The 57,562-nt window shown below is 36.0% G+C and overlaps 1 protein-coding gene across 1 annotated transcript; it reads left to right on the top strand.

Moving 5' to 3' along the window:
* Positions 1–50,302: 50,302 nt before the first annotated feature.
* npffr1l2 (neuropeptide FF receptor 1 like 2) lies at positions 50,303–54,500 on the top strand (the record flags this gene model as incomplete). Its single annotated transcript, XM_083902392.1, has 3 exons — positions 50,303–50,645; positions 52,439–52,538; positions 53,495–54,500. 3 exons carry the CDS (start codon positions 50,303–50,305, stop codon positions 54,498–54,500), a joined length of 1,449 nt encoding a protein of 482 aa, XP_083758518.1.
* Between the last annotated feature and the right edge of the window lie 3,062 nt (positions 54,501–57,562).

The raw sequence follows: 57,562 nt of genomic DNA, 5'->3' as shown, positions 1-57,562 counted from the left end.
TTGTCAAGTTTTGGACCAAAAAAACGTTTTTCAAAAAAATTGTCAGAATCAAAAACGACATACTATAGTATGTCGTTTTTGTCCAATTTTGGACCAAATTATTTTTTCTCCAAAAATGGTCACATTTTGGAGACATAGTATAGTATAACGTACTACATAGTATAGTATGACGTTATTGTCAAGTTTTGGACCAAAAAAACGCTTTTCAAAAAAATTGTCAGATTTTGGACGACATAGTATAGTATGTCGTTTTGTCCAATTTTGGACCAAATTGTTTTTCTCAAAAAATTTCAGATTTTGGACGACATAGTATAGTATGTCTTTTTTCTCCAATTTTGGACCAAATTATTTTTTCTCCAAAAATGGTCACATTTTGGAGACATAGTATAGTATAACGTACTACATAGTATAGTATGACGTTATTGTCAAGTTTTGGACCAAAAAAACGTTTTTCAAAAAAATTGTCAGATTTTGGACGACATAGTATAGTATGTCGTTTTGTCCAATTTTGGACCAAACTGTTTTTCTCCAAAAATTTCAGATTTTGGACGACATAGTATAGTATGTCGTTTTTGTCCAATTTTGGACCAAATTATTTTTTCTACAAAAATGGTCACATTTTGGAGACATAGTATAGTATAACGTACTACATAGTATAGTATGACGTTATTGTCAAGTTTTGGACCAAAAAAACGTTTTTCAAAAAAATTGTCAGAATCAAAAACGACATAGTATAGTATGTCGTTTTTGTCCAATTTTGGACCAAATTTTTTTTCTCCAAAAATGGTCACATTTTGGAGACATAGTAAAGTATAACGTACGACATAGTATAGTATGACGTTATTGTCAAGTTTTGGACCAAAACAACGTTTTTCAAAAAAAAAATCAGATTTTGGACGACATAGTATAGTATGACGTTATTGTCAAGTTTTGGACCAAAAAAACGTTTTTCAAAAAAAATTTCAGATTTTGGACGACATAGTATAGTATGTGGTTTTTGTCAAATTTTGGACCAAATATTTTTTTCTCCAAAAATGGTCACATTTTGGAGACATAGTATAGTATAACGTACTACATAGTATAGTATGACGTTATTGTCAAGTTTTGGACCAAAACAACGTTTTTCAAAAAAATTGTCAGATTTTGGACGACATAGTATAGTATGTCGTTTTTGTCCAATTTTGGACCAAATCTTTTTTTCACCAAAAATGGTCAAATTTTGGAGACATAGTATAGTATGACGTACTACATAGTATAGTGTTACGTTTTCATCAAGTTTTGGACCAGATTCTGGGGGCAGCGGTGGCTCACTTGGTAGAGCATCTACCCCATATGCTGAAGCTGTAGTCCTCGCTGCAGGTGATCCTGGTTCGAATCCTGCACCAAGCGGTCTATCTGTGTGTCATCCACTGTTTCCTGTCTCTCTCCACTATCATTAAAGGCAAAAAGGCACAAACAAATACATATATATAAAAAAAGATCACTTTTTGGACGACATAGTCGTCATAGTATGTCGTTTTTGTCCAATTTTGGACCAAATTTTTTCTCTCCAAAAATGGTTACATTTTGGAGACATAGTATAGTATGACGTATTGCATAGTATAGTGTGACGTTTTTGTCAAGTTTTGGACCAAAAAAACTTTTTCAAAAAAATTGTCAGAATCAAAAACGACATAGTATAGTATGTCGTTTTTGTCCAATTTTGGACCAAATTTTTTCTCTCCAAAAATTGTCACATTTTGGAGACATAGTATAGTATGACGTACTGCATAGTATAGTGTGACGTTTTTGTCAAGTTTTGGACCAAAAAACGTTTTTCAAAAAAATTGTCAGAATCAAAAACGACATAGTATAGTATGTCGTTTTTGTCCAATTTTGGACCAAATTTTCTTTCTCCAAAAATGGTCACATTTTAGAGACATAGTATAGTATGACATACTGCATAGTATAGTGTGACGTTTTTGTCAAGTTTTGGACCAAAAAAACGTTTTTCAAAAAAAAATTCAGATTTTGGACGACATAGTATAGTATGTCGTTTTTGTCCAATTTTGGACCAAATTTTTTTTCTCCAAAAATGGTCACATTTTGGAGACATAGTATAGTATGACGTACTGCATAGTATAGTGTGACGTTTTTGTCATGTTTTGGACCAAAAAAAGTTTTTCAAAAAAATTGTCAGAATCAAAAACGACATAGTATAGTATGTCGTTTTTGTCCAATTTTGGACCAAATTTTTTTTCTCCAAAAATGGTCACATTTTAGAGACATAGTATAGTATGACGTACTGCATAGTATAGTGTGACGTTTTTGTCAAGTTTTGGACCAAAAAAACTTTTTCAAAAAAATTGTCAGAATCAAAAACGACATAGTATAGTATGTCGTTTTTGTCCAATTTTGGACCAAATTTTTTTTCTCCAAAAATGGTCACATTTTAGAGACATAGTATAGTATGACGTGCTGCATAGTATAGTGTGACGTTTTTGTCAAGTTTTGGACCAAAAAAACGTTTTTCAAAAAAATTGTCAGAATCAAAAACGACATAGTATAGTATGTCGTTTTTGTCCAATTTTGGACCAAATTTTTTCTCTCCAAAAATGGTCACATTTTGGAGACATAGTATAGTATGACGTACTGCATAGTATAGTGTGACGTTTTTGTCAAGTTTTGGACCAAAAAAACGTTTTTCAAAAAAATTGTCAGAATCAAAAACGACATAGTATAGTATGTCGTTTTTGTCCAATTTTGGACCACATTTTTTTTCTCCAAAAATGGTCACATTTTAGAGACATAGTATAGTATCAGGTACTGCATAGTATAGTGTGACGTTTTTGTCAAGTTTTGGACCAAAAAAACGTTTTTCAAAAAAATTGTCAGAATCAAAAACGACATAGTATAGTATGTCGTTTTTGTCCAATTTTGGACCAAATTTTTTTTCTCCAAAAATGGTCACATTTTGGAGACATAGTATAGTATGACGTACTGCATAGTATAGTGTGACGTTTTTGTCAAGTTTTGGACCAAAAAAACGTTTTTCAAAAAAATTGTCAGAATCAAAAACGACATAGTATAGTATGTCGTTTTTGTCCAATTTTGGACCAAATTTTTTTTCTCCAAAAATGGTCACATTTTAGAGACATAGTATAGTATGACGTACTGCATAGTATAGTGTGACGTTTTTGTCAAGTTTTGGACCAAAAAAACGTTTTTCAAAAAAATTGTCAGAATCAAAAACGACATAGTATAGTATGTCGTTTTTGTCCAATTTTGGACCAAATTTTTTTTCTCCAAAAATGGTCACATTTTAGAGACATAGTATAGTATGACGTACTGCATAGTATAGTGTGACGTTTTTGTCAAGTATTGGACCAAAAAAACGTTTTTCAAAAAAATTGTCAGAATCAAAAACGACATAGTATAGTATGTCGTTTTTGTCCAATTTTGGACCAAATTTTTTTTCTCCAAAAATGGTCACATTTTAGAGACATAGTATAGTATGACGTACTGCATAGTATAGTGTGACGTTTTTGTCAAGTTTTGGACCAAAAAAACGTTTTTCAAAAAAATTGTCAGAATCAAAAACGACATAGTATAGTATGTCGTTTTTGTCCAATTTTGGACCAAATTTTTTTTCTCCAAAAATGGTCACATTTTAGAGACATAGTATAGTATGACGTACTGCATAGTATAGTGTGACGTTTTTGTCAAGTTTTGGACCAAAAAAACGTTTTTCAAAAAAATTGTCAGAATCAAAAACGACATAGTATAGTATGTCGTTTTTGTCCAATTTTGGACCACATTTTTTTTCTCCAAAAATGGTCACATTTTAGAGACATAGTATAGTATGACGTACTGCATAGTATAGTGTGACGTTTTTGTCAAGTTTTGGACCAAAAAAACGTTTTTCAAAAAAATTGTCAGAATCAAAAACGACATAGTATAGTATGTCGTTTTTGTCCAATTTTGGACCAAATTTTTTTTCTCCAAAAATGGTCACATTTTGGAGACATAGTATAGTATGACGTACTGCATAGTATAGTGTGACGTTTTTGTCAAGTTTTGGACCAAAAAAACGTTTTTCAAAAAAATTGTCAGAATCAAAAACGACATAGTATAGTATGTCGTTTTTGTCCAATTTTGGACCAAATTTTTTTTCTCCAAAAATGGTCACATTTTAGAGACATAGTATAGTATGACGTACTGCATAGTATAGTGTGACGTTTTTGTCAAGTTTTGGACCGAAAAAACGTTTTTCAAAAAAATTGTCAGAATCAAAAACGACATAGTATAGTATGTCGTTTTTGTCCAATTTTGGACCAAATTTTTTTTCTCCAAAAATGGTCACATTTTAGAGACATAGTATAGTATGACGTACTGCATAGTATAGTGTGACGTTTTTGTCAAGTTTTGGACCAAAAAAACGTTTTTCAAAAAAATTGTCAGAATCAAAAACGACATAGTATAGTATGTCGTTTTTGTCCAATTTTGGACCAAATTTTTTCTCTCCAAAAATGGTCACATTTTGGAGACATAGTATAGTATGACGTACTGCATAGTATAGTGTGACGTTTTTGTCAAGTTTTGGACCAAAAAAACGTTTTTCAAAAAAATTGTCAGAATCAAAAACGACATAGTATAGTATGTCGTTTTTGTCCAATTTTGGACCAAATTTTTTTTCTCCAAAAATGGTCACATTTTGGAGACATAGTATAGTATGACGTACTGCATAGTATAGTGTGACGTTTTTGTCAAGTTTTGGACCAAAAAAACGTTTTTCAAAAAAATTGTCAGAATCAAAAACGACATAGTATAGTATGTCGTTTTTGTCCAATTTTGGACCAAATTTTTTTTCTCCAAAAATGGTCACATTTTAGAGACATAGTATAGTATGACGTACTGCATAGTATAGTGTGACGTTTTTGTCAAGTTTTGGACCAAAAAAACGTTTTTCAAAAAAATTGTCAGAATCAAAAACGACATAGTATAGTATGTCGTTTTTGTCCAATTTTGGACCAAATTTTTTTTCTCCAAAAATGGTCACATTTTAGAGACATAGTATAGTATGACGTACTGCATAGTATAGTGTGACGTTTTTGTCAAGTTTTGGACCAAAAAAACGTTTTTCAAAAAAATTGTCAGAATCAAAAACGACATAGTATAGTATGTCGTTTTTGTCCAATTTTGGACCAAATTTTTTTTCTCCAAAAATGGTCACATTTTGGAGACATAGTATAGTATGACGTACTGCATAGTATAGTGTGACGTTTTTGTCAAGTTTAAGACCAAAAAAACGTTTTTCAAAAAAATTGTCAGAATCAAAAACGACATAGTATAGTATGTCGTTTTTGTCCAATTTTGGACCAAATTTTTTTTCTCCAAAAATGGTCACATTTTGGAGACATAGTATAGTATGACGTACTGCATAGTATAGTGTGACGTTTTTGTCAAGTTTTGGACCAAAAAAACGTTTTTCAAAAAAATTGTCAGAATCAAAAACGACATAGTATAGTATGTCGTTTTTGTCCAATTTTGGACCAAATTTTTTTTCTCCAAAAATGGTCACATTTTGGAGACATAGTATAGTATGACGTACTGCATAGTATAGTGTGACGTTTTTGTCAAGTTTTGGACCAAAAAAACGTTTTTCAAAAAAATTGTCAGAATCAAAAACGACATAGTATAGTATGTCGTTTTTGTCCAATTTTGGACCAAATTTTTTTTCTCCAAAAATGGTCACATTTTAGAGACATAGTATAGTATGACGTACTGCATAGTATAGTGTGACGTTTTTGTCAAGTTTTGGACCAAAAAAACGTTTTTCAAAAAAATTGTCAGAATCAAAAACGACATAGTATAGTATGTTGTTTTTGTCCAATTTTGGACCAAATTTTCTTTTTCCAAAAATGGTCACATTTTAGAGACATAGTATAGTATGACATACTGCATAGTATAGTGTGACGTTTTTGTCAAGTTTTGGACCAAAAAAACGTTTTTCAAAAAAAAATTCAGATTTTGGACGACATAGTATAGTATGTCGTTTTTGTCCAATTTTGGACCAAATTTTTTTTCTCCAAAAATGGTCACATTTTGGAGACATAGTATAGTATGACGTACTGCATAGTATAGTGTGACGTTTTTGTCATGTTTTGGACCAAAAAAAGTTTTTCAAAAAAATTGTCAGAATCAAAAACGACATAGTATAGTATGTCGTTTTTGTCCAATTTTGGACCAAATTTTTTTTCTCCAAAAATGGTCACATTTTAGAGACATAGTATAGTATGACGTACTGCATAGTATAGTGTGACGTTTTTGTCAAGTTTTGGACCAAAAAAACGTTTTTCAAAAAAATTGTCAGAATCAAAAACGACATAGTATAGTATGTCGTTTTTATCCAATTTTGGACCAAATTTTTTCTCTCCAAAAATGGTTACATTTTAGAGACATAGTATAGTATGACGTATTGCATAGTATAGTGTGACGTTTTTGTCAAGTTTTGGACCAAAAAAACTTTTTCAAAAAAATTGTCAGAATCAAAAACGACATAGTATAGTATGTCGTTTTTGTCCAATTTTGGACCAAATTTTTTTTCTCCAAAAATGGTCACATTTTAGAGACATAGTATAGTATGACGTGCTGCATAGTATAGTGTGACGTTTTTGTCAAGTTTTGGACCAAAAAAACGTTTTTCAAAAAAATTGTCAGAATCAAAAACGACATAGTATAGTATGTCGTTTTTGTCCAATTTTGGACCAAATTTTTTCTCTCCAAAAATGGTCACATTTTGGAGACATAGTATAGTATGACGTACTGCATAGTATAGTGTGACGTTTTTGTCAAGTTTTGGACCAAAAAAACGTTTTTCAAAAAAATTGTCAGAATCAAAAACGACATAGTATAGTATGTCGTTTTTGTCCAATTTTGGACCAAATTTTCTTTCTCCAAAAATGGTCACATTTTAGAGACATAGTATAGTATGACATACTGCATAGTATAGTGTGACGTTTTTGTCAAGTTTTGGACCAAAAAAACGTTTTTCAAAAAAAAATTCAGATTTTGGACGACATAGTATAGTATGTCGTTTTTGTCCAATTTTGGACCAAATTTTTTTTCTCCAAAAATGGTCACATTTTGGAGACATAGTATAGTATGACGTACTGCATAGTATAGTGTGACGTTTTTGTCATGTTTTGGACCAAAAAAACTTTTTCAAAAAAATTGTCAGAATCAAAAACGACATAGTATAGTATGTCGTTTTTGTCCAATTTTGGACCAAATTTTTTTTCTCCAAAAATGGTCACATTTTAGAGACATAGTATAGTATGACGTGCTGCATAGTATAGTGTGACGTTTTTGTCAAGTTTTGGACCAAAAAAACGTTTTTCAAAAAAATTGTCAGAATCAAAAACGACATAGTATAGTATGTCGTTTTTGTCCAATTTTGGACCAAATTTTTTCTCTCCAAAAATGGTCACATTTTGGAGACATAGTATAGTATGACGTACTGCATAGTATAGTGTGACGTTTTTGTCAAGTTTTGGACCAAAAAAACGTTTTTCAAAAAAATTGTCAGAATCAAAAACGACATAGTATAGTATGTCGTTTTTGTCCAATTTTGGACCACATTTTTTTTCTCCAAAAATGGTCACATTTTAGAGACATAGTATAGTATGACGTACTGCATAGTATAGTGTGACGTTTTTGTCAAGTTTTGGACCAAAAAAACGTTTTTCAAAAAAATTGTCAGAATCAAAAACGACATAGTATAGTATGTCGTTTTTGTCCAATTTTGGACCAAATTTTTTTTCTCCAAAAATGGTCACATTTTAGAGACATAGTATAGTATCAGGTACTGCATAGTATAGTGTGACGTTTTTGTCAAGTTTTGGACCAAAAAAACGTTTTTCAAAAAAATTGTCAGAATCAAAAACGACATAGTATAGTATGTCGTTTTTGTCCAATTTTGGACCAAATTTTTTTTCTCCAAAAATGGTCACATTTTGGAGACATAGTATAGTATGACGTACTGCATAGTATAGTGTGACGTTTTTGTCAAGTTTTGGACCAAAAAAACGTTTTTCAAAAAAATTGTCAGAATCAAAAACGACATAGTATAGTATGTCGTTTTTGTCCAATTTTGGACCAAATTTTTTTTCTCCAAAAATGGTCACATTTTAGAGACATAGTATAGTATGACGTACTGCATAGTATAGTGTGACGTTTTTGTCAAGTTTTGGACCAAAAAAACGTTTTTCAAAAAAATTGTCAGAATCAAAAACGACATAGTATAGTATGTCGTTTTTGTCCAATTTTGGACCAAATTTTTTTTCTCCAAAAATGGTCACATTTTAGAGACATAGTATAGTATGACGTACTGCATAGTATAGTGTGACGTTTTTGTCAAGTTTTGGACCAAAAAAACGTTTTTCAAAAAAATTGTCAGAATCAAAAACGACATAGTATAGTATGTCGTTTTTGTCCAATTTTGGACCAAATTTTTTTTCTCCAAAAATGGTCACATTTTAGAGACATAGTATAGTATGACGTACTGCATAGTATAGTGTGACGTTTTTGTCAAGTTTTGGACCAAAAAAACGTTTTTCAAAAAAATTGTCAGAATCAAAAACGACATAGTATAGTATGTCGTTTTTGTCCAATTTTGGACCAAATTTTTTTTCTCCAAAAATGGTCACATTTTAGAGACATAGTATAGTATGACGTACTGCATAGTATAGTGTGACGTTTTTGTCAAGTTTTGGACCAAAAAAACGTTTTTCAAAAAAATTGTCAGAATCAAAAACGACATAGTATAGTATGTCGTTTTTGTCCAATTTTGGACCAAATCTTTTTTCTCCAAAAATGGTCACATTTTGGAGACATAGTATAGTATGACGTACTGCATAGTATAGTGTGACGTTTTTGTCAAGTTTTGGACCAAAAAAACGTTTTTCAAAAAAATTGTCAGAATCAAAAACGACATAGTATAGTATGTCGTTTTTGTCCAATTTTGGACCAAATTTTTTCTCTCCAAAAATGGTCACATTTTGGAGACATAGTATAGTATGACGTACTACATAGTATAGTGTTACGTTTTCCTCAAGTTTTGGACCATATTCTGGTAGCAGCGGTGGCTCACTTGGTAGAGCATCTACCCCATATGCTGAAGCTGTAGTCCCCGCTGCAGGTGATCCTGGTTCGAATCCTGCATCAAGCGGTCTTTCCTGTGTCTCATCCACCATCTCTCTCTCTCTGTCTCCTGTTTCCTGTCTCTCTCCACTATACTATCATTAAAGGCAAAAAGGCACAAACAAATACATATATATAAAAAAAGATCACTTTTTGGACGACATAGTATAGTATGTCGTTTTTGTCCAATTTTGGACCAAATCTTTTTTTCTCCAAAAATGGTCAAATTTTGGAGACATAGTATAGTATGACGTACTACATAGTATAGTGTTACGTTTTCATCAAGTTTTGGACCAGATTCTGTGGGCAGCGGTGGCTCACTTGGTAGAGCATCTACCCCATATGCTGAAGCTGTAGTCCTCGCTGCAGGTGATCCTGGTTCGAATCCTGCACCAAGCGGTCTATCTGTGTGTCATCCACTGTTTCCTGTCTCTCTCCACTATACTATCATTAAAGGCAAAAAGGCACAAACAAATACATATATATAAAAAAAGATCACTTTTTGGACGACATAGTCGTCATAGTATGTCGTTTTTGTCCAATTTTGGACCAAATTTTTTCTCTCCAAAAATGGTTACATTTTGGAGACATAGTATAGTATGACGTATTGCATAGTATAGTGTGACGTTTTTGTCAAGTTTTGGACCAAAAAAACGTTTTTCAAAAAAATTGTCAGAATCAAAAACGACATAGTATAGTATGTCGTTTTTGTCCAATTTTGGACCAAATTTTTTTTCTCCAAAAATGGTCACATTTTAGAGACATAGTATAGTATGACGTACTGCATAGTATAGTGTGACGTTTTTGTCAAGTTTTGGACCAAAAAAACGTTTTTCAAAAAAATTGTCAGAATCAAAAACGACATAGTATAGTATGTCGTTTTTGTCCAATTTTGGACCAAATTTTTTTTCTCCAAAAATGGTCACATTTTAGAGACATAGTATAGTATGACGTACTGCATAGTATAGTGTGACGTTTTTGTCAAGTTTTGGACCGAAAAAACGTTTTTCAAAAAAATTGTCAGAATCAAAAACGACATAGTATAGTATGTCGTTTTTGTCCAATTTTGGACCAAATTTTTTTTCTCCAAAAATGGTCACATTTTAGAGACATAGTATAGTATGACGTACTGCATAGTATAGTGTGACGTTTTTGTCAAGTTTTGGACCAAAAAAACGTTTTTCAAAAAAATTGTCAGAATCAAAAACGACATAGTATAGTATGTCGTTTTTGTCCAATTTTGGACCAAATTTTTTCTCTCCAAAAATGGTCACATTTTGGAGACATAGTATAGTATGACGTACTGCATAGTATAGTGTGACGTTTTTGTCAAGTTTTGGACCAAAAAAACGTTTTTCAAAAAAATTGTCAGAATCAAAAACGACATAGTATAGTATGTCGTTTTTGTCCAATTTTGGACCAAATTTTTTTTCTCCAAAAATGGTCACATTTTGGAGACATAGTATAGTATGACGTACTGCATAGTATAGTGTGACGTTTTTGTCAAGTTTTGGACCAAAAAAACGTTTTTCAAAAAAATTGTCAGAATCAAAAACGACATAGTATAGTATGTCGTTTTTGTCCAATTTTGGACCAAATTTTTTTTCTCCAAAAATGGTCACATTTTAGAGACATAGTATAGTATGACGTACTGCATAGTATAGTGTGACGTTTTTGTCAAGTTTTGGACCAAAAAAACGTTTTTCAAAAAAATTGTCAGAATCAAAAACGACATAGTATAGTATGTCGTTTTTGTCCAATTTTGGACCAAATTTTTTTTCTCCAAAAATGGTCACATTTTAGAGACATAGTATAGTATGACGTACTGCATAGTATAGTGTGACGTTTTTGTCAAGTTTTGGACCAAAAAAACGTTTTTCAAAAAAATTGTCAGAATCAAAAACGACATAGTATAGTATGTCGTTTTTGTCCAATTTTGGACCAAATCTTTTTTCTCCAAAAATGGTCACATTTTGGAGACATAGTATAGTATGACGTACTGCATAGTATAGTGTGACGTTTTTGTCAAGTTTTGGACCAAAAAAACGTTTTTCAAAAAAATTGTCAGAATCAAAAACGACATAGTATAGTATGTCGTTTTTGTCCAATTTTGGACCAAATTTTTTCTCTCCAAAAATGGTCACATTTTGGAGACATAGTATAGTATGACGTACTACATAGTATAGTGTTACGTTTTCCTCAAGTTTTGGACCATATTCTGGTAGCAGCGGTGGCTCACTTGGTAGAGCATCTACCCCATATGCTGAAGCTGTAGTCCCCGCTGCAGGTGATCCTGGTTCGAATCCTGCATCAAGCGGTCTTTCCTGTGTCTCATCCACCATCTCTCTCTCTCTGTCTCCTGTTTCCTGTCTCTCTCCACTATACTATCATTAAAGGCAAAAAGGCACAAACAAATACATATATATAAAAAAAGATCACTTTTTGGACGACATAGTATAGTATGTCGTTTTTGTCCAATTTTGGACCAAATCTTTTTTTCTCCAAAAATGGTCAAATTTTGGAGACATAGTATAGTATGACGTACTACATAGTATAGTGTTACGTTTTCATCAAGTTTTGGACCAGATTCTGTGGGCAGCGGTGGCTCACTTGGTAGAGCATCTACCCCATATGCTGAAGCTGTAGTCCTCGCTGCAGGTGATCCTGGTTCGAATCCTGCACCAAGCGGTCTATCTGTGTGTCATCCACTGTTTCCTGTCTCTCTCCACTATACTATCATTAAAGGCAAAAAGGCACAAACAAATACATATATATAAAAAAAGATCACTTTTTGGACGACATAGTCGTCATAGTATGTCGTTTTTGTCCAATTTTGGACCAAATTTTTTCTCTCCAAAAATGGTTACATTTTGGAGACATAGTATAGTATGACGTATTGCATAGTATAGTGTGACGTTTTTGTCAAGTTTTGGACCAAAAAAACGTTTTTCAAAAAAATTGTCAGAATCAAAAACGACATAGTATAGTATGTCGTTTTTGTCCAATTTTGGACCAAATTTTTTTTCTCCAAAAATGGTCACATTTTAGAGACATAGTATAGTATGACGTACTGCATAGTATAGTGTGACGTTTTTGTCAAGTTTTGGACCAAAAAAACGTTTTTCAAAAAAATTGTCAGAATCAAAAACGACATAGTATAGTATGTCGTTTTTGTCCAATTTTGGACCAAATTTTTTTTCTCCAAAAATGGTCACATTTTAGAGACATAGTATAGTATGACGTACTGCATAGTATAGTGTGACGTTTTTGTCAAGTTTTGGACCAAAAAAACGTTTTTCAAAAAAATTGTCAGAATCAAAAACGACATAGTATAGTATGTCGTTTTTGTCCAATTTTGGACCAAATTTTTTTTCTCCAAAAATGGTCACATTTTGGAGACATAGTATAGTATGACGTACTGCATAGTATAGTGTGACGTTTTTGTCAAGTTTTGGACCAAAAAAACGTTTTTCAAAAAAATTGTCAGAATCAAAAACGACATAGTATAGTATGTCGTTTTTGTCCAATTTTGGACCAAATTTTTTTTCTCCAAAAATGGTCACATTTTAGAGACATAGTATAGTATGACGTACTGCATAGTATAGTGTGACGTTTTTGTCAAGTTTTGGACCGAAAAAACGTTTTTCAAAAAAATTGTCAGAATCAAAAACGACATAGTATAGTATGTCGTTTTTGTCCAATTTTGGACCAAATTTTTTTTCTCCAAAAATGGTCACATTTTAGAGACATAGTATAGTATGACGTACTGCATAGTATAGTGTGACGTTTTTGTCAAGTTTTGGACCAAAAAAACGTTTTTCAAAAAAATTGTCAGAATCAAAAACGACATAGTATAGTATGTCGTTTTTGTCCAATTTTGGACCAAATTTTTTCTCTCCAAAAATGGTCACATTTTGGAGACATAGTATAGTATGACGTACTGCATAGTATAGTGTGACGTTTTTGTCAAGTTTTGGACCAAAAAAACGTTTTTCAAAAAAATTGTCAGAATCAAAAACGACATAGTATAGTATGTCGTTTTTGTCCAATTTTGGACCAAATTTTTTTTCTCCAAAAATTGTCACATTTTGGAGACATAGTATAGTATGACGTACTGCATAGTATAGTGTGACGTTTTTGTCAAATTTTGGACCAAAAAAACGTTTTTCAAAAAAATTGTCAGAATCAAAAACGACATAGTATAGTATGTCGTTTTTGTCCAATTTTGGACCAAATTTTTTTTCTCCAAAAATGGTCACATTTTAGAGACATAGTATAGTATGACGTACTGCATAGTATAGTGTGACGTTTTTGTCAAGTTTTGGACCAAAAAAACGTTTTTCAAAAAAATTGTCAGAATCAAAAACGACATAGTATAGTATGTCGTTTTTGTCCAATTTTGGACCAAATTTTTTTTCTCCAAAAATGGTCACATTTTAGAGACATAGTATAGTATGACGTACTGCATAGTATAGTGTGACGTTTTTGTCAAGTTTTGGACCAAAAAAACGTTTTTCAAAAAAATTGTCAGAATCAAAAACGACATAGTATAGTATGTCGTTTTTGTCCAATTTTGGACCAAATTTTTTTTCTCCAAAAATGGTCACATTTTGGAGACATAGTATAGTATGACGTACTGCATAGTATAGTGTGACGTTTTTGTCAAGTTTTGGACCAAAAAAACGTTTTTCAAAAAAATTGTCAGAATCAAAAACGACATAGTATAGTATGTCGTTTTTGTCCAATGTTGGACCAAATTTTTTTTCTCCAAAAATGGTCACATTTTGGAGACATAGTATAGTATGACGTACTGCATAGTATAGTGTGACGTTTTTGTCAAGTTTTGGACCAAAAAAACGTTTTTCAAAAAAATTGTCAGAATCAAAAACGACATAGTATAGTATGTCGTTTTTGTCCAATTTTGGACCAAATTTTTTTTCTCCAAAAATGGTCACATTTTAGAGACATAGTATAGTATGACGTACTGCATAGTATAGTGTGACGTTTTTGTCAAGTTTTGGACCAAAAAAACGTTTTTCAAAAAAATTGTCAGAATCAAAAACGACATAGTATAGTATGTCGTTTTTGTCCAATTTTGGACCAAATTTTTTTTCTCCAAAAATGGTCACATTTTAGAGACATAGTATAGTATGACGTACTGCATAGTATAGTGTGACGTTTTTGTCAAGTTTTGGACCAAAAAAACGTTTTTCAAAAAAATTGTCAGAATCAAAAACGACATAGTATAGTATGTCGTTTTTGTCCAATTTTGGACCAAATTTTTTTTCTCCAAAAATGGTCACATTTTAGAGACATAGTATAGTATGACGTACTGCATAGTATAGTGTGACGTTTTTGTCAAGTTTTGGACCAAAAAAACGTTTTTCAAAAAAATTGTCAGAATCAAAAACGACATAGTATAGTATGTCGTTTTTGTCCAATTTTGGACCAAATTTTTTTTCTCCAAAAATGGTCACATTTTAGAGACATAGTATAGTATGACGTACTGCATAGTATAAGTGTGACGTTTTTGTCAAGTTTTGGACCAAAAAAACGTTTTTCAAAAAAATTGTCAGAATCAAAAACGACATAGTATAGTATGTCGTTTTTGTCCAATTTTGGACCAAATTTTTTTTCTCCAAAAATGGTCACATTTTGGAGACATAGTATAGTATGACGTACTGCATAGTATAGTGTGACGTTTTTGTCAAGTTTTGGACCAAAAAAACGTTTTTCAAAAAAATTGTCAGAATCAAAAACGACATAGTATAGTATGTCGTTTTTGTCCAATTTTGGACCAAATTTTTTTTCTCCAAAAATGGTCACATTTTAGAGACATAGTATAGTATGACGTACTGCATAGTATAGTGTGACGTTTTTGTCAAGTTTTGGACCAAAAAAAGTTTTTCAAAAAAATTGTCAGAATCAAAAACGACATAGTATAGTATGTCGTTTTTGTCCAATTTTGGACCAAATTTTTTTTCTCCAAAAATGGTCACATTTTAGAGACATAGTAAAGTATGACGTACTGCATAGTATAGTGTGACGTTTTTGTCATGTTTTGGACCAAAAAAACGTTTTTCAAAAAAATTGTCAGAATCAAAAACGACATAGTATAGTATGTCGTTTTTGTACAATTTTGGACCAAATTTTTTTTCTCCAAAAATGGTCACATTTTAGAGACATAGTATAGTATGACGTACTGCATAGTATAGTGTGACGTTTTTGTCAAGTTTTGGACCAAAAAAACTTTTTCAAAAAAATTGTCAGAATCAAAAACGACAAAGTATAGTATGTCGTTTTTGTCCAATTTTGGACCAAATTTTTTTTCTCCAAAAATGGTCACATTTTAGAGACATAGTATAGTATGACGTACTGCATAGTATAGTGTGACGTTTTTGTCAAGTTTTGGACCAAAAAAACGTTTTTCAAAAAAATTGTCAGAATCAAAAACGACATAGTATAGTATGTCGTTTTTGTCCAATTTTGGACCAAATTTTTTTTCTCCAAAAATGGTCACATTTTGGAGACATAGTATAGTATGACGTACTGCATAGTATAGTGTGACGTTTTTGTCAAGTTTTGGACCAAAAAAACGTTTTTCAAAAAAATTGTCAGAATCAAAAACGACATAGTATAGTATGTCGTTTTTGTCCAATTTTGGACCAAATTTTTTTTCTCCAAAAATGGTCACATTTTAGAGACATAGTATAGTATGACGTACTGCATAGTATAAGTGTGACGTTTTTGTCAAGTTTTGGACCAAAAAAACGTTTTTCAAAAAAATTGTCAGAATCAAAAACGACATAGTATAGTATGTCGTTTTTGTCCAATTTTGGACCAAATTTTTTCTCTCCAAAAATGGTCACATTTTGGAGACATAGTATAGTATGACGTACTGCATAGTATAGTGTGACGTTTTTGTCAAGTTTTGGACCAAAAAAACGTTTTTCAAAAAAATTGTCAGAATCAAAAACGACATAGTATAGTATGTCGTTTTTGTCCAATTTTGGACCAAATTTTTTTTCTCCAAAAATGGTCACATTTTTGAGACATAGTATAGTATGACGTACTGCATAGTATAGTGTGACGTTTTTGTCAAGTTTTGGACCAAAAAAACGTTTTTCAAAAAAATTGTCAGAATCAAAAACGACATAGTATAGTATGTCGTTTTTGTCCAATTTTGGACCAAATTTTTTTTCTCCAAAAATGGTCACATTTTAGAGACATAGTATAGTATGACGTACTGCATAGTATAGTGTGACGTTTTTGTCAAGTTTTGGACCAAAAAAAGTTTTTCAAAAAAATTGTCAGAATCAAAAACGACATAGTATAGTATGTCGTTTTTGTCCAATTTTGGACCAAATTTTTTTTCTCCAAAAATGGTCACATTTTAGAGACATAGTAAAGTATGACGTACTGCATAGTATAGTGTGACGTTTTTGTCATGTTTTGGACCAAAAAAACGTTTTTCAAAAAAATTGTCAGAATCAAAAACGACATAGTATAGTATGTCGTTTTTGTACAATTTTGGACCAAATTTTTTTTCTCCAAAAATGGTCACATTTTAGAGACATAGTATAGTATGACGTACTGCATAGTATAGTGTGACGTTTTTGTCAAGTTTTGGACCAAAAAAACGTTTTTCAAAAAAATTGTCAGAATCAAAAACGACATAGTATAGTATGTCGTTTTTGTCCAATTTTGGACCAAATTTTTTTTCTCCAAAAATGGTCACATTTTAGAGACATAGTATAGTATGACGTACTGCATAGTATAGTGTGACGTTTTTGTCAAGTTTTGGACCAAAAAAACGTTTTTCAAAAAAATTGTCAGAATCAAAAACGACATAGTATAGTATGTCGTTTTTGTCCAATTTTGGACCAAATTTTTTTTCTCCAAAAATGGTCACATTTTAGAGACATAGTATAGTATGACGTACTGCATAGTATAAGTGTGACGTTTTTGTCAAGTTTTGGACCAAAAAAACGTTTTTCAAAAAAATTGTCAGAATCAAAAACGACATAGTATAGTATGTCGTTTTTGTCCAATTTTGGACCAAATTTTTTCTCTCCAAAAATGGTCACATTTTGGAGACATAGTATAGTATGACGTACTGCATAGTATAGTGTGACGTTTTTGTCAAGTTTTGGACCAAAAAAACGTTTTTCAAAAAAATTGTCAGAATCAAAAACGACATAGAATAGTATGTCGTTTTTGTCCAATTTTGGACCAAATTTTTTTTCTCCAAAAACGGTCACATTTTGGAGACATAGTATAGTATGACGTACTGCATAGTATAGTGTGACGTTTTTGTCAAGTTTTGGACCAAAAAAACGTTTTTCAAAAAAATTGTCCGAATCAAAAACGACATAGTATAGTATGTCGTTTTTGTCCAATTTTGGACCAAATTTTTTTTCTCCAAAAATGGTCACATTTTGGAGACATAGTATAGTATGACGTACTGCATAGTATAGTGTGACGTTTTTGTCAAGTTTTGGACCAAAAAAACGTTTTTCAAAAAAATTGTCAGAATCAAAAACGACATAGTATAGTATGTCGTTTTTGTCCAATTTTGGACCAAATTTTTTTTCTCCAAAAATGGTCACATTTTGGAGACATAGTATAGTATGACATACTGCATAGTATAGTGTGACGTTTTTGTCAAGTTTTGGACCAAAAAAACGTTTTTCAAAAAAAAGATTCAGATTTTGGACGACATAGTATAGTATGTCATTTTTGTCCAATTTTGGACCAAATTTTTTTTCTCCAAAAATGGTCACATTTTAGAGACATAGTATAGTATGACGTACTGCATAGTAAAGTGTGACGTTTTTGTCAAGTTTTGGACCAAAAAAACGTTTTTCAAAAAAATTGTCAGAATCAAAAACGACATAGTATAGTATGTCGTTTTTGTCCAATTTTGGACCAAATTTTTTTTCTCCAAAAATGGTCACATTTTGGAGACATAGTATAGTATGACGTACTGCATAGTATAGTGTGACGTTTTTGTCAAGTTTTGGACCAAAAAAACGTTTTTCAAAAAAATTGTCAGAATCAAAAACGACATAGTATAGTATGTCGTTTTTGTCCAATTTTGGACCAAGTTTTTTCTCTCCAAAAATGGTCACATTTTGGAGACATAGTATAGTATGACGTACTACATAGTATAGTGTTACGTTTTCATCAAGTTTTGGACCAAGAAAACGTTTTAAAAAAAAAAAATCAGATTTTGGACGACATAGTATAGTATGTTGTTTTTGTCCAATTTTGGACCAAATTTTTTTTCTCCAAAAATGGTCACATTTTGGAGACATAGTATAGTATAACGTACTACATAGTATAGTTTGACGTTATTGTCAAGTTTTGGACCAAAACAACGTTTTTCAAAAAAATTGTCAGATTTTGGACGACATAGTATAGTATGTCGTTTTTGTCCAATTTTCGACCAAATCTTTTTTTGGACGTTTTTGACCAATTTTGACCATTTTTATACGAAATACTATACTATGACGTTTTTGGCCATTTTTGGACTACGTACTATAGCATCAAGTTTTTGGCCATTTTTGGACGACGGACTATACTTTGACATTTTTGGCAATTATTGGACCACATACTATACTTTTGGGTTTTTGGCCATTTTTGGACCACATACTATACTATTAGGTTTTTGGCAATTTTTGGAAGACATACTATACTATGACCTTTTTGACCAATTTTATAGTAATAGTATGTCGTCTATAAATGGTCAATATTGGTCAAAAACGTCATAGTATAGTATGACGTCCGAAAATGGCCAAAAACGTCATAGTATAGTATGTAGTCCAAAATTGGTCAAAAAGTCATAGTATAGTATGTCGTCCATAAATGGTCAATATTGGTCAAAAACATCATAGTATAGTATGTTGTCTATAAATGGTCAATATTGGTCAAAAACATCATAGTATAGTATGTCGTCCAAAAATGGCCAAAAACGTCATAGTATAGTATGTCATCCGAAATGGCCAAAATTGGTCAAAAACGTCATAGTATAGAATGTCATCCGAAAATGGCCAAAATTGGTCAAAAACGTCACAGTATAGTATGTCGTCGATAATTGGTCAATATTGGCCAAAAACGTCATAGTATAGTATGTCGTCCAAAAATGGCCAAAAACGTCATAGTATAGTATGTCGTCCAAAAATGGCCAAAAAAGTCATAGTATAGTATGTCATCCGAAATGGCCAAAATAGGTCAAAAACGTCATAGTATAGTATGTCATCTGAAAATGGCCAAAAATGGCCAAAAACTTCATGCTATAGTATGTTGTCCAAAAATGGCCAAAACGTCATAGTAAAGTATGTCGTCCAAACATGGCCAAAAACGACCATATGACCATTTTTGGAGAAAAAAAATTTGGTCCAAAATTTGACAAAAACGACATACTATACTATGTCGTCCAAAATCTGACAATTTTTTTGAAAAACGTTTTTTTGGTCCAAAACTTGACAAAAACGTCATACTATACTATGTCGTACGTTATACTATACTATGTCAACAAAATGTGACCATTTTTGGAGAAAAAAAATTTGGTCCAAAATTTGACAAAAAAACGACATACTATACTATGTCGTCCAAAATCTGAATTTTTTGAGAAAAACAATTTGGTCCAAAATTGGACAAAACGATATACTATACTATGTCGTCCAAAATCTGACAATTTTTTTGAAAAGCGTTTTTTTGGTCCAAAACTTGACAATAACGTCATACTATACTATGTAGTACGTTATACTATACTATGTCTCCAAAATGTGACCATTTAGGGAGAAAAAATAATTTGGTCCAAAATTGGAGAAAAAAGACATACTATACTATGTCGTCCAAAATCTGATTTATTTATTTTTAAACGTTTTTATGGTCCAAAACTTGACAAAAACGTCATACTATACTATGTAGTACATTATACTATACTATGTCTCCAAAATGTGACCATTTTTGGAGAAAAAATAATTTGGTCCAAAATTGGACAAAAACGACATACTATACTATGTCGTCCAAAATCTGACATTTTTTGAGAAAAACAATTTGGTCCAAAATTGGACAAAACGACATACTATACTATGTCGTCCAAAATCTGACAATTTTTTTGAAAAGCGTTTTTTTGGTCCAAAACTTGACAATAACGTCATACTATACTATGTAGTACGTTATACTATACTATGTCTCCAAAATGTGACCATTTTTGGAGAAAAAAAATTTGGTCCAAAATTGGACAAAAACGACATACTATACTATGTCGTCCAAAATCTGCCAATTTTTTTGAAAAAAGTTTTTTTGGTCCAAAACTTGACAATAACGTCATACTATACTATGTCGTACGTTATACTATACTATGTCTCCAAGATGTGACCATTTTTGGAGAAAAAAAATTTGGTCCAAAATTGGACAAAAAAGACATACTATACTATGTCGTCCAAAATCTGATTATTTTTTTTTTAAACGTTTTTTTTGGTCCAAAACTTGACAAAAACGTCATACTATATACTATGTAGTACGTTATACTATACTAAATCTCCAAAATGTGACCATTTTTGGAGAAAAAAAATTTGGTCCAAAATTGGACAAAAACGACATACTATACTATGTCGTCCAAAATCTGCCAATTTTTTTGAAAAACTTTTTTGGTCCAAAACTTGACAATAACGTCATACTATACTATGTCGTACGTTATACTATACTATGTCTCCAAAATGTGACAATTTTTGGAGAAAAAAAATTTGGTCCAAAATTGGATAAAAACGACATACTATACTATGTCGTCCAAAATCTAATTTCTTTTTTTTTTAAACGTTTTTTTTGGTCCAAAACTTGACAAAAACGTCATACTATACTATGTAGTACGTTAAACTATACTATGTCTCCAAAATGTGACCATTTTTGGAGAAAAAAAATTTGGTCCAAAATTGGACAAAAAAGACATACTATACTATGTCGTCCAAAATCTGACAATTTTTTTGAAAAACGTTTATGTGGTCCAAAACTTGACAATAACGTCATACTATACTATGTAGTACGTTATACTATACTATGTCTCCAAAATGTGACCATTTTTGGAGAAAAAAAATTCGGTCCAAAATTGGACAAAAACAACATACTATATACTATGTCGTCCAAAATCTGACAATTTTTTTGAAAAAACGTTTATTTGGTCCAAGACTTGACAATAACGTCATACTATACTATGTCGTACGTTATACTATACTATGTCTCCAAAATGTGACCATTTTTGGAGAAAAAAAATTTGGTCCAAAATTGGACAAAAACGACATACTATACTATGTCGTCCATAAATGGTCAATATTGGTCAAAAACGTCATAGTATAGTATGTCCTCCAAAAATGGCCAAAAACGTCATAGTATAGTATGTCGTCTATAAATGGTCAATATTGGTCAAAAACATCATATTATAGTATGTCGTCCAAAAATGGTCAAAAACGTCATAGTATAGTATGTCGTCCAAAATTGGTCAAAAATGTCATATATAGTATCTCGTCCATAAATGGTCAATATTGGTCAAAAACATCATAGTATAGTATGTCGTCCAAAAATGGCCAAAAACGTCATAGTATAGTATGTCGTCCAAAATTGGTAAAAAACGTCATAGTATAGTATGTCGTCCATAAATGGTCAATATTGGTCAAAAACATCATAGTATAGTATGTCGTCCAAAAATGGCCAAAAACGTCGTAGTATAGTATGTCAACCAAAAATGGCCAAAAACGTCATAGTATAGTATGTCGTGGAAAATTGGTCAAAAACGTCATAGTATAGTATGTCGTCTTTAAATGGTCAATATTGGTCAAAAACGTCATTGTATAGCATGTCGTCCAAAAATGGCAAAAAACGTCATAGTATAGTATGTTGTCCAAAAATGGTCAAAAACGTCATAGTAGAGTAAGTCGTCCAAAAATGGCCAAAATTTGTCAAAAACGTCATAGTATAGTATGTCGTCTATAAATGGTCAATATTGGTCAAAAAGATCATAGTGTAGTATGTCGTCTATAAATGGTCAATATTGGTCAAAAACGTCATAGTATAGTATGTCGTCCAAAAATGGCCAAAAACATCATAGTATAGTATGTCGTCCAAAATTGGTCAAAAAGTCATAGTATAGTATGTCGTCCATAAATGGTCAATATTGGTCAAAAACATTATAGTATAGTATGTCGTCCATAAATGGTCAATATTGGTCAAAAACGTCATAGTATAGTATGTCGTTCAAAATTGGTCAAAAACTTCATAGTATAGTATGTCGTCCATAAATGGTCAATATTGGTCAAAAACATCATAGTATAGTATGTCGTCTATAAATGGTCAATATTGGCCAAAAAGTCATAGTATAGTATGTCGTCCATAAATTGTCAATATTGGTCAAAAACATTATAGTATAGTATGTCGTCTATAAATGGTCAATATTGGTCAAAAAGGTCATAGTGTAGTATGTCGTCCAAAAATGGCCAAAAACGTCATAGTATAGTATGTCGTCCAAAATTGGTAAAAAACGTCATAGTATAGTATGTCGTCCATAAATGGTCAATATTGGTCAAAAACATCATAGTATAGTATGTCGTCCAAAAATGGCCAAAAACGTCGTAGTATAGTATGTCAACCAAAAATGGCCAAAAACGTCATAGTATAGTATGTCGTCGAAAATTGGTCAAAAACGTCATAGTATAGTATGTCGTCTTTAAATGGTCAATATTGGTCAAAAACGTCATTGTATAGCATGTCGTCCAAAAATGGCAAAAAACGTCATAGTATAGTATGTTGTCCAAAAATGGTCAAAAACGTCATAGTAGAGTAAGTCGTCCAAAAATGGCCAAAATTTGTCAAAAACGTCATAGTATAGTATGTCGTCTATAAATGGTCAATATTGGTCAAAAAGATCATAGTGTAGTATGTCGTCTATAAATGGTCAATATTGGTCAAAAACGTCATAGTATAGTATGTCGTCCAAAAATGGCCAAAAACATCATAGTATAGTATGTCGTCCAAAATTGATCAAAAAGTCATAGTATAGTATGTCGTCCATAAATGGTCAATATTGGTCAAAAACATTATAGTATAGTATGTCGTCCATAAATGGTCAATATTGGTCAAAAACGTCATAGTATAGTATGTCGTTCAAAATTGGTCAAAAACTTCATAGTATAGTATGTCGTCCATAAATGGTCAATATTGGTCAAAAACATCATAGTATAGTATGTCGTCTATAAATGGTCAATATTGGCCAAAAAGTCATAGTATAGTATGTCGTCCATAAATTGTCAATATTGGTCAAAAACATTATAGTATAGTATGTCGTCTATAAATGGTCAATATTGGTCAAAAAGGTCATAGTGTAGTATGTCGTCTATAAATGGTCAATATTGGTCAAGGTCGTCATAGTATAGTATGTCTCCAAAAATGGCCAAAAACATCATAGTATAGTATGTCATCCGAAATGGCCAAATATGGTCAAAAAGTCATAGTATAGTATGTCGTCCATAAATGGTCAATATTGGTCAAAAACATCATAGTATAGTATGTCGTCCAAAAATGGCCAAAAACGTCATAGTATAGTATGTCATCCGAAATGGCCAAATTTGGTCAAAAACGTCATAGTATAGTATGTCGTCCATAAATGGTCAATATTGGTCAAAAACATCATAGTATAGTATGTCGTCTACAAATGGTCAATATTGGTCAAAAACGTCATAGTATAGTATGTCCTCCAAAAATGGCCAAAAACGTCATAGTATAGTATGTCGTCCAAAGTTGGTGAAAAATGTCATAGTATAGTATGTCGTCCATAAATGGTCAATATTGGTCAAAAACATCATAGTATAGTATGTCGTCCAAAAATGGTCAAAAACGTCATAGTATAGTATGTCATCCGAAAATGGCCAAAATTGGTCAAAAACATCATAGTTTAGTATGTCGTCTATAAATGGTCAATATTGGTCAAAAACATCATAGTATAGTATGTCGTCCAAAAATGGCCAAAAACGTCATAGCATAGTATGTCGTTCAAAATTGGTCAAAAACGTCATAGTATAGTATGTCATCCATACTATAACATTTTTGGACGACATACTATACTATGACGTTTTTGACCAATTTTGAACGACATTCTATACCTTGACGTTTTTGGCCATTTTTGACCATTTCTGGACAACATACTATACTATGAAGTTTTTGACCAATTTTGACTATTTTTGGACAACATACTATACTATGATGATTTTTTCAAATTTTGGACGACATACTATACTATGATGTTTTTGACCATTTTTGGACGACATACTATACCATACCATTTTTGGAAGACATACTATACTATGACATTCTTTTCAAATTTTGGAAGACATACTATTTGTCAAAATAATTTGGTAAAAGATGTTGGAGCCAGCTCAGGAATCAAACAAGAGTTTATTTCTGTACAGAAAGAGCAATCACAAAGTAACTTGCAGATTCAGTCACCCTGTGAAGACTGCCAGCACAATGGAAAATCTCTCTAGTTAACCTGTCTGGTGGGTGTGTTCACCACCCCCCCCACACAGACAGAGAAGAACAAAAGGTTTCCTCCCTCCCACGGGAAGAGAGGGAATCAAGTAGACCCCCCATACGGAAAAAGGAAGATAAGAATGTTTTATGACTCAAACCCCTATGTCGCAAACTGGTCAAACAATATCAAATAGTCCCTTGATCCTAGGTCACTACAGGTCATACTTTTACATTTATATATTATTAATCCAAAATTTCCGTAAAACACTATTCTATGACATTTTTTTCACATTTTGGACGACATACTATAATATGACATTGTGGTCAAATTTTGGATGACATATTATACTATGATTCTTTTTTGTCAAATTTTGGAACACATACTATACTATGACATAAGTCCAATTTTGGACGACATATTATACTATGACATTTTCGTCCAATTTTGGATGACAAACTATACGTTGACATACTTTTCAAATTTTGGACCACACACTATACTATGACATTTTTATCACATTTTGGAGGACATACTATACTATGATTCTTTTTTGTCAAATTTTGGACGACATACTATACTATGACGTTTTGTCAAATTTTGGACAACATACTATGCTATGACATTTTAGTCCAATTTGGAATGACATAATATACTATGACATATTTGTCAAATTTTGGACCACCTGCTATACTATGACATTTTTGTGTGATTTTGGACATCGCTCTACATTACTGCAGAGTATCGATGATGAAGTTGAAATCCTTGTTGTCATTGAAATGATGCAAACGAACGCATGTGACTGAGAGTTTTAGTTTGGTTTTTGGAAGTTGTTTCGTTAGTTTTCTTTTTGAAGGGATTTAGTTTGGTTTTGTTGTTTTTGAAATACTCAGACAGAAACTCGCACATATCCGTAGACACATACCTCCAGTGGGATTAGAAACCACGATGTTCTGAGTCGTGATGTGGCATCCTTGACCTCCGTACTATCTTCAGCACTGGTGATTCTGCCGACAGGGACAAAGGATCACATGAAATAAGTAAACTGATGAAGGATCAAACAGTTTTTCCTCTTAATTCAGCGGTTCAATTTTGACGACATACTAAAGTATGACTATTTTGTCAAATTATGAACAACATTCTAAACTATGACGTTTTTATCACATTTTGGACGACATACTAAATTATGACATTTTTGTCACATTTTGGAGGACATACTATACTATAACCTTTTGTCACATTTTGGACGATGCTAAACTATGACTGTATTGCCACTAAAAGGTGAAGTAAGTAGTTTATAGTGCCAGAGGAGAGGAGAGGCTGAAATTTACAACAAAGAACTGCTCCTCTGCTCACCCCCTCCCTTCCCTGAGCGCTACGGTATCCTCAAATGTCGTCCTCGTCGTCCTCGTCGTCTTTCTCCGTTTCAGCATATGAGGTTCGTGAGGCGAGGGAGAGGGCGAGCTACCGCGGCCGTAGCAGACGAAGCGGAGAGAGAGGAGGCGGGACTTCCGCTACAAGTAAAGAGACGCTTGATTTGTTCTCTCGCGTTTGTCCTTACAGGCTCCCGTAGAAACATGGCGTTCTCGCTGCTAACAGTGGCAATGCAACCGCGGCCCGCGACCATGTTATTTTACATGACTTTTTGAAACACTACGAAAATGAAACAAAGAATATTATACAGTAACTAGACAATGCAGGAGCACATAATGTGTATAAAAAAGTGGATTTTGGGTCATATAAACCCATAAATACTACACAGTGTCCCTTTAACCCTAGAACACCATTTCCCGGGTGGTTTTCACCCGAGCAAATAAATGTGAAATCAAGTTTTCATCTTCATTATTTATTTATTTTTTAGAAATTTTTTGTTCCCAAATTCCTAATTTTCCAGTAGTTCTGGAGCTTTTTTATATGGTCCCCTCGTGATGCTTTTCTTTCATTTTGTTAGACATGACACAGTTTACAATAAAAGAACACTACTCAAATTTGTCATGTATTGTCATGTTTTGATATATTTTGATGACAAGTACTTTTTATTGGGTGTATTTATTATCTCGGGCAAAAATCACCCGGCGTAAGTGATGGTGTTTTGAATTTGAGCGATAGTGTTTTAGGGTTAAAAAAACGTCACTTTACGTTTTAACATAGTAATGGAAAAAAAGTAGCCTAGGGTGTGCTTAGGGTTAATGGAGACCAACCCTCAAGAGTAAAACATGTGTTAGATGGCATTTGAATTTTATTATGATAATAATAATAATGATCAATGGAAGACAGCCTTCAAACGTAAAACATCTTTATGAGACATTTCATCGGGTTTTTATATTTTAATCTTGAGAGAAAAAAACTGAGCGACTGTTTGAGTCTGTCAGAGCGTAATAATTTGTTGATGGTCCCTAAAGTGAAGTCCCGGTGGTGATGGATGGATGGAGCGAGGGCGCGCAGCGGCTTTTCTTCACTGACGCGTGCTGACACCGAAGACGCCGCTCGCGCTCTCGCCTTTGACACACACACACTTCGATCAAACTTGGACAGAGACACGAAGGACAATCCACGACAGCTGTTCTTTCTTCCTCATCCGAGACACTGAGGTGAGTCGTTTTCTTTGCTCTTTCTTCCTCTGCACACATTCTTCTGAGTGGACACGGATTTACGCTCCTGTCTTACAGATGCTTCTTTTTTTTTTTTTTTAAAGAAACTAAAGTTGACAGTTAAATTTAAACTTGAACAACATTTTAATAAAGACATATACTTTCTGGGTTGTTATTATAATAATAATAATAATCATAATAATCATAATAATCGTAATAATAATACTTTTTTTACGTGCATCATTCATTTGACAATTCTATTAAATGTGTTTTGCCTTTTTTAACATAGAAAAAGCATGACAAACAATAACAAACAACACAATAACAGACAAACATAAAGGGCTCAGCAAACAAGTGCTGTTATTCTTTCCGTCTCATATGATGAAATAATAACAAAGGATTCACAAAAGTGATTAACCTCTATTAAAATAAATGTGCTGAACAACTCTTACAGTCTCTGTGAAATGAAAAAAAAAAAAAAGTAAATACAAAAATGTTTGAATGAAAGCAAAATACTAAATATTTTTTAATAATTTCTGAGGAAAACAAAAAAACGTAATAAACAGCTGATAAATGAAATAAGTGGCCAATTCAGATTATTTAAAAAGTAATAATCTGACACAGGTGAGGTTAAAGGTTTAAAACAAGGCACAGACAGTGGACCATGTGTCTTATTAATGTCCTTCAACTTTTCTCAACAAAAAAAAAAATTCTTAATATCAGAGCAGGAAAATGCTGAGAATAAACATGACCTACGCTGGTTTTCATACATGGCTAAACTTCACCATGGACATGACGTCCTTATACGAGCATGTATAATAGTTCACAGCTTGACATCAGCACGTCAGTGCAAATTTAATGAGAAGCTGTTCAGCCAGAGAAATTAAGCACTTCATTCATATTAATGAGCACTCAAAGCTGCTCAAGTGTTGCACCGTTCGTGTACATTTAATATAATGCAATATCCAGCCTACACTGTCATATTAAATATTCTTATACATTTGGTTTTTAACAGTTATACACTGGAGACAAAACAACCCCCCCCCCCACACACATCTCTTTCTTTACTGGGGGGATTCTATAGCGCCACCATGAGGAGAGCAATGTCTTTGTTTCCTGTTTACAACTGTCACAATCCGTATCGGTCAGTGTCGGTATCGGTCTGATGCTGGTCAAAAAAATCACTGTATCGGATATCGGGAAAGATGGAAAAACGTAAAATCTGATACAATGCAGGAAAAATGGAAATAAAAGTCAGCCTCTTTAGCCGAGTCATGTTTGGGGCTGTTTGTTTGGGAGAACAATATCTGTTAAACAGTTGGAGAATTATGTCTTTGCAGTGACTCAGCATCGGACTCATTTTTTCGATTTTGTGATATTGGTATCGTACACAAGAAAGTGGTAACGTAGCATCCCCTAGTGGTGGATCGTGTTAACTGCTGTCTTCACACTTGTTTCTTTCTTTCATGAAAAACAAGGACGTACCCCACCTTGTCTTCTTTACATAATTTGTAAGTTTTTGTAATTGACGTGTTCCGTGCATGTATATTTATGATTTGTGCTTTGTGTGCTCTCACTGCTGCAAAACGAATCGTCTCCCCTTGGGGACAAATAAAAACATGGATTGATTGATTGATAATGTATACATCTTTTGGACATTTTAATGAACAATAGAGAGAAAAACAATTTAAATATGCTGTCTGCACTGCATGTGCCATAATATGACATGGCACATGCTTTCACTGATTGACTGAGTATTATGGCTGCTTGTTTTGGAAGATTTAAGCATTCCTCTTTAATTGGCCAACACAATCATCGAGAAACAACCACACACCGCTGGGGAAAATCGTTAACCACTAACCCAGAGGGGGGTGGTTAGGGTCAGATGAGCAGCAGATTCTCTCAGCCTCAGTGTTCTTTGAACCACTGACTATAAAGCAAGTGGCTTCATGTGGGACACAAGGCAACATAAGTCCCAGTGAATCAGGAGTCTCTGTCACTATGACTAAATCATTATGTGATATGGCCTTTATTTTTATCATCTTTTTTTTAATCCTTTTATCTCATTGCTCTTTCTTTGTAAGCACCGCAAACCAATTAAGATTTGTTTTATTTATGCTGTTTATACGTGTGTGTACTGTTATGTATTGTATGTAAAAGCACTTTGTAAACTGTGGTTTTTAACGGTGCTATACAAATTAAGTTATTATTAAGTGCCAGTTTGTAAAATAAAATAATAATCATAATAATATTAAATATTAAATATATCATAGGATATCTATTTATTGAAATATTCAGTCTATATTGAAATAACTAATAACTAGAATTGGGTTTGCCATTTTGCCAACTTGTTGTGTAAGTCCCACATTCGTGGACTCGAGACTTGCTCGATTAACGTCGGTAAAAAGACTTGACTTGTTAAATATTTACATTTTCTCAATTTTGAAACATGGTAAACACTGGGTGTCTGCTTTTCAAACCTGGCAACCGAGCGAAGGAAGGTAAGACAGGAAGTCACTTAGTCGCTAGTTAACGTCTTGGTGGGTCAAAAGCTGGTGATGACAAGTGTCCAAAGCGTGTGTTTTTATTTTTTTTTTAGTCTAATATCTGAAATGCATTTCCAAGCCCTAAAAATAAATTTTACGCTCTGTATTTTTATTTAGTTTCATTTTAATGATGCTAATAAGATATTTTTTTCTGTTGTATGGGACCATGAAGCAGTCCTTACATTGTGAAGGTGTGACTTGAAGGTTAAGACTTGAGAATCGAAGGTTAAGTCTTGCATAGAACCGTAAGATCAAACCAAAGAAGCTTCTTAAGAAGCTCTTAACGAGAGCTGTTCACCACGGTGGTGCTGAAACTGAATCAATCGATGCCAGGCAAATCGATCACCCACCGCTTTATCAGCGCATAAGTCACACACAGCGCCCCGTGGTCCCCCCACACAGGTGCAATTAGGCTCAGGGGCGTCTGCAGGAATTAATGCTATGGTACGCACGCCCATCAACGTTACACAGCCCTATAAAGGCTATCTTACCTTTAGATTTGTTCTAGCGTGCTGTTAACGTATGGCGTTTTGACAAGCACACCAGTTGTCTACCTTGTTATTGCCCATCTGGAATAACTCCTCTAGCGTGACTGCTTCCATCCGCATATATACACCCGTGAATATCGGCACACACATGTGAGAATGGAAGAAATCTGCAGCAAAAAAAACCAAGCGGGCACCGCGTCGTTTACCGCGGAGGAGACGGGCGTGTTGTTGGTGGACGAGGTGTGGCAGCACCGTGAAGTTTTATTTGGTGGAACTAAAGGAAAGAAAAACATCACGGTGAAGAACCGTGCATGGCAGGCTATAGCGGAGAAGATGTCCCCCTCCAGCCCATGTGGCCTGCGTGACTGGGGTGCTGTGTGCGAAAAGAAGTGGCAGGAATTCCAAAGCCAGACCAAGAAGAAAAGTGCCCAGGTGAGGAGGGAAGCCATGGGCACGGGTGGTGGAGCACCGGGTGGGACGACCCTCACTCCCGATGAAGAGAAAGTCCTGTCCATAATCGGGAAGACGGCCTCTGAAGGCATCACAGGGGGCATTGATGTTGAGGGGGACGAGGGCCTCTCAGAAAGTGAGGAATTATATTATTTTATTATGGTCCACAGCTATGAGCGCATTTCAACATTGAATATTGTTTTATTATTTCAAAAAGTGGAGGATATGAATTTCCCTGATGCGGCTTGATCACTGTAGCCTAGAAATCTAGACGCCCCTAGCGGCAGGCTGTGATCACTGAACATTTGGTCGCTAAGAAGGCTGTTAAGAGTGGGTCAGCTCGATCTTACGTTTCCTTCTTAGTGAAAGATCTTCTTAAGCTAAGAGCGACTCTGGGAAACACGCTCTTCTTTCACAGCGTTCTTAAGAGCGCTCCAAAGAAGATCTTATCGTTAAGAGCTTCTTAACGAATCTGGGAAATGCGGCCAATATCTGTCCCTGCACAGAAAGCTCAGAGTCCCATTTGAACATTTGTCTGCAAACCACTCATTAAATCTGTTCTCACCTTGAACAGCTCATCTTGGATCAATTGTATAACTAACGACTGAATCAAAGCGTGCAACTTGGCTGCTGCTTTCCTGTCATTCCCACTCATACAGTCTTTACATCACTTTACACATGCTTGTATCTGACCTTGTTTTTAAGCTTTGCCACGTTTCATATGATTGTAGTAGTTGTGATCTTGACATGGCCTCATGAAGAGGGGATCCTGGCACAAAGCTGCAAAAAAACCACATCATCAGACATTTAATACATTTGAAGCCTGGGATCAGTTAATATTTGAAGTATAATTGAGATGCAGCAGTGGATCAATACCTCCTGTGTGCAGTGGTGCAGTTTCCCATGATTTCCCCGCTGCCACCCATCTTTAATTTATCATATACTGGTCGGTTGACGAGTGTCCACATAGAAAAATATCTCTGTGTTCAAGTTTTGTTAACCCTAACCCTAAGATCACATTGTGGCTGTTTTCTGAATTTCCCTCAAAAAGCAAGTCAAATATCATTGGACAAATTCAATGCAATTGTATTTGTGTCGCGCCGAATCCCAAGGCGCTAGCATTATAGAGAGCACAGAAACCCCAACACTCGAGATGTGCTGCCATCTGCCTCGACCGGTTGGGGTGAAAGGAAAAATAAGTGGGGAGAGAAATGACAAGAGGGAGGTTAGGTAGAGCTTAGATCGGGCCAAAAAATAATCAAGTCGTAATTACAGTTAATGTGTCGCATTAACTGTGATTACGATCCCGATTCAAACCCGACATTTCTTTTAATACGTGAGCCGTAAAAATGTACACGTACGTCCACGTCCTCCCCACAGCGGGAGCTTGTTGTACCTGCTGCCACCGTCTAATAACAGAGCCGCTGAGATCCGCTTCCATGAACGCGCTCACGGACGCAGGTTTTTGCTTGATCAAGGGTCCCGACCCGGCCCCGAGGATAGTGGTCGGGCTCTGGAAGAGAATCTAAACTCTAAGGTGAGATAGGGACAGAAGAAAGAGAACCAGAAGCAGAAATACAACAATTATATCAAGTTATACGTTTAGAAGAAAGTTTGTGATGATTATGACTGAATCTGAAAAGACTTTGTTGACAGCGAAGATTTCTAATTAGACTGCAAATCCTGTCTTCTTTTATGTTGCTGCCTGGTGGGTAGCTTTGAAGTCTTTGTGACAGCTGTTGTGGCGACGCTGGAGATTTGGAACATTTCCGACAAAGAGCAACACACTGGCTTGCCATTTACCTCCACAATAAAAGCTAATTCTACTGAAATACAATACAATCTGCGTGTTTAGCTTTACCGTCGGAGCCGTGACGCTCTGCCAGTTTTATTGGCAGTTGACAAACCACATACTTTATCGCCACCAACTCGTAGATCCTCACAAGTGCGACGTCTGTTGCAGGTCATAGGTAAAACACCAGCACAATGTGCATGACAGCTCCCTCTGGTGGTAGCATGTCAGAAACTATTTGTCATGATTGATGGTTGTACAATTCTGTATTTATTGGTGACAATAAGCGAGTAGCGCAGCCTTCATTATAAAAGTGTGTCAGCTTTCACTGACGGACGATGACATCACTCACCTGCTCAAACCTCATAACAATAACATAATTTGCATATTTGTGTCTTGGGACACTGGTAGTGGAAATAAAAGATCAGTTTTATGGAATGGACAGCTTAACTTACCAAGATAGCTTATTTTGAACAATTTATATTTATAATCATCTATGGGCTCCTTATCTGGAAATGATTGATCACAATGGCTAATACCTGAGATACATTTAATTTATTTTTGTATCATTTATTTTATCATTTGTTTTTTTACGATTATGATAATTATTTTTCTTTTCCCTTCTTACTGTTAGATTTGTTTTATTTTTCTTAAAATGTTGATTTATACTTGTTAGCAATGTCTATACTTACACTGGTTGTGCTTTTGTAATGAAAATTTACATAAAGCAAGCATACCTATCCACTCTCATGTTAATAAGAGTATTCAAAAATAAAACCTTTTTAAATTTGTGACTAATTGCATAATGGACTGTGAACAGTCATGTAGTTATTCATGATTATTCATGATCAAAGATAAAAGTAGATTAACAAAAAAAAGCTCTTTGAACATAATTTTTACGCATCCTTCAAAGTTATGATTCATTTTACTTTTGTTATGAAGTACCAATAACTGTGATTTTTATTTATTTGCTTTTCATTCAAATAAATGAGCCAATTGATCACAGTCGAGTCTTGAGGAGAATACTTGATACAGTGCTATTTTTTGTTATCTATTAATTTTGACAAATTGCAGTTCAGTTATTCATCCGCGTCTGAATGGGTAACATTTGTGAAAAGAGGATTCATTTTGTTAGTAGTAAGTGCGTTTGTCAAACTCTGAGAAACCCAGTTTTTGTCGTCTCTCACTGTTCCAAGTGAGCTGAACTGATACTAAAATGTGACATTAACAGACTCTGCCTTTGTCTCCATGAAGGATGTCCACTCTCTCTTTAAAAAAAAAAATCATCTTTGTGTGCTAGTTTGTTTCCATTTAAAAACAAACTGGAGAATGATCTTAACTGCGTTTGTGTGTCTGAGACAATCTGAATGGAGGAAATTTCTCGTTAGGGAGAAGTCTAAAGAAAATGTGTTGCTACTGATGCAGCTCTGATTGTGTTTGTATCGTCTCCTTTGTATGTATAGTTAATGGAAAAAATTATTTAGTCTTTGTATCCAGCTCTCCTCCCCCAACAGGTTGAGGCAGATGTTCATTCAATCTGAGTCTGTTTGTATCAGAAATGTCTTCCTTTTAAAAGTGTTCCCGTTGTGTTCAAGTGCCTTGAGAAAATATTAGTAGACATTAAACTAGGGGATGTGAATCTTTGTGTGGCTCACGATTCGATTCAAAAGCGATTCTCGACTCAAAAATTGTTACAATGCATAGTGTGTTCAGGCAGATTATGGCATCAAGACAGTAGAGTTTGTGTAAGATAATGTGATAATGTGATCACACAATGGCAAACTTAAGACAAAAGTTAACATTTATTCATTCAAAACAAATAAAAAAACTTACTTACAACTGCACACTTTTTTTTCAAAATAGAAATTAAAAAAATAAAAATAATATAATATATATATATATATTTTTTTTTAATCGATTTTTGAAGTTCATGAATCGATTCAGAATCGTGGATGACTAGAATTGTGATTCCTATGTGAATTGATTTTTTCCCCACACGCCTACATTATACAAACACAATTTAATTTCATTTAGTTGCAAATTCTCTTTTACTCCAAGGGTAAAAACCGTTAGTAAAGACTGTCAAACTGACATCGGTGGATAGACAAGGCTGTTGTATGCTGTGTATCAGACATGAACAAGTGGTTTAGAGTCCACTCGAAGATTAATGAATAGGTCCACAAAGTTTTCTAGTTTGATACAGACTCTGGGTCAAGGTCTGCTTGGAGATGAGAGCGCTGGGAGCGCTGTACTGAAGCTAAACTCTACTGAACTCTTCAGTTGTTGAGCAAGGTTATTATAGTTCATGAAACATGAAGAAAACTGAAATTGAAAAAAAAAGAGAGCCTTAGTGAGAGGGGGAGGCGCTTGGACATCCGGGAGAGGCTCAGGCTCAGAGTTAGAGAGGAGCCAGCTGAGGTGGATTGGGCATCTGGTTAGGATGCCTCCTGGAGGTGTTTCAGGCATGTCCTTCTGGGAGGAGAGGGAGGAGACCCCGGGGGGTGACCCAGGCCACGCTCAAGGGATTACATCTCTCAGCTGGCCTTCGGAACGCCTTAGAATCCCCTCAGAGGAGCTGAGTAGAAGTGGCCAGGGAGAGGGCTGTCTGGGTTTCCTTGCCAAGGTTGCTGCCCCTGCAATCCGTACCTGGATATGTGGAACACAACGGAATGGAACATTGTGAGGAATTGGAAGACCACAGGCACAGTTCTAGTTAAGGCCCAAAGTGGCAGACCAAGAAAAATCTCAGATAAGCAGAGGCCAAGGATGGTGTGAACAGTCACAGTCAACCCCCAGACCAGCTCCAAAGACCTACAACATCATCTTACATCGTTCAACTACTCAGCGCACTTTACACAAGGAGATGCTGCATGGAAGAGTAATGCAGAAAAAGCCTTTTCTCTGCACCCGCCACAAACAGAGTCACTTGAGGTATGCTAAAGCACATTTGTAATAAGGTGCTGTGGACTGATGAAACTAAAATAGAGTTATTTGGGCAAAACAAGGGGCGTTATGTATGGTGGAAAAAGAACGCAGCATTCCAAGAAAAACACTTGCTGACTACAGTAACATTTGGTGGTGGTTCCATCATGCTGTGGGGCTGTGTGGCCAGAGCAGGGACTGGGAATCTTGTTAAAGTTGAGGGTCTCATGGATTCCACTCAATATCAGCAGATTCTGGAGAACAATGTCCAGGAATCAGTGACAAAGTAGAAGTTGTGCCGGGTCTGAATCTTTCAACAAGACAACGACCCTAAACTCTGCTCAACATCTACTAAGGCATTCATGCAGAGGAACAAATACAACGTTCTGGAATGGACATCTCAGTCCCCAGACCTGAATATTATTGAACATTTGTGGTGTGATTTAAAGCAGACTGTCCATGCTCGGAAACCATCAAACCTGACTGAACTGGAGATGTTTTGTAAAGAAGAATGGTCCAAAATGACCTTCAGCCAGTGAATCATCCAATTATTTAGGAAAAACGCCTGCTGGACAGACTTGTCCAGACAGTAGATGGGTGAACCCGGGGTCTCGTTTACAAGACAGACCTGTTCCAGGTAGGCAGCAGCAAAACACAAAGTTACAGACTAACTGAACATACAGGAGACACAACACAGAACACAAACATTAAAGTGGTATAGTGCAATCTACAAAGTGCAAAGAAGAATTGGACTGGTTAGGTACATGTGCAGACTACCACAGACTGTCTCATCAGCCTTCCCACAAGCAATTTGAAGTCTCCTAAAGGAATAAAGCAGAACAGCTTCAGCCTCTGCTGGACAATGTTCCAGCTTGCAGGTGCAGCGTAGGAGAACGCCTTCTTGCCAAGTTCAGTACAGACTGACGGGATTGCTAATCACAACGTGTGAAGCTTGCCTTTTGCTTCCATTGGTTGACATTTCCGACTTCCTGGGGGAGGTTCTCCTGACAGAGAGCTGGAATCCGAGTCTGTCTCTGCCTTCAGGTGTTCACCTACCGCTGTGAGTACTAAATAGCACGGTGATTCTGTCTAAAGAGCAGATGCGGGCATGCGGCCACGCTTTAACCCCTTCCGAGACTGGCCGGTGTTATTAGACATGGGGAAAAAACATAAATAACAGGGATCTAGAGTGCGATCGATGCACACCTTACATTTCCAGTGTGTTTATCCAGTCGGTGAAAGTGAAAATGGGCCTCAAGACAGTGACATTACATGCACCCAACTGGCAGTGTCAATCATGTGGGACACATATAGCTGTGATTTGAGGGAATATGATTTGCACTGCAGGCTCATTCACACACAGTGTTTATCAATGTGTTTGCTTTCAGAGAGGCTCCAAATGAAAGGAGAGAGCAGTGGGATGATTGGATGATTAGCCTTTTATGTGAGTTGTCAGTTTGTCAGCTTGAGATGCCTCACTTAAGCCATTCATTTATTTTCTCTAAAAAGAGGAAAAGACCCGAGACACTGCACAAGTGTGATTTTTTCAGAATAAATAAATAAATAATAATAATAATAAAAAAATAGGCAGAAATCTGAGATTAGTCATAATTCTGAGAAAAGGTCAGAAATCTGAGTAAAAGTCAGAAATCTGAGATTAAAGTCAGGATTCTGAGATTAAAGTCAGGATTCTGAGAAGAAAGTCTGAAATCTGAGATTAGAGTCAGGATTTTGAGAACAAAGACATAAATCTGTGATTAAAGTAGGAATTCTGAGATCAAAGTTGGAATTCTGATCCAAAAAAAGTCAGACATCTGAGATTAATGTCAGAATTCTGAGGTAAATCAGAAATCTGAGACTTTTTCTTTTTTTTCTACAATACAATGGTGTTTGTTGCTTGTATTAAACATTAAATAAACATACTTAGAAATGTATGTGACTGTCAAAGTAATATCAATAACCAAAGTTTTTTCCATTTTGATGGTCGTAGTAGTTGATTTGTTTGAAGTTGTTTTTTGGGCTGCTGTGCTTTGACGTAGATGACTTGTTTTTCAGACATGTCAGACACAGTTTGCATGCAGACATTCTCCTGTCATTGCACTGTTTTTGTAGATGTCTGCTGTATTGTAACCCTGCTATGAGGAAAAACTATGATCTTTTTCTAGCTTTAACCTGCTGTCAAACTAAGTTGTATGTCCCTCATTAAGTCAAAACATCAAATGTTCAACCAGTTTTACACTGGTATTCATCTCTACAGAGAAATAAGTCCTTGAATTTGGTTTCAGTTAAATAGATTAAATACAGCGCAGTTGCCTTTGTTGGTCGGTCATTTTCATCATCTCATTTTTGCATAAAGAATGTGAGTGACTAGTGACTTTCGTCGTTTTCAGTGTAACTGAATAATTAGAATCACTTAATAACAAATATTTGTTCAGTATGACCGAAGGCGAGCCGGTGGAATCACGTCATTTGTATCGTCGCCAATAAAGTCTTCAATTTTGGTTGAAACTCAAACTTTTCAAAAGGAGAAGAATCTTTATTTGTCCTGTGTAAAGCATAAAAGGACAAGGTTGCAGCCTCAAATCTTGCATGCACCTCTCTTTCATGACATTAAGCCTGGTATCAAACAGTGAGCGTTCTCCAGTGACACTGACACAAGGTTTATTATTTATTACGGCCTGAGCAGGAATGTGCCAGGGCGAAGTGCGAGGAACCTATTGTTCCTGTTGAGATTTTAAATTTTTCTCTCTGATGTTGCACTCATTCTTGAGGCGGTTAACGCGCATAAAAACTCTTGAAATTTGGCACGGCGGTCGGGTCAGCAAAAATTGCGATAGTGGCATAGGGCGCAAACCCGTTCATAGCCACAGGGCTCTATAGCACCCAACAGTCGTCAGATGGAGACAAAATAGTGTCGGGAATTTTTGACGCGAGATGAAGTGGTCACAATTGCTATTGTTAAATGCTAAATATTAGATTGTTTCTTTTTTGCCTAAGTCGCACATAGTTGTTTCAATTTGAACCAAACTTGGTACAGTTCTCTCTCTCATGATTCCAAACAAATTGTAACAAATGTAATTCCATTAGCTCCACCCACCTAGAAGTCGGCCATTTTGGAAAAAAGAAAATGGCTAGTCTATGCATTTGGACAAAATCGTTTTGAGCTAGTATATGATCTAGACAAGTTAATGACTTACAGTTGTTGGTGGATTTTCTCTACGTCTAAACGTGTGGCCTCAGTGCCCCGACAAAGTTGACCTGTACAATTTTGAAAGCTTTAACGTGAACAGAACGAAATTCTCACAGTAATCAAATATGATGAGTCATTTGATATTTGATTGTTTTTTTTCGATTTTTATCTAGTTTGGTATGGACGGATGGATTGGGGCTCAGTAACATACCTCACCTACCTACATACATGTACATGTACTCTGTAAAGTGAGTGCTTGTTTTTTGTGATGTGATGGACTGGAAAGTCACATTTTCACAAAACATGACACACAAATGAAAATTAAGGGAGATGCTCGTTGAGTGAGAGTGACGGTGAGCTCTACTCTTGGTAGATAGCTACTATAAAAGACAGGTCATACTTTTCATTACGGCGTGAGAACAAAGGTCCACTAGTGTCTGTCTGTCACGTAAATGTCATCGGCCACCTTTTTTGAGTGTGTTGCTCTGCTAACTGTACAATACTTTCCAGTGACCTATGATTTTCATCAAAAAAGAGATAATGAAGCAGAGGTAACCATGGAAACTTTGGCTGTGTTATGTGCCAGCACAGATGTACAACAAAAGCGACTGAAGTGGAAAGTGGGATTAAACACAGACTTGTTTAAAGTGGTCCTATCGCACATAACTTGTTTTTATGGTCAAAAACCTCCTAGTTGCTGCAGTCCAGCCAATCAAAATCTCTCCTCGCTGAAGCTCTCTTCAGCCGCACTGATTCAGACCGAAATCTCATCCCCAGAAGACAGAACTGTGTTGTGATTGGTCAGCCAACGAGAGCTTTCCCAACTGTCTTGATTGGCCAGGTACCTGGAAGTGACGTAATTAGCACGTCAGCTCTCAGAAATGTTTAAGAATGGCCTCGTCACAACTCCCCGCCGCAGTTCCTTTTACACATTTAGGGCTTCATAAACGAGGTAATGGCGCAGATACACACCAAAAAACAGAGCTAATTGGAACTTCTGGTCTATGGGAGCTTTAAGTGTGTATGTTGGGTATATCGACTCTGTGCCATGTAAAAGTATATGATTATCTATGCCTAATTCCCAGAAAAAATAAATGCCACAGATTCTTACTTTTAACTTTTAAACGTAGAACTACATTCATTTGCGTCACACATGATTGATATTGATTGCGTAATCAAAAAGCGAACAGGTAAAACCTCACACTTTGTTATCTTCCTTGTTTTCAAAACAAAATATTGACGCGTCAAACTCAAATGACCGGGGAGCAAACTAGTTTGGTCAAGATGGGGCCGCTCTAGAGAAAAAAAAGCAACTGTTAGTAGCAGGTGAGCAATGTACGCTAAAAATGTTATTGCAATAAAGATATTCACGATGATATTTCAAAGTAAAAGTGTTTGATTTGACATGGAATGATGTGTAATTCTTTACAATTTTTTTTAATAAAAATAAATTCATTAATATCAAAACCAGACAAATAAATGTAAAATGAAGTATATAATAACGTGGACAACTGTAATTAAAACACCATCAGGCTTCTAAATTTACATTGCCCAAAAAGAAAGGAAAATGAGAATAAAATCTTAATCTTACCAGAATATATGCATGTTGTGCATGTCCTTTATAATATGTATATTTTCAACTGAAAAATGTATTTTCCATAGGGGAATCAAAGTGGTTGAGGTTGCGCTTCACATCGCTGCCAATTAACAATAGGGGGGCTTCCGTCCTTGTGCTGGGAGATATTTGCTCTCTGCAGAGATTGGCATTTCTTGTCTATTCCCTCATGTGCGCCATTATGGTTGATATCCAGTCCAGCAGAACCCCCGTGATAATTTTGTTCCTAAAAATGGATGCCGTTCACGTTTGTGTGAACGAAAACACCACATCAACGAGAAGCCCCACAGCAGCAGCTGTGCAGAAGGTCGCGATCATCATCTTCTTGTGTTTTTGTTAAAATTTGAAATATTATCTGTACAAGTCCAAGTACTAAATGTGTCTAAATGTGTACTAAATTTATGTCTGATAAATTAAATCAACAGTGCACATTTCTTTATCATTTCAACACGACTTATTGTCACTTTTCAAAGTGGGATACATGTGGTTGTGTGTACCATAAATATACTGAGTCCTTTAGCTAGCACAATGAACCTGAGGCCTACGTTGCAAGTAAAAGCAAACAAGACCACATTTCTTCTCCATCCTTCCATTTTCTACCGCTTTATCCTTCACATGAGGGTCGCGGGGGGTTGCTGTGCATAGATGCAAAGATCTCAGCTGACATAGGTCACACCCTGGGCAGTTCGCCAGTTCATCGCAGGGACACATAAAGAGACAAACAACCATTCACTCTCACAATCATGGTCAATTTAAAGCGTCCAATTTACCTAATCCCCGTTGCATGTTTTCGGACTGTGGGAGGAAACCGGACTGATTGCTGTGGACATGTTTTCTCAAAGGATCTGTGTGTTTAGAGGGCTTTTAAGCGCTCCATTTTCTGTTTCCTTAATTCTGAAAAAAATCATTCTGTCTCTGTTCTCTCAATTGCTGTATTATCTGGATTAGCTGTAGCCGTGGCAGTCGGGAGAAAAGAAAAACAATGCTCCACGAAGATGCTTGCATTTTCTCATTAATTTATGAGAAGTGGGTCCATATAGAACCATAACTGCCATTTGATTGATTCCCGCTGTGTGATCATTGAAGCTGCCAGGTTGAACTCATAAAACATGTGTATGTAAGACTTGAGCATGTCATGAATAAACCTAGAATATTAGACCAGTGACACTAATGAGGATTCCACTCTAAGAGAGCCAGGGTCGAGCTATTTAAGATTAAGTGCAGGTCACATCAAACATGACTCTTTCCCCTGTAGAAGCAGTGTTCCAATAAAGTGATGGAGAAATAATTAGCGTGAAACTCGGTACTCAGGCTCAGTACTGTGTATATTCTTGATGTATATTGTGTATACAGTTATACTGCTACACCTGGAATAATCACACATTATCATGTGCCTGTTCCCCAATAAATATGTCTATTATCTTACCATTATCTTCTGTTTGTTTTTATTTGAGTTCTCACCATGTGTTCATCAGACATTCACAGACTGCATTGTCTCACATCAGTGTAGGGCTGCAACTAACAATTACTTCCATAAAATTTGGTTAAGCTGTTGATTCTTTTCTCGTTTGGTCCATAAAATGTGAAAAGGAAAATCGGAGAAACCTGTTTTCATTATTTAAAACAAACACTGGCAAGTACTGGATTGTATCACGTGGTTGAAACGGTCATTTAAAAACCAATCATAATATACATTGCTAAATGGCAAAACCAAATTTGCTTTTTAAAACTCTTCATTAAACCTTAGTGCTCACGTGGCACGGATATCCTTATACGGACGTCCTTGGGCAGTGTGTGTTTATAGGTCTGTCTATGTCCTATGACTACATTACCACAAATGTGTAATTTTGAGCAGGCCTTTCATCTGCATTATATTTCTGCTGTGCTCCCTTTGACCTCATAACACACCAGGTCCAAGTATGTATAATTTCCATTCATTTTGTCGCATTATACGCAGTATACACTCAGGGACATGAAAATGGAATGGAGGTGATTTTTTGAGTTTCTGTTTTAAAAAAGTTTTTTCTCTTTCTTTATATATTCTCTCACTATAGCAGTAGGTCTTTTGTCCCTGCGCCCGACAATGCAGAGCACAAGTTGAACATAATGAATGGAATTGCACCTTGGACATCCTTGAACTATCCTATTTTTTGTATTACCTTTTCAATGCCGTACTTTAATCGGGTTTGAGTGTTTGTTTTAAATAATGGAAACAAGTTTCAACAGCTTAACCGATTATGGAAATACAGTGGTATACAACCCCTGTAAATGTTCATGATTTTCCTTTACAAATCATTGGTTGTTTGAATAAGAAATGTCAGTTAGATATAGTGTATAGGAGACAAACACAGTGATATTTGAGAAGTGAAATAAAGTTTATGATGATTTACAGAAAGTGTACAAGCAGTATTTAAAGAAAATTAGGCATTTGCATAAGTTTAGGCAAAATAAAAAAAATGTGCGTACTCCTTTTGCAGATATAAAAGCCTCTAAATGCTTCCTATAGCTTCCAATTATAGTCTGGATTCTGGCTGAAGGTATTTTGGAACATTCTTCTTACAAAACATCTCCAGTTCAGTCAGGTTTGATGGTTTCCGAGCTTGGACAGCCCACTTTAAATCACACCACAAATGTTCAATAATATTCAGGTCTGGGGACTGAGATGGTCATTCCAGAACGTTGTATTTGTTCCTCTGCATGAATGCCTCACTAGATTTTGAGCAGTGTTTAGGGTCGTTGTCTTGTTGAAAGATCCAGCCCCGGCACAACTTCTACTTCGTCACTGATTCATGGACATTGTTCTCCAGAATCTGCTGATATTGAGTGGAATCCATGAGACCCTCAACTTTAACAAGATTCCCAGTCCTTGCACTGGCCACACAGCCCCACAGCATGATGGAACCACCACCAAATGTTACTGTAGGTAGCAAGTGTTTTTCTTGGAATGCTGTGTTCTTTTTCCACCATGCACATGTTATTTTACCCAAATAACTCTATTTTAGCTTCATCAGTCCACAGCACCTTATTCTAAAATGAATCTGGCTTGTCCAAATGTGCTTTAGCATATCTCAATAGACTCTGTTTGTGGTGGGTGCAGAGAAAAGGCTTTTTCTGCATTACTCTTCCATACAGCATCTCCTTGTGTAAAGAACGCTGAGTAGTTGAACGATGCACAGTGACACCATCTGCAGCAAGATGATGTTGCCATTCCAATTCCTCACAATGTTCCTCACAGTTGAAACTGAGAGCTTAAATCTCTGAGATAGCGTTCTGTATACTTCCCCTAAACCATGATGTTGTTGTTTTCAGGTCATTTGAGAGTTGTTTTGAGGCTCCCATGTTGCCACTCTTCAGAGAAGACGCAAAGAGGAGAAACACTTACAATTGGCCTCCTTAAATGCCCTTTCTCATGATTGGATTCACCAGTGTATGTAGGTCAAGAGTCACTGAGGTTACCAAACCAATTTTGAGTTCCAATAATTAGTGCGAAAGGAAATCAATAAAATGACAAGGGTGCCTAAATTTATGCACATGCCTAATTTTGTTTAAATAATTCTTGCACACTTTCTGTAAATCAAATAAACTTAATTTCACTTCTCAAATATCACTGTGTTTGTCTCCTATGTGATATATTTAACTGAAATTTCAACAAACAATGATTCATAAAGGAAAATCATGAACATTTACAGGGGTGCCCAAACTTTTGCATACCACTGTAATTGTTAGTTGCAGTCTGACACTGATGCAGGACAATTAATTCTCTGAATGTCTGATGAACACATGGTGAAAACTGAAATAATAGAATAACAGAAGAAGACAAATATGATAATAGATTATAGACATATTTATTGGGGAATGGGGACATTATAATTATTCCAGGTGTAGTAGCATACTGTATATATACAATATATATAAAGAATATACACAGTACTGAGCAAAAGTCTGAAGCCACCATTAGATTTGTTGTTTTAGCAAAGCTATAAGGACTCTACAGTGTAATTATTTCTCCTTCACTTTATTAGAACACATCCAGAAAATAAAGAAAACATGTATGCAGCTATTTATTTATTTATTTGAAATAAACTGCTTCTACAGGTGAAAGAGTTCATTGTTTTGTGTGTCCTTTTTTCAGAGAGCACACATTCTAAAGTGTTTGTGGATTAGGGGGGTCATGACTTCAGCACTTAAGCACTTGAAAGTGTATTTACTTCCAATTCGTTTCCCCATATCCTTATAACTGTGACCCAGTTGTTTGCAGTGCAGCGCTAGAAGACCACCCCCATGTTGATGTTCTCTGCTGAATGATGAAAGCGGAGCGGTGTAAGCTGCAGGTTTAAGTGATGGTGTAGAACAGCAGATAGCAAACTGAAAAGACTGTAAGAGGACGATGGTCGGTGTCTGTGCTGTATTATGTGACACGCACTGTGTCCTCAGAAGTCATTTATTACATGACTGTTAAGAGGATCATCTCCACAAGCTGAAAAGTGTTGCTTTGCAGCAACTTACCTGTAAATGAACCGTAGAGATGTCACAATCACACACACTCGCTTAGAGGTGGCGTGTGCTCATTAGGCTGGAGAGGCTGATGCAGTACATCCAGGCTGGCTGGGAGATGATAAACGGCGGGAGGTCCTGATCACAGGGAGACAAGTATTAACAGGTGGAAATTGACAGAAGGACATTCGAGAAGTAAACTGAGGACTGGAACAAGTGCTTCCAAGAAGAGTGACTAAACAATCTGGCGATAAGGTTAAAGTACCCAATCTGGACCAGAAACCCGATTTGGTATTTTGGGGGGGCTGTAGCAGGATGACTGGGATTTTGCATTTTTTTTTTTGTATTTTTACCTGCTTCATTAACCCATTGACGCTCGTAACGCATTGCCGCACTTCTAACATTGACGCTGGGAGAGCGGCTGCGTGTTTTATACTACCATAGACGCCGGTAAAGCGGATACGTCAATTTTCGGGCGACATTGCTTTGAAATTACTTCTCACAAACATGGAGGACTTTGACAGTGGAGAGATTTCTGAAGGCAGTGATTTTGAGGAGTTTCTCGTCTTCGAAGACATAATCGCTGATAACTTCGAACGCGCAGAACAAATCGACCTGGATTTATGTTTAATAACATAATTATGTTTGAAGACGACGAGGTCGGCGATAATGACGATAAATACCGTAAATACACCGTAATCGATGGAGTGTTTACAACCGCGCACCAGGGGTCACAGTGGATTTACCTGCAGATGCCGCTGCGCTGTAAGCTCTATCACCGTCACATGTGAAGCAGACTGTTACAGTCATTACATGCTGTTCTTGTTCTTCACACTCCATCAGGACACAATCAAGGCACTGACACAAGTTGATATTACTTTATTTTCTTAATTGAAAATAGTTATTCACTTTAATTTTACATTTTTGTATCTAAATAAACTCAATTTCACAGAAAAGCCACAGGTGTGAGCTCTCAAATACTTTTTGAATTGTGTTCCTATATCTGCTACAGAGGCTGAGAAATCAGTCATTTAATGGGCATTGAAGCTCAGGTTTTAGAGACATTTTTCCAGGCGCTTCAGGCCTTAATGGGTTAAAGAGCACATGATGGATCACAGGTTGCCATTATGTTGATAGCAGAGCAGAAACCAGCAGTTATAGCTCTTATAAACCACGGCTGATTGTTGTCACGATGCTAACCCATATTTGGACGTATCATATTTGGAGTTAATTGTCTTGCATTTTACGTAAATTCGATTTTTCACGTTCCCCAAGTTTTCCCCGTCGACATCAGACAAAATAATTGTAAGTATCTAATTATTTGTCATATTATAAGCGTCAGATACTTACAATTATTTTGTTTTCCGGACGGACAGCACTCCAGTAGCCAATCGGCAGGCAGCCTCCTAAGGCTCCGTCATGGTCAGAATCGGAAAAACGAAAAACCATAGTGCAAAGAAAAAGTGTATTTTCAAAGAATGAAATACAATGTTTGAATGAATAATTCAATATTTTAGATGCTTATAAAGAAAATCCTGTTTTGATGCTCACCTCTCGTCTGCCTTCTTGCCTTCTGGTTTACCCGTCGTGTCCAGATCGCATCGCGTTTCCTTTCAGGGACAAAAAGACAAATTATTACATTTTAAGATGAAGGCCATGTTGTACTAGAAACCAGACTGTGTCGTGGACTCACACAGTACAAATGATCACCTTCTTCCATAAATAAAAATAACCAGCAGAGGTTTCTATTCAATCAAGTTTCCATGTGCCTGCTCTAAACCTCCCATTGTGTTTTGCAATGACAGGAAACAACCCAGCAGCTCTTTGCTGTACTTTCATTTGTGCTTTCTGACTGAATGGCCTTTGCAGGTTGGTGTGAAAAGGAATATGCAGGAAATGTATAAGAACTCTAAGATTAATCTTGACGCACAGGAAACTGTCGCAATCCATTATCAAACCTCATAAATCAGTGTCTCAGAGACTGACAGGTGTGCACAGCAGGTCCATAAATACAGACCATTTACTTGTTCTTAAAGTATACAGTACTTTTCTTTCCCTTGCTGCTTTATGCACAATTTCCTTTGTAAAGTTCAGAATGTTTTTTATTATTATGAAGTGAAATTGCCGTACACCATTAAGTTCTGATACTTGCACTTTGGGGCGTCATGTAGATGATTAGCTCTTTATATCGCAAAAACATTCAGCCATAAGAAAACTGTCCACTATTGTGGTGGATAAGTGTCTGTGGCTAAATTTGTATGTTGTTCCCGGTGTTCATCCTTCTTGGCTTCATACTTCATTCTTTATAGTCTTTTCTTCCTTGACAAACCTGCCACAGCTGGACTTTCATGACACAACGCTTATAATGACCTTTTCAAATCTTTCACCTGGCAAATACTCAATATTACAAATAACTCAAAACAAAACTTACATTAAAAAGTAAAGATACCAAGCACTTACAAAAGTCAAAACTCAATAAAAACTGAAGCTAATGAAAAACTATTATAAACTTGGTGGGAACACATAATGTGAATTTCTTTTAATTATAATTCCTGCTAAATGTATAGGCTTTTTCTTCCTTTTCCTCCTCACTGTTTGTGTTCTGGTCTTGGCTTTGGGAGATTTCGTCCTGCTGCCCTTTTCCCCAGCAATTCATCTCCCAATCAACTCAACAAGCACGTCTGCAGACCTGGCTCCTTCAGACCTATGGGGCAGACATCAAGTTCAGAGACACAAGGTTGTTTTTTCAGTATCATCTAGCTGTTTGCTAATTCCTTCCTTACTCAGCTTTTTCCCCAGGATCATAAAACCTGCCACGTTCAGCCTTTGGGATTTCAGTTCCCCATTCCACAAATCACACTTAAAAAGATTTGCCAGCTATATCAATCCATCCTATGTCATGTTTGCACTTCTGCCTAAAAAGGGAACACGATTACAACAAAGAGTAACTAAAGAGTAATCTATTTTCACTAAAATTACACAAAAGAAAGATACAACCTTGGCCGTCAAATTGTGAGAGAAAAAAGGTCAAACGTTTTAAGGACAGGAATTTCTGAATAGATTTGGAGTGAAAATATAAAACGTGTATTTGTACTTGATGTCGGTGTGTAACGACATTCACGTTATTCAGTTCAGACTGGTCACTGTATGGGTAAATGCTCGAGCCCAGTACCTTCCATTATCACAGGTTTTTATTCCACCTTCACATGTAACTGAATTGACAGGGATGTCGTAGCTACATTTAAAGCCCTAAATGTCAGTGTACCTGAAGATATCTTGCTGTGTATCATCCAGCAAATAACAAACATAGCAGCGATAGCAGATAGCGCTTCCACAGCGTGCATAAGTCAGCAGGAGGTTTGACATTCGCTGGATATTCGTTTTCCAAATACATTTCCTCAATCAACAAATAGATATTTTCTCATTCTGATTGCTGTAGTAGTTGCCAACGGTAGACAGCTACTTACTACAGGTGAAGTTGTGTTGATATTTGCCATTATTGTGAAACAGTATGAAATTAAATATTTAAAAAATTCACCAAAAATCAACAAATAGATATTTTCCCATTCTAATTGCTGTAGTAGTTGCCAATGGTAGGCGGCTACTTACTACAGGTAAAGTTTTGTTGATATCTGCCATTATTGTGATGGTATAAATGGTATATAAATGGTATGGAATTAAATATTTAAAATGAACCAAAAGTCAACAAAAAGACATACAATGGTAGGAGGCTACTTACTACAGGAAAAGTGCTGTTGTTAAATATTTCATTTCATACTGTTTCACAACAATGGCAAATGTCAACAAAACTACACCTGTAGTAAGTAGCTGTCTACCATTGGCAACTACTACAGCAATCAGAATGAGAAAATATCTATTTGTTGATTGGGAAAATGTATTTGGAAAACGAATATCCAGCGAATATCAAACCTCCTGCTAACTTATGCACACTGAGCGAGCGACCATTGCTAGCTTACACCATTGAGTAAGCTAGCAGATGCTAAAGTTCACATAGCTAGTCATTAAATAAAAGACACAGAACCTTGTTGCCACTCTTCACTGGTGCTAGTCATCTCTTAACTGTTATCTGTTAAATGCGCTATCTACTTAATCTTTATAATGCTTATCTTCCTCTGGACTTTGTCACCATTTTCCCGTTTTCTTTTCGTACTTCTCCGCCGTTAAGTTGCATCAAAACCAACAGATAAAAACTTTCAAAGTACACTTCCTGTTAAACCGGAAATAGCGAACTGCCACGTCGACGACAGCTAAACACAGTTGCTAACTTGACACATTAACATGCCGATTCGTTTTGTAATCTTTTACACACAGTTTAATCATTGTACACAATATACAGCAAAAAGTACCACGCTGCAAGAATTCAAACAATAAAGGCCAATAAAAAAGACCAAACAGACAACAATAAAACAAGACAATATAGATAAATAAAATGTAGTAAAAAATAATAATAAAATAAAACATTTCCTCCTGTGGTAAGACGTGTCTTTAAAAACATGACTCACAGAACACAGAAGCAATTTTTTTTTATTTAACCATCTGACTTAACGGTATTTAAAAAAGGAGGTGACTTGGAGGTTTAACTTTCACTGTAAAGTTGTACAGTTAAATGTATTTATGACGTGTACATTGTCTGTACATCTATTAGAAGTACCGCTTCTGCGGAAGATATTACTCTTGATTCTTTGCTCTCTCCCAACAGCCGGAGGTTAATTGCTGTGATTGCCGGCGAACGTGTCAAGTAGGAGTGACGCACATTATAAAACGAGTGCCAGTGTCACAATATTTCTGATCTTAAAGAAGGTCTGACAGAAAATTAATCCTCCTCCAGTGAATGTGGAGAACAATCAAGGGTTCTCTGTGTCGGAATATAATTGACAACAGATGTGTAGTACTTAAAGCGTAAGTGAGGCAAAGCTTGATTTAAAATTGACATGGATGGATGGATGTTTCAAAGCAAAGTCAAATCGCCTCTGGCCGGCGCAGATTAGATCATCTTTTATACACCAAGTGTTGCATGGTCGGGGTCACTCTAAGTGAGTCTATAGAGTCACTGTAATCAATTCACTGTCATTTACTCACCTGAAACCGTACATATATCATTTGTGCAACATGTGCCCTCTCCACCCTGTCCCCATTGACGTGAAGGGAGCGTGTGAAGAGCACCGTTTGGCCATTCAACATTCAGACCTCTTCCGTGTTCACCGAATCATCTCCTTTGTTAATTAGTCCAACTATGGTGGTGTCATCTGCATATGAAATAATACTGTTGGAGGGGTAAGAGTGTAGAGAAGAGGACTCGGCACACAACCACGTGGGGAGCCAAAGCCGAGAACGGGGGTAGAACAATTGTTATATTTTCTTTTTTAACAGTTTGTGGACAACTAAAATAACTGAAAGACGAATGAAACCTTGTTTCTGTTTGTTTTCATTCCAAACGTAATCCTTTGCGATCTCTTCTGATCTGTTTCATAGTGTTGCTTCACTCCCACCATGGAGATACGGGACAGGATGGCGGAGGAAGGATTGGAGTTGGAGGGATCTGCCGCTGCAGAACCCCTGAAGAACATCAGCCTCGACAGTCTCTCAAACATCACCAACATTACATTTTCCCCCTACTATCAGCACTCTCTGTACGTGGCTGCCAGCTACATCCTGGCCTACTTTTTCATCTTCTTGCTGTGTATGATCGGGAACATCCTGGTTTGTCTGATCGTAGTGGAGAACCACCATATGCGCACAGTCACCAACCTCTTCATCCTCAACCTGGCCATCAGTGACTTACTGGTGGGCATCTTCTGCATCCCTACAACACTGGTGGACAACCTCATCACAGGTGAGTCTTCATCGCTGTATTAACGCCTTGACTGAGTCGCAATTGTATCAGTTATCCATCGTCCGTTAAAAGCCAGTGAGAAGAAAACAGTTTTCAGAGGTTTTTTTTTTTATTATTTAAATTTTAAAAAAACAACAAAAATGTTTTGGTCCAAAATTTGACAAAAACGTCAAACTATACTATGCAGTAAGTCGTACTATACTATGTTGTCCAAAAATTTGACAAAATGTCCAAAATTTGACAAAAACGTCCAAAATATGACAATTTTTTTGAAAAACATTTTTCAAGAACGTCATACTATACTATACTATGTAGTACGTCATACTATACTATGTCGTCCAAAATGTGACAATTAAAAAAAAAAAAAAAAAAATTGGTCCAAAACTTGACAAAAACGTGATACTATACTATGTAGTACGCCATACTATACTATGTCGTCCAAAATGTGAACTTTTTTTCAAAAAAAAATTTGTCTAAAAATGTGAAAAAAAAATGAAAAAAGAAAAAGGTCCAAAATTTGACAAAAACGTCCAAAATGTGAAAAAAAAAAAGTGAAACATTTTTTTTGGCCCAAAATTTGGCAAAAACTTCATTCTATACTATGTCGTCCAAAATCTGACAATAAGGGTCAGGGCAGCTCTCACACACTCTCACATGGCAAGAATGCTGAGGGACTCGACTGATCCTGCAACAGCGCCGGCGAAATTACCGTAATAACCACATGTTGACTTTGTCGTGCAACTTCTCCTCTTTCAGAAACCGTTGGAATTTTCAACATTCTCCAAGAAGAACATTTGCAGATAATACAGTACAGTTCTGTTTTTGTGTGAACCAAGCTCTATGAGCAAAGCTCGTGGGTTGCAAGGTTTTGATCTCAAAAGAACAGAATAGGGTTGTTTGTCGCCTCCGTCTGTCTTGACGTAAAACGAAATCACTTCTTGTGTGGAGCACGGGGCTGATGCTGGTGCGACATGAGACCTGTAGAGAGTCGTGCAGAGCTGATAGACTCCACACAATTAACCTGGACATGCTGCATAACCACAGTAAGGTCAGCAATGTGGCTAAAAGCAAGTATAAATCATTCTTATGTTCACAAAACTTTCTTTCATGAAAGAAATTTAAAAAAAAAAAAAAAAATTGTCAGTTGCTCAGAATATCAGAATGTCTGACTTTAATCTCAGAATTCTGAGATAAATAAAATAATAAATAAAAAAGCATGAGTTCGGAGAGAATTCTGACTTTAAAAAAAAAAAAAGATAAATAACAATGAATAAATAAAATAAAACAGCATGAATACTGAGATTAAAGTCAGCATTCTTAAAGAAAAAGTCAGAATTCTGAAATTTAAGTCAGAGTTCTGAGATCCTGACATATTAATTGATTAAAAATTTAAATAATAAAAATAAAACAGCATTTCTGAAAGAAGTCAGAATTTTGAGATTAAAGGATTCTAACATTTTGTCTTTAATCTCAGAACACCCGACTTTAATTGATTAAAAAAAAAAAAAAAAACGGCATGAAAAAAGCCTGAATTCTTTCGTTCTGAGGTTAAATTAAGAATTCTAAAATTAAAGTGAGAATTCTCACTTTAATTTTAGAATGCCTGACATATTCATTGATTAAAAAAAAAAAAAAAAAAAAACATGATTTCTGAAAGGGGGACTTTCTCAGGAGAGCTTCCAGGGACGGCTCCCTGTGTTCATTGTGTTCAGAATGACTATCATTTCGCGACATTATTCCTAGCTTTAGTACAACATCTCGGAAAACAATTGTCATTTGTCATATGTCAACAGGCTGGCCCTTTTCCAACATCGTGTGCAAGATGAGTGGCTTTGTGCAGGGCGTGTCTGTGTCTGCGTCAGTCTTCACCCTGGTGGCCATCGCTGTGGAAAGGTTCGTACACTACTTAAAGGAACAGATCAGCATTTCTCGAGGTTTTCATGGTCGTTTGAAGTCCCGACACACGTAGCCAAACGCCGACTTTGGCGTGCCTGCGCGGCACTGAGCAGCTTAAAGTGCGACTACACCTCGTCATCTATTGTTAACTCCGCCCCAATGCCGGATTTGAAAATGCCAAAAGAAGAAGTGGGCTGAGCCCTGAGTGAGGGGGAGGAGGGAGAAGTGGTTAGGGGCGTGGTCTGGTTGTGAAATCTGACACTTTGAGCTTAAGATGTTTAACAAGTAAAAAATGGGGAGGAGTCTGGGTGAATGAGCCTTGTTTGACCAGAGAGGCAGTAGATTTATCACAATATGTATTAATTCAATTCGACGTAAATGTGTTCTTCTTCTTCTTCTTTTTTGGAGTTGACAGACTGGACGCAGCTTTTCGCGTTATTCTGCCCCCTACAGTCTGAAGACGTATCTGCATTTAAGGGGTTGTCCCATTTCTAAGTGACAAAATAACCCTCAACACTTGGTTTTGAGGGCCAGTTAAGATTAAAGGTTGAGCTTGAGGGTTAAGATAGGAATTGGAATTGGCCCTAAGTCTACAATATCATCGGAATTGTTGCCTCTTTTGTCTCTCAAAGTTAGACAGATCGAGTATTTTCTGTAAAGAACTCAATCCCCACACCTCAGAGACAATTAGTGATTTTGTGGCTGATTGTCTCCGATCCACACACAAGTTATTCATTCACACCTACCTACATCACTAAATTCAAGTACCAGAGTCAGCTGTAGCTATGGGGTTAATAAATATAGACCAATTAAATATGAAATAAGTACATAACAGTCTTCTTCACACACGATGTGACAACTTCCATGGTGTTTTAACACTACATACAATCCCACTTCAAGAAAAAAAACAACATAATTAATTATGTTTAATGTAAAAAAAACTTTTTTGACAGGTTTCGCTGCATAATGTACCCACTCCAACCCAAGCCAACCGTACTCGTTGCCAAGGCAGCCATCGTCTCGATCTGGGTGTTGGCAGTGGTGATCATGTGCCCTGCTGCTGTGGCGCTGACTGTGGAGAAGTATCCTCACCACTACATGGTGTACGGCGACGACTACAACCACACGCTGCCCGTTTACACTTGCTACGAGAACTTTGAAAACCCACAGATGAGAAAGATTTACACGGCCGTTCTGTTCGCGCACATCTACCTGCTGCCCCTTACCATCATCACCGTGATGTACGGATGCATCGGAGTCAAACTGTGCTCCACTGTGGTGGCGAACAGAAACCCACAGCTGGATAACACTGTCCAGGGGGGCGGCAGAAGGGCCGGTCAGCCAATGATATCACAGAAAAAGATCAGGGCGATAAAGATGCTCATTCTGGTGGCTCTGCTCTTCATGCTGTCCTGGTTGCCCCTCTGGACCCTCATGATCATGGCAGACTATGCAGGCTTGGACAGGGACCTGCTTGACCTCCTGACCAGTTACATCTTTCCCTTTGCTCACTGGCTGGCTTTCTCCAACTCCAGCATCAACCCCATCATCTACGGCTACTACAACGAAAACTTTAGGAGAGGCTTCCAGGCGGTGTACAAGTCCAGGCACTCCCGTTGCTTCACGCAGCTCCAGCTGTGGAGGAGGATGTCCAGACGGGGCAGGACAGAGGGGACCGTGCCGGCTCCGTGTGGGGAAAAGGCCTTAAGAGATGCCACTCACCACCACAATCACCTCGTCCTGGGGCTGACGAACCGAGTCCACAACGACGACAAGCTAAAAGACACGGTGAATATTAACAGGCGTGCACGGGTGGGGTGTGCAAGGGTTCAATTAGAGAGAAATCTTTCTAACCAGGGGATAGAAATGGCACCTTTGCCGAAGAAAGGGAGTCACAGTAAAGATTCAGAGAGGGCGAGTTCACCGGCAGTTTCAGTGTATCAGGCGTGGGATAACTAAATCAGTGCTAACCCTTAGAACACAGAGCGTTTGGGCTGCTTTTTACCATTCTTATGTTTTAATATACAGTTCATACAGAGGCTATAAGAATGTGCAACAGAATGTCTTATATCATTTTTTTTCCCAGCACAACTGATGATGAAAAAGAAAATTTTCACCGATTATATAAACACACCTGAGCAAAAAGTACTCAAAATGTTTAAAAAGCGGATTGAATTTGTGAAATTAGGAGATACGTTACAGGTCAGAGTTCACTCTGTATTATATTATCATATAATAATATTATATTAACTTGTTTTTATGGTCAAAAACCTCCTAGTTGCTGTAAACGAGCCGATAGAAATCCTCTTTTCCTCGTCATCCGCGATGTTTCAGAGTGAACTCTGACCCCCAGAAGACAGAGGCTTGTGATTGGCCAGTACTATTCAGCACACCAGCTCTCAGAAGCGCAGCTCCCCCCCTCTGGAACGGTGGATGCACTGCTCCTCATTATCAAAACGTTGTTTTAACAGTGTTTAAAAATAGCTTCGTCACGACCCCCCGCCGCAGTCCCTTTTATGACCTTTGACCCTGAGTCAGAAGACACTGTCGCTCGTGAAACACCTCCACAACGCAGCACATTAACGCTGATAACGGCCCACCACTACTTAAAACACATTTTTTTAAAGCCTGAACAAGTGACCTATAATACATACCTCCGTGCCGCATGAGCACTAAGGGCTAAGCAGCTATTAAACACATCTATTTCACGTCGTATTATAATCCCAAGGATAACAAGTAATTACCATATGCAAAAGCATGCGAGAGACTTGAATACAAAATGTCATCTTTGTTTTCCGAGGCAGTGATCAAGATAAGCTGTTGATACTCAGAATGTGCGCATTCAGTATTCAGAGCGCGCCACTTCTCATGCACCCGAGGGCAATTCTCCTCCGAATCTGACCAGTATCTGTATAGATTATTTTAACGTGGATTCAAAAAAAAGCAGCATTGAATATGCCAATTATGTGCACCGATAGCTGGATTTAACACGCAGGAAAATACAGAAATACATCTTAAGATAATAACATGGCAGAAGTTGTGTCCCCATGAAAAGCAATTTACTACTTGTAAGAATCTGAACTTTTAAAGTCAACGGCCAATATCGTCATATTAATGTAATATAATCCTCTATATGGCACCAAAATTCCTATATATATATATATATATATATATATATATCTCTCTGGCTAACATGTAGATACACAGTATATTGTTGAAGTCATAAACAAATTCCACGTAGAATGCCTATAAAGTCATCATTGTCACTCTTTTTCATGACAGTACAGGCTATGATTTGTGTGACACTGGCTCTATATGACACACAAGTCAAGAGAATCACGAATCACTTGTCAGAGTTACCAAGGAAACTGCCGAACGACTCGCGTTAGCTCACATGACGACCGCACAGGCCAATATCCTATATAATCAACAAATGGTCAAGCATTCAAGCATGAAGGATTCAATACAATGAAGCACATTAAAGTGAAGGGGAAAGACAGACATAGCATAGAATTAAAAAACATATTACAGCGTCACATTTGTGTGCCGCTTTGTAACGAGAACAAAGGAATTGGGATTCTTCTTCTTAGAAACATGGTGATAACTGAATCGTACCTGCCTATCCATCATTTTCCTCTCTCACCAGCTGTTAAACCAGCTCCCAGCCTGACACAGTCATTCCCAAGCGTCCTGTAACAGCCCACTTTGCTCTGTGCACTCGGCTTGGTTTGATCAAAACCCGACCGAACGCGACGACGCGCGAAATGAGACTGACGTGGAATCCCTAAAGCCCAGAAGCCACAAGTCTGCTTTAGACAACAGTGAAACGTTCAATGTGCCTTGTTCTGAGCGATGTCCCTTTATATAAAGCAGGTAAAAAGAATGTGCAGAGAAAAGCTTCAGCAGAGTATCACAGAGGAGCATTTCATGAAGTTTCCTTTTGATTTGGGCTTCACAAATAATGAAATAGTTCATCTTTTTGGCACAACAGCACCACATTATCATCAACATCGGGACTGTGGAAAGATTGTGAAGGGAACTGACCTAAATAATATTACGACTTTTTCTTGTAATATTAGATTAGATAGTCCTCATAACAGTCCTTATGATATAAAGACTTTATTCTTCTGATACATCTTAATTCTCATTACAACTTTTTCTCATGTATATACACGTGTATATACATACATATATATACGTGTCGTGTGTGCATATATATATACACATATATATTCAAATATATAAACATGTGTGTGTATATATATGTATATATATATATACACACACATATATATAAATATGTGTGTATATACACATATATATACACACATATATATATAAATATGTGTGTGTATATATATACACATATGCATATACATATATACACATATACATATATATACACATATACATATACATATAGATGTGTGTGTATATATATATATATATATATATATATGTATATATATGTGAGGCATGCTAACTTTATAACTGTTAGCTTCAGGGTAAACAAACAACACAGTTGCCATTACGAGTTGAAGATAATGATGGAAATAGAGTATGATGTCATCATTTTGACAATCTGAGCTTTTTCAATGAGTCGTTTTCATCACATAGAGATTTTAACCTTGTTTTCCGATTTTAAAGATCACCTACGAGCATAAATGTATATAAAAGAAGATGAAACCGGACGGGTTTTGGAGTTGAAGACAGACAATGACTATCCCGAGAGGAAACACGGGCATTCAGGATATAGCCATATCTTACTAAAACCACACTTAACTAGCGTAGCACAAAAAAAGCTATATTTTTCCGGAGCAAATTACATTATTGTCTCCTGTTTGGTCGTCATGGTGAATTGTATATTTCATGAGAAGCTGATGGACAGAAATAGACGCTGCAGTACTACAAAGTATACAAATATAATTCATATATCCACATATCCACAAATAATTCAATATCAACAAAGGGGTATTGATTTTACATTTCGGGGTCTTTGTTTTCTTGTGGTATCTTTGTAT

This window comes from Microchirus variegatus (genome assembly GCF_963457635.1).
Source record: "Microchirus variegatus genome assembly, chromosome: 16".
Taxonomy (NCBI): Eukaryota; Metazoa; Chordata; class Actinopteri; order Pleuronectiformes; family Soleidae; genus Microchirus; species Microchirus variegatus.
Note: the sequence above shows the minus strand (reverse complement) of the source record. Positions and strands in the feature narration are given on the sequence as shown.